The 63,896-nt window shown below is 40.8% G+C and overlaps 1 protein-coding gene across 1 annotated transcript; it reads left to right on the plus strand.

The window, feature by feature from the left end:
* Nucleotides 1–10,743: 10,743 nt before the first annotated feature.
* LOC124135773 (replication factor C subunit 1-like) lies at nt 10,744–60,338 on the plus strand. Its single transcript, XM_046501322.2, has 25 exons — nt 10,744–10,831; nt 14,987–15,175; nt 17,533–17,620; nt 21,217–21,291; nt 22,403–22,590; nt 25,971–26,069; nt 34,929–34,965; nt 37,262–37,380; nt 38,684–38,842; nt 39,099–39,191; nt 39,686–39,865; nt 40,025–40,138; nt 40,682–40,970; nt 41,727–41,827; nt 43,308–43,419; nt 44,721–44,815; nt 46,406–46,543; nt 49,736–49,831; nt 50,609–50,707; nt 50,865–51,019; nt 52,569–52,686; nt 53,404–53,549; nt 54,891–55,104; nt 58,888–59,082; nt 60,192–60,338. The coding sequence occupies exons 1-25, from the start codon at nt 10,829–10,831 to the stop codon at nt 60,336–60,338; spliced, it is 3,249 nt and encodes a 1,082-aa protein (XP_046357278.2). The 5' UTR covers nt 10,744–10,828.
* Nucleotides 60,339–63,896: the final 3,558 nt, after the last annotated feature.

Below are 63,896 nucleotides of genomic sequence, written 5' to 3' on the forward strand. Positions count from 1 at the left end.
ATCAACCTCTCTCTAAATCTTTCTGTCACTCTCTCTCAACCGTGCACGCTCTCTCTCTTATTTACTCTGAATCTCTCTCAATTACTCTCACGATCTCAATCTCTCTCTCTAAATCTTACTCTCTCAACCGTTCAAGCTTTCTCTCTCTCTCTCTCTTTCTTTCTCACTCTCACCTATACATATATCCACTCACTCACTCACTCACTCACACACATTCAGACATTAAAAGGATAAGGAGTCTACGAGAAGATCTTCCTAAAGAAGGCAGCCGCTCTCGTCAGCGCCTTTCTCAAGGGATGAATCTCTCGGTCATCCACGAAGCTGTGGTCATCCTCGTCCTCGTACACCCAGTAGTCACTTTCATCGTCGTCACTTGGGGCAGGATAGTGGTCTGCGTGATTGATGGTGACGGGGGCGGGGAGCGTCTCGCCGTAGACGGGGCGGGCCCAGAACGGAGTGAAGACACTCAGGGGGTCGGGGAAACGGGAACGGGACACAGCTTGGGAACGCTACTCATCGAGGGGAGGGAGGGAGAAAGTAAGGCAAGTGAGACAGAACATCGGGAGATTTGCTAAGAAAACAAATCACACTATATTGTAGGCAATGGACATACTTAAGAGTAACAAAACAGCTATAGCAGACTGAAGAAGTTAGGGAGTGCATGTAAAATACATACACAGTCGGACTCCTCATCTTGAGACGGCCACAAACTCACAGCTGCAGGAGTACCATAATACCGAATTATGTCCTCCCGAGCTGGAAAAGAAAAGCAAAGCTCCGTTAAATGTACGACGACGGCTACTTTTAAAAAATCTAGTATATTTTGAGTTCCGTACACATACATTTTATCCCCTATTTAGTATTGGCCTAGTATTGTAATATTAGAGTCAATACACCTTTACCAAGAACAAATCAGAACAATCATATGTACCAGAGATACTGGAGGAAGGTCAGACAGATAGTCTGGTGTATTTAGCTGCTAGAAAGCTCTTTTAGATTTGGTCATTTCTATTTGATTTGAATCTATGTGGCACACATCGGCTAAACAGTTATCCAGTTACCTGTTGTTCTAAAACGAGACAGTTAACGAATAAATTGGGTCCACAACTTCTAAACACGTAATACAAGTTATCTAAAATGTGTATGCTACATCGTCCGACACTGCAATACACCAACATGTGCCATCACAGCCTACGAAATGAATTTCAAAATCAATCACTTTGAATTGAAACAATTGCAAATGGCGGCCGCCATCTTCAGTTCCAATAAGGCTGCCTAACTACGACGAATTTCACCACTAATTTAACATCTTAACACTTTAAAGTCGAATAATTGGGATCCTAAATACCTTGAATGTGAAGCCTTGTATTCATCTTGGACTTGAAAATGCTTGAAAAGATACAGTAGTGAGCACAACGTGGAGATCAACGGAGCAAAAGCGATCGTGATTCTGTTGAAAACAGAAGGGGACGTTGAGAACGGCAACGGTAACTACGTTACGGAGAACTCAGAACGAGGCGTCATCGTCAGCTTCCGGCGTGGTAAAGGCGGCCTAGCCTCATGGCATTGTAAAAGGTGAAAGCAACCGGGATAGCTTTCGGCTGGACACCAGACGTAGCTAACATAGTTATCATCAATTCCAGCATTTGGTTTGGCAACTCGGGAGACTCAAAGTGCAAACTTAGAACTGAAACAAACTATACACATGTTTGTGGCTTGAAAAAAATGTTTTGTGAAAACTATGTTTATTTGGATAAAATAATCAGTGCAAGAAATTAATCTCAAACGTTTACTAGCCTAAACAGTGATATCGTATTTGGACATCCCTAAAAACCTGAAATTCTTGTAGCCCTTCAGGATGTCTTTCATAGCAGACAAACTGACTCGGGGTAGCGGGCTAGTGACAATTTTCATCCCTGATGATCACAGTGGGATGTTGGAATTATTCTCTTGTCAGCTGGGATTAAATATTAAATGGCGCTGCTATATGTACCATGATGAACAGCGACAGTTCTTACTTAGAACCACGATGTCCACTGAAAATATTTTTTTTAAATATGGGGAATTCAAAATGAAAAATAAACTGCAATATATGTAGTATCGTCTGTGATTAAAAGTAGACTATTTCTGGTCATGTTTGACCTTTTAAAACTTTTGCTTTGCAGCCTCGTGCTCATTTGAACGGGTCGGTAGAATGTGGAAGAAGAAACTATTTGATGTGTGTTAGGCAAGTGCCGTGTGAGGTGTTTCCTGAATTGATTTTTGGTTATGTAGAAACTCCATGGTGTTTTGGGTTATTTCTACTACTAAAATAAACATCGACTGGTGTTGAAAAAACCTACCCCTTCAAAATACTCTACTGGACAACACTGCCATCTATTAGAAACTTTAATTGTCCTTTCTCTCAGTATTTCCTTATCTCGTGAAATGCCAGATTGGAATATCTTCAAATTACTGCTACACCAAAGTAGGTGTGAATTCTGTCTTTCGACTGGCCCACCGGACCACTGCCTTTATATTGTAGCAGGTCCGCTGCTATTTCTGCTGGCCACGGACCAAAGGACAAGCAGTGTAGTCCATTCCTTTGAAAAAGCTTCCACGTTTGTTCAAACTGTAGAGATGTGTGGAATCCAAGATTGATGTGAGCGAGGGGAGATCACTCTTAATCCCATGTCCGCCTCGCCTGATGGAGGTGAGTGAAGTGCTCGTAATATATCCCATGTGATGACACTTGTTTTAAAGTGGAAAGGCCAGGTTTGATTCGCACTCACTTGAAAGGGAACCACAATAATTGTTTCATAAGAAATGATGAGTAGTTACGTTTGAATATTTAACATTTTTTTTAATTAAAAAGTGTTCGAAAGACCTGTCCTCATACAACTGTCGCCACATACAGGACTGTCTATAATCTTCAAGGTAGCCCCACGCATACACGAATCTGCAGGTATTTGCCAGTACAGCTCATACATTTAGGAGACAGCAACATAGCCATATAGGGGCAAATATCACGCTGTTTCACAATATCAGGATGGTTTTATGTCTCAAGATCAGAGGCCGGGGATGTGGCCTGATGCCGATATTGCGATGTCGCTGTCCCCTAGATCATTATTTGCTCTAAGGAAGGAACACAGTAGTGAAAACAGACGACTTGTATGTACATTACAGAAATATTTATTCAGATGACAATAGGTCGAAAGTAATATGCCAAAAGAGAGATCCAAATTACGGGGCCAAAATAGTATAAATAACATCGCCTTGTGCGATTAAAGATCATCAATTATGTGAAAAATAAGCCAAAACGTAAGCCAAAGATGGGCCAAAATGGTGTGTCTAAAATGTGCCAAAATGAGAGGATGCATATTAAACAGCTCTCTCTCTCCTTCATTTACTCTCTCAATCTCACTCATTTACTGTCACTATATCAACCTCTCTCTAAATCTTTCTGTCACTCTCTCTCAACCGTGCACGCTCTCTCTCTTATTTACTCTGAATCTCTCTCAATTACTCTCACGATCTCAATCTTTCTCTCTAAATCTTACTCTCTCAACCGTTCAAGCTTTCTCTCTCTCTCTCTCGCTTTCTTTCTCACTCTCACCTATACATATATCCACTCACTCACTCACTCACTCACACACATTCAGACATTAAAAGGATAAGGAGTCTACGAGAAGATCTTCCTAAAGAAGGCAGCCGCTCTCGTCAGCGCCTTTCTCAAGGGATGAATCTCTCGGTCATCCACGAAGCTGTGGTCATCCTCGTCCTCGTACACCCAGTAGTCACTTTCATCGTCGTCACTTGGGGCAGGATAGTGGTCTGCGTGATTGATGGTGACGGGGGCGGGGAGCGTCTCGCCGTAGACGGGGCGGGCCCAGAACGGAGTGAAGACACTCAGGGGGTCGGGGAAACGGGAAAGGGACACAGCTTGGGAACGCTACTCATCGAGGGGAGGGAGGGAGAAAGTAAGGCAAGTGAGACAGAACATCGGGAGATTTGCTAAGAAAACAAATCACACTATATTGTAGGCAATGGACATACTTAATAGTAACAAAACAGCTATAGCAGACTGAAGAAGTTAGGGAGTGCATGTAAAATACATACACAGTCGGACTCCTCATCTTGAGACGGCCACAAACTCACAGCTGCAGGAGTACCATAATACCGAATTATGTCCTCCCGAGCTGGAAAAGAAAAGCAAAGCTCCGTTAAATGTACGACGACGGCTACTTTTAAAAAATCTAGTATATTTTGAGTTCCGTACACATACATTTTATCCCCTATTTAGTATTGGCCTAGTATTGTAATATTAGAGTCAATACACGTTTACCAAGAACAAATCAGAACAATCATATGTACCAGAGATACTGGGGGAAGGTCAGACAGATAGTCTGGTGTATTTAGCTGCTAGAAAGCTCTTTTAGATTTGGTCATTTCTATTTGATTTGAATCTATGAGGCACACATCGGCTAAACAGTTATCCAGTTACCTGTTGTTCTAAAACGAGACAGTTAACGAATAAATTGGGTCCACAACTTCTAAACACGTAATACAAGTTATCTAAAATGTGTATGCTACATCGTCCGACACTGTAATACACCAACATGTGCCATCACAGCCTACGAAATGAATTTCAAAATCAATCACTTTGAATTGAAACAATTGCAAATGGCGGCCGCCATCTTCAGTTCCAATACGGCTGCCTAACTACGACGAATTTCACCACTAATTTAACATCTTAACACTTTAAAGTCGAATAATTGGGATCCTAAATACCTTGAATGTGAAGCCTTGTATTCATCTTGGCCTTGAAAATGCTTGAAAAGATACAGTAGTGAGCACAACGTGGAGATCAACGGAGCAAAAGCGATCGTGATTCTGTTGAAAACAGAAGGGGACGTTGAGAACGGCAACGGTAACTACGTTACGGAGAACTCAGAACGAGGCGTCATCGTCAGCTTCCGGCGTGGTAAAGGCGGCCTAGCCTCATGGCATTGTAAAAGGTGAAAGCAACCGGGATAGCTTTCGGCTGGACACCAGAGATGTTGGAATTATTCTCTTGTCAGCTGGGATTAAATATTAAATGGCGCTGCTATATGTACCATGATGAACAGCGACAGTTCTTACTTAGAACCACGATGTCCACTGAAAATATTTTTTTTAAATATGGGGAATTCAAAATGAAAAATAAACTGCAATATATGTAGTATCGTCTGTGATTAAAAGTAGACTATTTCTGGTCATGTTTGACCTTTTAAAACTTTTGCTTTGCAGCCTCGTGCTCATTTGAACGGGTCGGTAGAATGTGGAAGAAGAAACTGTTTGATGTGTGTTAGCCAAGTGCCGTGTGAGGTGTTTCCTGAATTGATTTTTGGTTATGTAGAAACTCCATGGTGTTTTGGGTTATTTCTACTACTAAAATAAACATCGACTGGTGTTGAAAAAACCTACCCCTTCAAAATACTCTTCTGGACAACACTGCCATATATTAGAAACTTTAATTGTCCTTTCTCTCAGTATTTCCTTATCTCGTGAAATGCCAGATTGGAATATCTTCAAATTACTGCTACACCAAAGTAGGTGTGAATTCTGTCTCTCGACTGGCCCACCTGACCACTGCCTTTATATTGTAGCAGGTCCGCTGCTATTTCTGCTGGCCACGGACCAAAGGACAAGCAGTGTAGTCCATTCCTTTGAAAAAGCTTCCACGTTTGTTCAAACTGTAGAGATGTGTGGAATCCAAGATTGATGTGAGCGAGGGGAGATCACTCTTAATCCCATGTCCGCCTCGCCTGATGGAGGTGAGTGAAGTGCTCGTAATATATCCCATGTGATGACACTTGTTTTAAAGTGGAAAGGCGCCAGGTTTGATTCGCACTCACTTGAAAGGGAACCACAATAATTGTTTCATAAGAAATGATGAGTAGTTACGTTTGAATATTTAACATTTTTTTTAATTAAAAAGTGTTCGAAAGACCTGTCCTCATACAACTTTCGCCACATACAGGACTGTCTATAATCTTCAAGGTAGCCCCACGCATACACGAATCTGCAGGTATTTGCCAGTACAGCTCATACATTTAGGAGACAGCAACATAGCCATATAGGGGCAAATATCACGCTGTTTCACAATATCAGGATGGTTTTATGTCTCAAGATCAGAGGCCGGGGATGTGGCCTGATGCCGATATTGCGATGTCGCTGTCCCCTAGATCATTATTTGCTCTAAGGAAGGAACACAGTAGTGAAAACAGACGACTTGTATGTACATTACAGAAATATTTATTCAGATGACAATAGGTCGAAAGTAATATGCCAAAAGAGAGATCCAAATTACGGGGCCAAAATAGTATAAATAACATCGCCTTGTGCGATTAAAGATCATCAATTATGTGAAAAATAAGCCAAAACGTAAGCCAAAGATGGGCCAAAATGGTGTGTCTAAAATGTGCCAAAATGAGAGGATGCATATTAAACAGCTCTCTCTCTCTCCTTCATTTACTCTCTCAGTCTCACTCATTTACTGTCACTATATCAACCTCTCTCTAAATCTTTCTGTCACTCTCTCTCAACCGTGCACGCTCTCTCTCTTATTTACTCTGAATCTCTCTCAATTACTCTCACGATCTCAATCTCTCTCTCTAAATCTTACTCTCTCAACCGTTCAAGCTTTCTCTCTCTCTCTCTCTCTATCTTTCTTTCTCACTCTCACCTATACATATATCCACTCACTCACTCACTCACTCACTCACACACATTCAGACATTAAAAGGATAAGGAGTCTACGAGAAGATCTTCCTAAAGAAGGCAGCCGCTCTCGTCAGCGCCTTTCTCAAGGGATGAATCTCTCGGTCATCCACGAAGCTGTGGTCATCCTCGTCCTCGTACACCCAGTAGTCACTTTCATCGTCGTCACTTGGGGCAGGATAGTGGTCTGCGTGATTGATGGTGACGGGGGCGGGGAGCGTCTCGCCGTAGACGGGGCGGGCCCAGAACGGAGTGAAGACACTCAGGGGGTCGGGGAAACGGGAAAGGGACACAGCTTGGGAACGCTACTCATCGAGGGGAGGGAGGGAGAAAGTAAGGCAAGTGAGACAGAACATCGGGAGATTTGCTAAGAAAACAAATCACACTATATTGTAGGCAATGGACATACTTAATAGTAACAAAACAGCTATAGCAGACTGAAGAAGTTAGGGAGTGCATGTAAAATACATACACAGTCGGACTCCTCATCTTGAGACGGCCACAAACTCACAGCTGCAGGAGTACCATAATACCGAATTATGTCCTCCCGAGCTGGAAAAGAAAAGCAAAGCTCCGTTAAATGTACGACGACGGCTACTTTCAAAAAATCTAGTATATTTTGAGTTCCGTACACATACATTTTATCCCCTATTTAGTATTGGCCTAGTATTGTAATATTAGAGTCAATACACGTTTACCAAGAACAAATCAGAACAATCATATGTACCAGAGATACTGGAGGAAGGTCAGACAGATAGTCTGGTGTATTTAGCTGCTAGAAAGCTCTTTTAGATTTGGTCATTTCTATTTGATTTGAATCTATGTGGCAAACATCGGCTAAACAGTTATCCAGTTACCTGTTGTTCTAAAACGAGACAGTTAACGAATAAATTGGGTCCACAACTTCTAAACACGTAATACAAGTTATCTAAAATGTGTATGCTACATCGTCCGACACTGTAATACACCAACATGTGCCATCACAGCCTACGAAATGAATTTCAAAATCAATCACTTTGAATTGAAACAATTGCAAATGGCGGCCGCCATCTTCAGTTCCAATACGGCTGCCTAACTACGACGAATTTCACCACTAATTTAACATCTTAACACTTTAAAGTCGAATAATTGGGATCCTAAATACCTTGAATGTGAAGCCTTGTATTCATCTTGGACTTGAAAATGCTTGAAAAGATACAGTAGTGAGCACAACGTGGAGATCAACGGAGCAAAAGCGATCGTGATTCTGTTGAAAACAGAAGGGGACGTTGAGAACGGCAACGGTAACTACGTTACGGAGAACTCAGAACGAGGCGTCATCGTCAGCTTCCGGCGTGGTAAAGGCGGCCTAGCCTCATGGCATTGTAAAAGGTGAAAGCAACCGGGATAGCTTTCGGCTGGACACCAGACGTAGCTAACAAAGTTATCATCAATTCCAGCATTTGGTTTGGCAACTCGGGAGACTCAAAGTGCAAACTTAGAACTGAAACAAACAATACACATGTTTGTGGCTTGAAAAAAATGTTTTGTGAAAACTATGTTTATTTGGATAAAATAATCAGTGCAAGAAATTAATCTCAAACGTTTACTAGCCTAAACACTGATATCGTATTTGGACATCCCCAAAAAAGCCGTCGGGTAGCCCTTCAGGACGCCTTTCATAGCAGACAAACTGACTCGGGGTAGCGGGCTAATGACAATTTTCATCCCTGATGATCACAGTGGGATGTTGGAATTATTCCCCTGTCAACTGGGAATAAAAATTAAATGGTGCTGGTATATGTACCATGATGAACAGCGACAGTTCTTATTTGGAACCACGATGTCGTCTGAAAATAATTCTTTTTTTAAATTGGGAAATTTAGAATGAAAAATAAACGGCGGTCTGTAAAATAATCGAGTCTGGACCAGACAGTCCAGTGATTGACATCATGAGCATCGATCCACGCAATTGGGATCGATGACATGTATCAACCAAATCAGCGAGCCTCACCACCCGATCCCGTTAGTCGTCTTTTACGACAAGCATAGTCGCCTTTTACTGGAAGTGTGGGTTGCTGAAGACCTATTCTATCCCGGAATCTTCACGGGTCTACAGAAATACTGGTGTGGAAATAGAATATCTACAAACTACTACCACACACAAGTAGGTGTGAATATAGGCTTCCGACTGGCCCTATAGGGACCACTGCTTTTATATCAACTGCACGTACAAACCGGGTTCAACCGTAATTTCCGACCATAATGTATTATTAGGGGCTGATCACGTGACCCCTTTTGGAAACTATACCATGTGTATGGAAAGCTCTTGGAAAAGTGCAATCGAGAGTTTCACTCAAATAAATCAAAACCATGAAAAAAATGACTTTATGAAGTTATGCAAAAATAAAAATGTTCGGTGAGTTTTCACTGAATAAGCCCCGATATATTTTCAGTAAACCGTTATACTTCAAGGCCGATGTCGATAACTCCTAACAGTGGGGTATCTGTGGATAGAGCAGACCCTGGGTTGTAAGCTCAAGACAGACACATAAAGGTTTAGGAGTGTGTGAGTGACTTAGGAGATAAACATACTGTGTTTTCAATGTAGAGCTAGGTTACCTAGAGATTTAACCGCGCTAAATTAAATTTAGAACCGAACGCGCAGCGTAAATACGTAAACAATACATTCCCTTTGTAGATTTCTATCGGTTTTTTTTGCACGAAATGTATTGCCACACATCCTTTGAATATTGTAGTAACCGCATCTAAGCATTTTGTAACCTGTAATTGTAGATATATATTTTTTAAATATGCCTACCGACAATGACTGAAAAAAGTGCTATTCTATGAATATTAGCTTCCGCTGTGATACGGCCGTCAAACCAACGGTTTCAATCAGAGAGGGTTTATTGTGACTAAATAGCCTCTGATTGACCAATTAGAATCGAGCAAATTCCAAATTCATGGTAGAATATGCGGCCGAGCGAGTGCTTTCTTTAACCACTAGCTAGGCTACCTGGCCGCCCATAAAGGCAAGGATGATAATGTGTGACAAAGAGTGAAAAAATGTCCACGTTCATACATTTAATCTGGCCGAAGTCTGCGCAGAACGTTTACAAATACATTTTTGAGATCCTTTTGGTGTTACTTCCGTGACTGCATACCAGAAACTGCTAATTTAACCTATTTCGGGGGATTCATCTCGGTTCTTCTGATACAAGCCTTATTCCAAAAATATTTGTTGTAACCCTAGCTGTCCCGTGGATGTTATAGCAGATCATCTGTTTCTGCAGGCAACGGGCCAAAGGACCTACAGTTAAGACCATTTCTGTAAACAGATTCCCTATCTGTTCACACTGTGTGGAAGAGTGTGTGATCGAGGGGAGATCACTCTTATCCTATGTCCGTCTACCTCAAGTTGAGGCGAGGGAAGTGCTCGTAATATATCACATGTAGATATACTATATTCCTCTTAAGAGGAAAGGCCAGTTCCGATTCGTACAATAACGTATATATGAAGGATGAGAGACCCGCCCTCAGATAATGATGCAATTACCGTCGGTAACGCAAGAAAATGTTGACGGATTTAGGACATTAAAATTCCTTCTCTTGATATGAATTGCGTGCAATTCTCGTCTCGTAATTTGGCGTTTGTGACGTTTGAGAAAGATAGCATTATTTTTTGTTAATTCACCTCAGTCCTACATGCTGGGATAGGATAAGTGAAACATTTATTTCAGAGAAGATGTTTTAGTCGCGATAAGCACTTATTTCAGAGAAGAGGTTTTTGTCGCGATAAGCACTTACTGGGCTGGGATTTAGGGTCATGTCTTGACTGTCGGGTTCCATCGCGGCTCTCGGTTAGTCTGGTCCAGACCTCGATTACTCACAGGCCGCAGCTGTATGGATGGAATGTTGTCGAGTTAGGAGTTAAAACAACTAACATTAAACCTTGGTCAGCTTTACAACAACACAACCCTTTTAGGGCCTCTTACTATGACTTCCGGGTCCGGAACATGCGTAGAGTTCAATTTGGCGCGAATGGCTGTGTACATGAAAACAAAACTGATGTCGTGACATTTGCAGTCGCCGTTCACGTCAAACAATGGTACAATAACTAATTAGATTACAAAACTAACAACTTAGTTGTTGAGTGCTTTCGCGGTTGACTGATCATGCCATGTCTCATCGGAAAAGACGGCTTTTGTGCATTGGTTAGATTGTCAGTCGGTATGATGATGCTAGCGAGAACAGTCCTTTAGTTTTCGTTCATACTTTCGCTTCAAAGCGAAGTGTTTACTCAAGATCTAAATACGCTACTTTGGTTCAAACATCGATCAACTTTTGAGAAAAGCATCAAACGATGAAACAGAACTATTTCGTTAGTTTGGTTCTAATTCTTAGCCGCTTTAAGAGTTAATCCGATAATTTTTCTGACGATTTTACATTCTTTAATCTTTTGTAAGACGAAGAAGTTTCGGAGATATGTTGAATCGTGTGTTGTAGGTGAATGCATATGAATATTGACGTTTTGTTTAACCATGGTAACCGTGATAAACCTCTATCTGAAAGTAAATAACATAAAATTATTGACTACATTATTGTTCAAACTGCTTTTAAAGTCATAATTATTCAATTCTTATTAAAAGAGCAACAACATTCAAACTTTGAAAGTATTGAACTATGGATGGCTATTTTCTTTGTGGATTTAATATTTGCTTCTTTTGGACTATAAACTCGACTGGTTTGACGTGTTAAATGCAAATTGGCATCTGGCGATTACAATTGCTTATTACAGTGGCACTGGCAAGATGACTGAGAGTTGGAATATTGTTGCCCTTAAATGTTTCTAGTGCCTTTTTCTATCCCTGGTAGTCAAGTTTTCACACTGGGATGAAGCACCTAAAAGTGTCTTTCACCAGGCAGTCTCAGATATGTTGACTTGGGCTTTATCATGCAGGGGTGTTGATTTAAGGAACTTAAAGGTAAACAACACAACAACTGTCATTCGTCTAGCCAGCACCATTTTATTTAGCCCGTGTAATTAACAGATGCCAGTTAGTGTCAGTGACTCAACAAACTGTACTTCGGACCACCTCATTGAAAGCGAGCGGGAATCCCGTTGAAACCTCCTCACATTTGATTGGATGATGCAAAACGTTTGTGTGTGTATATGCACAATTATGTAGTTTTGTGTACAGCAAATTCGTGTACATAATATTTTTACAACAATGAAGTTAAGTTCATATACTCAAAAGAGCAAGACCCTTATTTTTCGGGCAAATTGCATGTAAATCAAAGCGACATAACCCTTTCGATATTCATAAGCAATATCTACCCAAAACAGTCGATTACAATTCTGACTATATTGTGAGCATGTGTTTATGAATCACTATCAAATAGTGACGACACCAGGTGTTCGTGAAATACAACATTTCGTACTCCCTTCAGAGTTCTTGTCATCCTTGTTTCATGTTTAAACCCTGCACCTGTGTATTTGTCGTCATTCACTTGATGCCCAGTTAATGACTTTATAGTCCTGCACCATGACCGTGGAATATATTTATTTTGTGAAAAAAAATAAATCTAGAAATGCATACAAAAGCAAGTCTAGCCAGCTTAAGCTAGCTCTATTCCACACTCTGAAATCAGCATAGGGATTTTATTTTTTTTTAGAGTCAAGAAGGATATTGTGTAATATAAGATTTCAGAGACTAAATGTTAGTCTAATGACTTTATTACAGGTGTGATTAGTGGTAGGACCATTCAGATTACCTGACAAACAACCTGTGAAGATCTGGGGTAGAATAGGTCTTCAGCAACCCATGCTTGCCGTAAATGACGACTATGCTTGTCGTAAGAGGCGACTAACAGGATCGAGTGGTCAGGCTCGCTGACTTGGTTGATGCATGTCATTGTATCCCAAATGCGTGGATCGATGCTCATGATGTCAATCACTGGATTGTCTGGTCCAGACTCAATTATTTACAGACAGCCGTCATATAGCTGGAATATTGCTGAGTGCGGCGTTAAAAGACAAAAAACAAATCTGACAAAGACTATGCAACATAACTCAATAACGTTCACCCCAGCCTCTGAGGGTGTCAAGGGTATACAGCAATTATCTTGCACAGTGGATTTGTCAAAAGTAAGTATTTATACATGTAGGTTTACTAAAACAGACAACATACTTTGTTCAAAGGATAAGCCGATAATATGTTGATTGATTGGTTATTATCCAACTCAGTGGATTTTTTTAAAGAACTGCAAACATCACATGCACATTGTAGTCACGTGTGATATCTCTGCTGACCAATGAGACATGACACCTACCTGTATGTGAAAAAACAACTGGCAAACGATATCAGTTGTTCCAAAGCTCTAGGCTTATGGTTATTATTATTTTAAATGTATATAGTAAACATTGCAACTAAACTAACTCAATATTGGAATAGATTATTTCTGATAAAAATAGTAGTTTCAGATGTAATTCATCCGATCATGGGGGCAGTCGGGTAGCCTAGTGGTTAAAGCGTTCGTTCGTCACGCCGAAGACCCTGGTACAATGTGAAGCCCATTTCTGGTGTCCCCCGCCGTGATATTGCTGGAATATTGCTAAAAGCGGCATAAAACCAAACTCACTCACTCACTCACTCACTCACTCACTCACTCACTCACTCACTCATCCGATCATGGCATCAAAATTCTTTGAAGTTTTATTTATGGGGTATTTGTGGACTAAATAACTGTTAGATTGATGCCAAGAATAGCTCTGAACACGAGTCAAACCAGTCGATATTATTGTCCACAATAAGCAAATTTTGAATCCGTGAAGAAAAAGCCCATCTTAGCCATCTATATTTCAATTCTTTCAAAACAAGTTTTGTTTCCCTTTAATTGATATACCGGGGCCATGGGTGACCCAGTTGTCAAAGTCACTGCGATTCACTGTGCAGAGTTGCGTCCCTTGGGCACGCCAGAAACTTATGATTGTGTTTTCGAATCCCAGATTGCCCCGATTATGTTTCTAGGTTTGTCAGTACCTGCATCACTTCGGGGTTTCCTCCCACATTAAGCTGATACGCTGTGATATAACTGTAATACTGTTAAAAGTGGCATTAAACCCAACTCACTCACTAATTTATTTACCTTACACACCAGGTGCATGTTCAGTTGTTGGACCCTGGTTTCATACGTCTATCGAAGTTTTAACATAGATGCATAAACTATCCTAAATAAATAAGATCTCACATTTCTGATGACAGTGTCATGAAATACACATAACACATAACACAGGGATTAGTGATGTTGTATGGTGAATAAAGTTTAGAGGTAGTGAGTGTTCAAAGGTATATCTATGTTGTGTTATCAAGTAAGGGTTAGATAAAAATGTTGTATTTTTGCATGCACCAAGTGCATGTAGGCGGAATCATTAGGTTGCTTTAACACTTTAATTTATGAAGGGACAATAAACAGAATCCTGCTCATCATCAAACCACGGATAAAAATGTGTTGTATTTCAAGTGAAATTTAAATGTGCCAACAAGAAGAATAGTTTATACATCTTCAAACTCTGTGAATTTCACATTAACATTAGCTAGATAAGAAGTGGTTGTTGTTTAGAAAGTGTGCCCCCTACTCCCAGGTTAACATTTAGTCCCAGAAAAAAAGTTGTCTTATTTAAGAATATCTATCTACAAAGTGAAAATTAACATCTAAATGGAGCCAAGAACCATGCTGAGGCAATCTCAACTTGCCAAATCAGTCTAGAGTTGGATTTGTTTTTTTAAATTGATTCTCTATGGTCCTGGAGACATACTAGCCCCTTTCCATTTCTGTGACATTGGTAACCTTCCATTCAATTTCTGAATGTCATTTTCATACTGTCCTTGACATATGGTAATTTAGACCGCCTCCGTGGTCTTATAGATAGAGCGTCTGCTCCTTTGAGCAAAAGTACCAAAGGATGTGGAAAGGTGGTACTTGTTACCTTGCCTGGCGCTTGGAAGTAAGGGAATTAAACAAGGACTGACTGGCTCAGAGTTGGTGTGCTGTGTCTGAGAGGCGTATTCATGTTAACCTATGGCATTGTTTTTTGGTGGGCTTAGCACTATAAAACCAGCATTAGTCTGAACTTGAAAAAATATGATTTCCAAGAATGCCCCTAGCACCATGTTAGAATCTCCTGGAATCATATACAATTTCCTTATTGGAGTAAAACATGCTATTTGTATTAATACCTTCGATACTTTCTTCAATTCAGGATATAAGGAATTTCTTTGGCCCAGTTGGGGTGAAGAAAGGCAAAGACACTGGTAATGGTGAAAAGAGGAAACAGGCTTCAGAATCCAACAGAAAAGGCTCAAGAAAAACTTCTGCTGACAGAAGCTCCCGAAAAGACAGTGGAGACTCCAATAAAATTGACAGCAAAAACAAGAAAAGGAAAAAAGAGGTAACAAAAATAGAAATGTTGTCAAATGATTGAATGGGATTTCATCATCCCAAACTGGCTCCCACAGGAGATATCACTTGGGTGAGATCAAGCAATATCTACATTGTAGATATCGCTGCAATGAAATTGCATCACAATGCTTTGCAGACCATTATGACCACATTGGTTACCATGACGTCACAATCAAATGAAATCACTAATGGCTGTGCTACTGAAGCTGTTAGCAGTACTTTTTACACTTAAGACACTGCTTATTACTGTCTACAAACTGAAAAAGTTGGAAGAATGATTTTGGATGATAAATAAAATCTCACCCAAGTGTCTTTTGATATCAAATATATCAACACTCGTTGACAACTTTTTTCCACTTTTATAAACTCGTTACATGATCAACAATGTTACAGCATCTTAGGTGACCTGTAAGCACTCATCAAATGATCCTCCCTGGAGCAGACAAACCAGTGGTCCATAGTTTGTTTATTTGTTGTTTAACGGCGCTCTCAGCAATATCCCAGCTGTATGACAGCGGTCTGTAAATAATCAAGTCTGGACCAGACAATCTAGTGAGTGACATCATGAGCATCAATCTTCACAGGGGGAATGTACGATGATATGCATGAACCAAGTCAGCAAGTCTGACCACCTGATCCTGACAGGCATAGGTTGCTGAAGACCTATTCTAACCCGGGTCTTCACAGGTCAGTGGTCTATTGTGACAACCTTGAAGTATCAGTGGTGTCGCAAAGTCAGCCTGGGTGAGAGTTTGTCTTTCCTGGCAGTCCTCAACTTAGCAAGTATTCTCGGCCATTGTGACAAGTTTTTCCCCATAAAGCAGTAATGTTAAAAGGCTAGTAAACTCATGATAGCAACTTTGGAGATTTTAATACTTTAGGGCATACTTAAAATCACAAATGCTATAACAAAAGTAAATTTGAAAAAACACAAATAGCTTAAGCAGAGGGTAAAATATGACAGGTGAAATTGTAGGCCAAAGGAAATACCTGCCACGAAGGGATTCCCCTTAGTGAGGTTAAAACAGGTTCCTGATGTCTGACGCGTTGCCCAATGTCATTGATTGGGTCAACACCCAGTCTGCTTGATGCTAGCTTGGATTTTTTATGCCTTATTAAGAACAACACTGAAGATGTCTGGGTTCATCCCTGACAGGGGGACATGGGTGGCCCAGTCGTCTAAGGCACCGCAATTCACTGTGCAGAGCTGCGTCCCTTGGGAGCCAGAAACCTATGATTGCGGGTTCGAATCCCGGTTCGCCCCAATTCGAGGTTTGTCAGCACCATACCCGTGCTTGTGGGTTTCACCAAAGTGGTAAACGTCTAAGACCTGCATCACTTGGGACTTTTCTCCCACATTAAGCTGACACGCCGTGATATGACTGGAATACTGTTAAAAGCGGCGTTAAACCAAAGTCACTCACTCACTCATCCCTGACAGGCATTCATTGTGTGGAATAGGACCGAGGGCAACGGGTGGTTAGTTGGGGGTCTTCCTTCTTGTCCAGCACCTTTTATTATAGGTACAAATTCACCTGAGCCTGGTGACTGGTAAGAAAATAGGGGATTGATGGGGGCATTTCACCTATGACACAACGAATTGGTGAAGATCTCACAAATATAGACACATTCATATATTCACTATATTCACATACACTGCACTGAGTGAAAACTTTTCATTATATATCAGTGAGTGAACATATTAATCATTTAGTATGATTATGGCTATGAAAGGAATTACAGACTGAAAAAAAGAATTCCACTGTGGCAAATATGCAGGTTGATATGCAGTTTATTTCCAATTCTAAGAGGGGTCGACACTTGGCTTTTTCTAAATACAAGTTTATGATAAGGACCAGTCATCAAACTTCCATTCCTTGGAAATGTTCCCAAAGTGACTTTAACTAGACTTGCTCAGAGGACAGTAGTCAGCCCCAAATCTGCAGCCAATGTCAGTAAAGTAAATAATTACCAATTTATCTTATGGCTTTGTGGAAATGACTTGTATTTTACTAATAAGAGGACAAATGATAGGAAGTGCACTTAGCATGCTTAGGTTAACATTATTGCTTTATGTGCAGAGACCATAAAATAGATCTCTTTATGGTCTCAGGAGCATTGTAAAACTACAATGTAAAAAAACCCTCTGAATTTGCCACGTTTTAGAAACTAAGGACTTAAACATAAAAAAAACTCTTGGTTCGGCTGCCGAGGGTGCTTAGTTTGGCATCCTTGATAAACACCTGCTTCTGGAGATGACGCTCTTATTAGTACGTTTGATGGTTATTCTCCTTGAGTTATACATGATTAATGTCATTTTACATCATGTACATATTCTCATCATAGAGCACGACTGAAGAGGAATTGGATTCCGAAGATGTGGTACACAAGAAGGGAAAACCCAGATCCAAGAAAACTCAACGGATAGAATCAGGTGAGCATGATCTGAATCTTTCCTTGTTGTCATGGTGACTACACTTTCATGTCAGTATACATATATGTATGTGCTGATCTTGTTCATTGACGGCATGTGAAAATGTCATCTGTGGTTGAATTATGAGACTACGAAGACTAGGTCAATGCATTTAGCCCACTATATTCTGGTGTACAGATTCCTTGCCAGCTAATTAGTTTAGGTAGGTCACAATTAAGTAAAAATAGCTAGGACTCAGATCTATGGTAGGACTCTGATTCGTGGTGTGTTCTCAGATCTGTGGCATAATAAAAACAATTTCTTTAGCGCTAAATATCGTATATGTTAAAACATTCCTTGTTTCATTGAAGAAATAATTTTCTAAGACCTCCTGCGCCATCCTATCCTTTGCTGGAGTTAATAAAATCCTGAATATTTTCCCATTTCCTCACTTTGGATTCAGACCATTACACAATGAACTTTGAAAAATCATTTAAACGATTCTGCGTTAGGGTGTTTCGATAATGGTTTCTTCCTCTGCTGTCATGAATCCGCCATAAGAAAACTTTCATTTGCTGTGGTGTCCATTTCCATCATTTTCAACCGATCACTGCGTCTATCGGTAATGGAAGTTGGACTTACATGACATCATCATAGGCAAGGAGTCGTGACGTCATCTCAAGCATGACGCCTTATAACATTGAACTGATTGTCTGTTCATGGATACCACATCATTGCAAACATGAAGTCATATAACAATGAAAATCTGCAACGGATCTGAGAATACGCCACAGATTAGAGTCCCGCCATAGACCTGGGGCCTACAAATATATATGTGGAACTCAGTATTTTGTGTTTGTCATTAACAAGATAAAGTTGTCTTGGTTGGTCACTATATGGATACATTGTTCTATATATTAAGCATCAAAGTCAAGATGGGCGGTGGGGTAGCCTAGTGGTTAAAGTGTTTGCCCACATCGGTACAATGTGTGAAGCCCTTGCTTGGCAGACTAACCAGTATACATAATATGACCATGTCAAAGATCAAAATAAACTTGAAACAGTACATTTGTTATTGTTATGTTTTTAAAATCAAGACAAAAACAGCTGATGAAGTTCCCCAGTTTGTAAATTGCAATGTAAACAACAGACATACTCGCATGCCACAACAGGAAGTGGTAAAGTGTAGAAGTGCAGTAATGCGCATGTCATCTCAGCTGCAGCCTACTGTTAGTGAGATGACTGAACTGAATAAGATTTTTTATTTCCCTGGTCGGGGAAAGAGAGAGATATGGAAAAAAATATTTAGCCATCAAAACCCTGGTGTAGATGGGCCGGCTGTTCTTAAAATGACTGAGGCAATATGTTTGATATGCAATGCAGGTATGAAATATTAAACAACACTCCCAATTTGAAAAATCATGAAGATAAGCCCCATCCTACAAACTCTACAAAATCTGCAACAGCTAGGATTTCTTCTTTTTTTGGTGTAAAATTGCAACAATAAAATGATTAATCAGTGACCAGGATGACATCCCAGAGAAACTCTCACTAGAGCACTTTCTGAGTGTGTGAAGATATGAAGTAATGAAGGAACTCCAGTCAACGTCCTGGATAATGCTGCCAACCTCCAAAAAGCCAATACTTTGTTGGATTGGAATTGTGTATCCCGTTCTTTGCTCATACACTCAATCTTACTGTGAAAGCTGGTCTTGGAATCCTTAAATATCCAAACTTTTGCCTCCTTTTCTAAAGAGGAGCTCTGTGGCAATGGATGTCTTGAAAACGAAGCAGAAAATGCTGGATCTCCTTGGTCACAAGTTGATACAAGATGGAACGAGATGGAACTCGACCCATGGCATGCTGTTCTGTCTCCTTGAGCAGACAGCTGCAATACATGCAGCTTTTACTGCTCGGCCATTAAAAGGGAGGCCAGGAATGTCATCATGTCAACTAACTATCTTGTCATTGTCCTTGTACCCTTGAAAAGAGCTTCAACAAAATCTGTGAACAACACAGTCCGTCTGTCTCAAAGATTCTTCCAGTCCTTAAGAAATTTTAGGTTCATCTTGCTGAGAATGAGAGCGACAGTATTGCAATTAAGCTGGTCAATGCAGCCATGAGAAATGATCTCTCCAAAGGAACCAAACGTGAGACAGTACTTGATGACAGCATCTACCCCTTGACCCCAGATATATGAATATCCCACTTCTTGATGAAATTGAACACGCTAAGTCAAAGCAGAAAATCATTGCAGAGACTGTCACATTTCTGACAGATCAACCTGTGATATGAAAAAAGAAATGGTCGATGTGACGACACTCCAGCACCTTGCCCAAGCTTGGAAGATGATAATAAACAGCAGTCGATGTCAACGATGTGGACGATGAACATTCCTAGACAACTGGTTTGCAGATGTCACGGTTCTCAAGGTGGAGAAAGCAAACCAGATGGTAGAGGATGTCGTGAGGGCAGACATGGAAAAATACCTGATCCAGATCAGCTCCAGGGAAAAGTATCCTCTCTGCAGTGGTGGGATACTCACTCCATTGTGTCTCTGTCATTAGTTCCGTCGCTACACCTGCAAGTGTCATCGAATTATTTTCCTTGTGGGATTCTACAAAGCTGCTCTTATGAAGGTTTTAACTTCGTGTTCCATGATTGGATGAATGTGTTGGTGTGTCTGTATTCAGTCAGGGTGACCTTGTCTACGTGGCTTTTCAATGCCCGTAACTCTGTGTAGAAATTCAATTCCGCCTGGTTTTTTGCACATTTTATCCCTTTCTGTTATCAATGAAGTATAAACTCACACAAGAAAGACATAAATAGTAACATTCATTCATTATGTTTGTATTAATGTACTTTTAAAAAATAGATAACAGAAAGAAAAGGGAAAACGTTATTGCTCATTGCTGATTGGCTACAAGAAAGGAATTCTAACATGCCGTACATGTACATTCAATATAATGTCTCATGAATAATTAATAGGCTGTAGCACTTGCTAGCTCAAGTTTGGTAATGAAAAACATCTTCTTGGATTGAGGATATTGTTTTATTATTATTGTTGACAGAAGTTGGAATGAAGGTAGAGTTTCAAGTACAACAATAATAACCTGCTGTAGATTCCATGATACATCCATACAGGACTATCAACAAAAAGGACTGGTGTTTGTGTCAATTAGTATTCAATGTTATATTCTATTCCCTTATTGCCCACGTGTTTGCGGTGACCCGTGAAGATCCGGGTTAGAATAGGCCTTCAGCAACCCATACTTATCGTAAGAGTCGACTAACGGGATCAGGGGTCAGGTTCACTGACTTTGTTGAGGCATGTCATTGTATCCCAATTGCGTAAATCAATGTTTGTGATGTCAATCACTATCTTGTTTGGTCCAGCCTCGATTATTTACAGACCGATGGAATATTGCTGAGTGTGGCCATTTAACAACAAACAAACGTGTGTGGTGGATTTATGGTTACAATCGATTATTGGTCAATACAGAAACTCTGATTATGGACAATGCATATTGTGAGAGGCTACAGCACTATTAGTCTGTAACATGGGTACTTCTCCTGAAAACATATTTGATAAACAAAACAATATTTCACTTTTTCAGATTCGGATGAGGAACTAATGCCAAAGAAAAACAAGAAGAAGAAGAAGGAAGCTGTTGTCTTCATTGATGATTCTGGTAGGAATCCCAATATTTGGTTTAAGAATTTGCAAAAGTATATTTATTTGCAAATTAGTTTTAACTTTAGTTTCACTTGATTGCCACGAATCCATGGTATCAGTCAAGTTATATCATACTAATGAGGATGGATCAGGTGATTACGCGAGACCTTGCCAGTGTGTCATCTCCTTCCGATGACATGGATCATTGCTCATTCCAGTGTTTCCGTGCAGCTATAATTTACCTGTTTGTTGGTAACCCATTAACCTTTTACCAATTAGCCTATTGATATCATATCAAAAACAAGGTTTCCCACCTCACTGATACCCTTTACTTCCAGTATGGAATTTTACAGTTTTCTGGATATTTTTCTGAACAGTTCTCTTGCTTTGGTGAAATTGAAGACATTGTCAACAGTGTCTTTATGTGCGTATTTGTGCTATGTCACTGTCCAGTTTTTGGCGGACTATGTTCGTGGTCTAGTAGTAGAGCGTCTGCCGGACTATGAAGACTGTCATGTGATTCATATTAACCAATGGTTAAGCTTGGCTAAATATCAACTAGGAATTTCCTAGCCTCTTGCAATAAGAAACACACCAAGACATCGTTTGGCTTTAAGACCGCGTTAATTCATAAATGTACATAGAGATTTGGTCAAGATTTCTATCTTCACATAATAATGTCATATTTACTGTTGGTCCAGTGGATCAATAGGGTTCAGTTTTGCCGGTCCATGGCCTATTTTATCAGTAAATTACCAGTACAGGGAAAATGCAACAACAATCTTTGAACACACTCAGTGCCTCTATGCTTTATTTACCATTCTACATCATTAATTGCTGTGTTGTGTGTAATTCATGACACATGACACAGTCGTCAGAGATCTGGGATTGTACTTATTTAGACTAGTTCATGCATATATGTCTCATCTTGGATCAGTTTATAGGACCATGATACAAGCTGCTTGTATCTGGTGCCACTAGCTTTTCATGTCAACATGTACCTGGTGCATCAAGTTCCTTAAATGGAGCCCTGCATATTTTCAGTTTTTTAAATTAATTTCCACAAATCATTCATCCAGACGTAGTCATGTTTGCATCAGAACGATAAAACATACAAATATTTGCAGATGAAGAAATTGAGAAACCCAAGAAGAGGTCATCATTAGATGGGTTTGTGAAAGTAACACCACCCAAACCTAAGCAACCAAGCATGAAAACACCAGAGAAGAAGACACCCATCAATGCATCGGATTTCTTCGGCAGTAGCTCTGTGCAGAGGAGTGATCGCAAAACTGTGGCAGCAAAGAGGAAAAAGGTGAATTTACATTAAGCAAAACAAAATTCTGGAAGATTCTGGGCCAAAGAAGAGTGTAAATAGTCTTTTAAATTCCCCCCAATTAAAGTTACCGTATTTTCTTGAGTATAGTGCGCACTTTTTTTTCGAAAAAACACAGCTGTTTAGAAGGGGGTGCGCATTATACACGAATTATGAGTTTGGATGTTTTTTTCCCCCATGGAAAGACATTACCGTGTGCACGAAACACCGGGAATACCATGTCAACAAATCCATACTGAAGTACGCAAAATAATTATGTAATTACACTGTCTGGCTATAAAAAGTGTTCTTTGTATATCTGGACTTATGTTTGTAACTTATTTCATTGATTTTATTCAAAATTCCTTATAATATTGTTTTTATTAATTTCGCCGAAATCGTGTGTGAAGCGATCGGAAGATCGCACAACTCACCGTTATTAACAGCAACCACGGTCAGAATACCGCTATTGACGCCTTGAAACAAACTTTAGTTGACAGAGAATGGATACATATATCATAAATGACATACTTTGACTCGTTAAAAGTCATATTTGTTTTTGTTTGACGATTCTATGTCAACATGAAATTCTTGCGATCACGTGATCACGTGCGCGTGAGCCTTGACGGTGACTGGTCAGACATGTTCCATGTAAAAGATAATACCCGGGAATAGCGATCAGCTGCTTCGCTTAGGGTTATTATTATTTTAAATATGTTTAGTAAAGGTTGCATATAATTAAGAAAATAATGGAATATATTATTCCTGATAAAAAAAATAGTTTCAGATACAATTGTTGCCGATCCTTGCATTAAAAATCTTATAAAGTTATATCATTGGGTGTGTCTTGACCGAATCACCGGTCGATTCCAAGAAAACGTGTGTACAGCTGATTGCTGTTTCCAGCTTAGTTTACGAGAAAATACGCAAGGTAATCTTAATCCCTAAATATAAAACAATGCCTAGCAGAACAATAAATACTATTTAAACGGTAAATAAACATGTCTGGTGATTTTTTATCTCAAATTTCGAATTTGTACTGACGAAGTTTCTCAGCACCCGTTCGTTTGCCGGACTTCGCTGAAAGGGTACGGTGTAAAAATTTTCTGCGCATAATATTCAAATTTCTTTTTTTTCCAAAATATTGAACCCGCTAGAGGGGGGTGCGCATTATACATGGGTGCGCACTATACTCAAGAAAATACGGTAGCTTGAATTTCATGCTTATATGTTCTCTTTTGTCCAATATCCTGCCAAATGTCAGACACAAGTCTTGTGACTTGTTTTGGCAAATTTGTCTGCTTATATTTGGAATATGATTATATATTAGTTAGAGAAACAACAAGATTAGTTATGAAAACAGGTTATCAACTGCAGGACTGTTTGATTTTTTTGGCTTAAGTTTCCATGCATGTTCATGAGCCAAAGTTGGCAAAACTCACCTCACCTAGCACTTCCAGGTCAAGGGAGGTCACTCTCGTTTGTTGTTTTTACTAGCTTTTGTTTGCTACTTTTGGGGGTTTGATTATTTAAAGATATAACTACTGTCAGAGAACATAACTTTTGAAATGATATCTAAGTGATATAGCAAGTATGTTTGATCATGAGTAAGTCTCCCTTTGGGATTCAGGGTTAAATTGGTCCCCAGCACCCCATTGGAGTAATGGTGGATGGGGTGATCAGGCACTGCGAGTTGTTTGATTGCCGGACATCAGTGGCATAGATCTGAGCTGTCACTCAGTCACTCGTTTCTCTGGTCCAGACTTTACATTCCACTGTGATGTAGCTGGAAATATTGTTGACTGCAGCTTTAAACAACATTCACTCACTAACTCACTGACCCGTGAAGATCAGGTGTAGAGAAGATCTTAAGCAACTTGTGCTTGCCATAAAAGGCGACCATGCTGTTGTAAGAAGCGATTAACGGGATCTGGTGGTCAGGCTCGCTGACTTGGTTGATGCATGTCATTGATCCCAATTGCGTGGATTGATGCTCATGATGTCAACCACTGGATTGTCTGGTCCAGACCCGACTATAGCTCGTCATATAGCTGGAATATTGCTGAGTTTGGCGTTAAATAACAAAGAAACACTTACTCAACTCAGAGTTCAACTCTATGCATGAAGTGTTTTAACTAGAGAAAGAGAGTGCAATGGTAAATTGCTAAAATCTTTTTGTATTTCCATTGTTGCTAAACATTATGTGTTTTGAGATTTGCAGGTGTTATTGAGTAATCAATGCCTGGAAATGTACAGGCATTGAATATGAAATTACACACAAATTACGAGGAGTTTTGTTGTTTCTTTCCCAAGGGAAGATCAAGGGAGTTTAGAGTTGGTTGTGCTGTGTCTTCTTACCCATAATCAAATTTTGTGCAAACGTCTCTAGATTTTTTTTCCAAATCACCTTCCAGCGTGAGAAATTGGCACTAGTCATGTAGTCCTTGCCAAACTGCCCAATAGTTAAGGTATCATAAGGACTAGTAGAAATTTGCCATTTTTAAGGGTTTTGCTATATGTTATCATTATAAGGACTAGTGGAACAAAAATGTTAGTCTCTACCACTGCCTTCCAAATTCTAGTGACTGTAACCCAAAAGAAATGTAACAGTAAAGCTATACTGGGCTCCTGTCTACCTCAACTAGTGATAAAAGCGACACCCAACAGTCGAACCAGTTTTTCACAGGACATGGTTTGTGTAAAATAGCTCGCTATTACCATTCAAATTGAGAAGATTTGTATCTGTTACACTTCTACAAAAACAAAATGCTAAACGTTAGAAGCATGTTGTTGAATTTGGTATGTCAACTTTATTTAAATGCATGGTATCAGTTTTAGAAGTCAACATTTCCGAGTGCAAGAATATCATTTGAAGTTGGCCACAAGTTTTGATTTAACAGTACAGCGGCTCAGTAGCCAATAGTTTTTTATTATTAATCAACGTCAGACGTGTACCACCAATGGACGTGGAATATTTATCAAGTTGCAGTTAGTTATTTGGAAGCAGAATCCAAAATTCTCTCTCATTCTCGTTCCATATCAGCATGTGGATGATAGACTGAAAGAACTAAATAAAAAGTAGTACCGGCGACCAATGAAAACCTGTGTTATTTATAGAAAAACTGTAATTCACAGGAGCATTACAGTAAATATAATACCCTTTCCGGCTTCCCATATGGTACTATATCCCATACTTAATAACACCCGCAAATCTCAAAACACATGTTTATATCCTAAATGATGAAAAAACAAAACCAGTTACAATGAGGTCACACTATAATTCAAATAACAGATGCATTCAGGTCATTTTGTTACATTCCTACATTTCATAATGAACTGTTATTGTTGTGATGTCTAAACACCATCTTGTTATTTTGCAGTCAACTGAGAGAAGAGACTCCAGCGATGTGGAGATGCACGATGACGATGACTTCTCCAAGACTTTGTCCCAACTTGATGAGGAAATGCTGCCCCACAAAGTAAGATTTACTCTGTATCTTTTCAGTGTGTAGACCGTGGGACTAGTGCCATGTTTGTGAAATTGATCATCAGGGTATTTAGGATCATAAGTAACTTAGATGATCGTACAGGCCAACAAACCTTAGACTTTTTGTGACTTCCCTCACATTTGATGGGGCTGTCAATTTGTCAGGACTTCATCTTCCTGAGGCAAGGGAGTTTAACTGACTGTAAAAGTCCAGTTTCCACCCTTGCCGACCTAGGCTGGAATTTCGTAGCTTGATTGTAGCGCCACCAGTGGCTACTATAAGTTATGTCCCTTCTATGTCCCTCCTATTGACCAATCAGATTCCACCTCTCATGTCACTTGCAGTTGCTTCAAACATAATGGCAGGGCCCAGTGAAGATGATCTGATTGATGATCAAGATCTATTTTGTAATAAATTTGATCTTGCTTGATGAAGTGCATAAAACCACATGAGCACATTGATTAAAAACATCAAAATATTTGGAAAATACCTGTTGACGCAAAGTTGATGGTACAAATCCTCTGCAAATCCTGCAATCGACTAAAATCTGCACAGCAGTTTACGAACGGGATGTCGACTATGCATAGACATGTTAGTACAGCCAAAATGTGACTCCAGAATTCCAGCCTAGTTTGGCAAGGGTGGAAACTGGACTTTGTGGTCAGTTAATTCCCTTGCCCCAGGAAGATGCCAGGACTTTGATTCCCTTTAATATATATTGTACAGGGCTTGATTTAACTACATAAAACATGCACAAGTGCAACCTATTATTGAAACTGCAACCTAGTAATACTTATCTCTATATGCACCAAGTGCATGTAAAACATAATAAATTTGTGTTTGACTAACCCTTACCTTTCCACACAACACCGACCTCTGAACACACTCAATACCTCTAAGCTTTATGTAACATACTACATCACTGATCCCTGTGTTATGTGTAATTTGTCCTGTTTTCTTGGGTACTGCCAGATTAATTTAGAAAAATGACACAGTCATCAGAAATTTGAGATTTTATTGATTTTGACATGCACCAGGTTAAATCAAGTTCCCTAAATCGAGCCCTGTTGCATCAAGGTAGTGACTGCCACTTTTAGTGACTGGCTTTGTTTCCCATTAATATGTTTTGTATCAAGTTGGTGACTGTCAATTTGCCATGGCTTTGTAAGTAGTTTAAGTTTGCTTGACTTTTGAAATCAGGGACAGATTGACTCTAATCTCGAAACAAAACTAGTTACCTAAACAATCCTGCATGCCACAGTGGTTACCTTCTCGACTGGTTTCTCATTCTGATTGCGCAATGAAGTTATAACTTTTAAAGCCCTTGTTAGTCAGGACCAAACAACGCAGGCTGCATAGGGATATCATAGGGTTGCATCAATGTTAGCTACTGATATTTATAACATGTGAACCATTGTACCATGCAATGCATCAATAGTGCCCCCTAGATGTCAGGCACCAAAATATCTCATGATTGTGAACCATTGTACCATGCAATGCATCAATAGTGCCCCAATAGTGCCAATTGACAATAGTGCCAATAGTGCTCAGGCACCAGTACATCACCAAAAACATCTCATGATTGTGAACCATTGTACCATGCAATGCATCAATAGTGCCCCCTAGATGTCAGGCACCAGTACATCACCAAAAACATCTCATGATTGTGAACCATTGTACCATGCAGTGCATCAATAGTGCCCCAATAGTGCCCCCTAGATCTCAGGCACCAGTACATCACCAAAAACATCTCATGATTGTGAACCATTGTACCATGCAGTGCATCAATAGTGCCCCAATAGTGCCCCCTAGATGTCAGGCACCAGTACATCACCAAAAACATCTCATGATTGTGAACCATTGTACCATGCAATGCATCAATAGTGCCAATAGTGCTCAGGCACCAGTACATCACCAAAAAACATCTCATGATTGTGAACCATTGTACCATGCAATGCATCAATAGTGCCCCCTAGATCTCAGGCACCAGTACATCACCAAAAAACATCTCATGATTGTGAACCATTGTACCATGCAATGCATCAATAGTGCCAATAGTGCTCAGGCACCAGTACATCACCAAAAACATCTCATGATTGTGAACCATTGTACCATGCAATGCATCAATAGTGCCCCAATAGTGCCCCCTAGATCTCAGGCACCAGTACATCACCAAAAACATCTCATGATTGTGAACCATTGTACCATGCAATGCATCAATAGTGCCAATAGTGCTCAGGCACCAGTACATCACCAAAAACATCTCATGATTGTGAACCATTGTACCATGCAATGCATCAATAGTGCCCCCTAGATCTCAGGCACCAGTACATCACCAAAAACATCTCATGATTGTGAACCATTGTACCATGCAATGCATCAATAGTGCCAATAGTGCTCAGGCACCAGTACATCACCAAAAACATCTCATGATTGTGAACCATTGTACCATGCAGTGCATCAATAGTGCCCCCTAGATCTCAGGCACCAGTACATCACCAAAAAACATCTCATGATTGTGAACCATTGTACCATGCAATGCATCAATAGTGCCCCCTAGGTCTCAGGCACCAGTACATCACCAAAAAACATCTCATGATTGTGAACCATTGTACCATGCAATGCATCAATAGTGCCAATAGTGCTCAGGCACCAGTACATCACCAAAAACATCTCATGATTGTGAACCATTGTACCATGCAATGCATCAATAGTGCCCCCTAGGTCTCAGGCACCAGTACATCACCAAAAAACATCTCATGATTGTGAACCATTGTACCATGCAATGCATCAATAGTGCCCCAATAGTGCCCCCTAGATCTCAGGCACCAGTACATCACCAAAAACATCTCATGATTGTGAACCATTGTACCATGCAATGCATCAATAGTGCCAATAGTGCTCAGGCACCAGTACATCACCAAAAACATCTCATGATTGTGAACCATTGTACCATGCAATGCATCAATAGTGCCCCCTAGGTCTCAGGCACCAGTACATCACCAAAAACATCTCATGATTGTGAACCATTGTACCATGCAGTGCATCAATAGTGCCCCCTAGATCTCAGGCACCAGTACATCACCAAAAAACATCTCATGATTGTGAACCATTGTACCATGCAATGCATCAATAGTGCCAATAGTGCTCAGGCACCAGTACATCACCAAAAAACATCTCATGATTGTGAACCATTGTACCATGCAATGCATCAATAGTGCCCCAATAGTGCCCCCTAGATCTCAGGCACCAGTACATCACCAAAAAACATCTCATTGTGAAGTTGTTGACAAGTTTTAGTTTTCAATTTTAAACGACCATGTTCTTTTTCCCAAAGAGCATACATTTTCAAACTGCAATTGTTTTAAAGATATTTTTCTGAAGATCAAGTTTTAATCTTTTGTCTATGTCAAGAAATTGTTATGCCCAAGATCATGATTCAAACTTTTTCCATGATTACAAGACTTGAATATGTTAACAGGGTTGAACCCTGGAATCTTGCAGTGGGGCAGTAATGTCATGTTCATGGGTATTCTTATATCATGTTATGACTATTTTGGCTATTAAATTTCTCAGGTTAATATTTAGGAATAAGGTTAGACTTTGTTTTCTTAAACTTAGGTTATGAATCCCAAAACTTCAAAAAATGGAAATGTGGAAAAAAATCAAAAGCATTGGGTTTTTCAGTCTCCCTACAACAATAAGTAAGTGTTTAAAAAATCTCATTTACTGTCACCATCAATAATAATAAATTATTTTAGATACTAGAATTAAAACCTGCTGTACATTTTTCTTACAAACTCCCACCTACACTTTAATTATATATTTATTTTCCTTCATACTTAATATTTTGAGGAAAGAAAATAAATATGTTTGAAATTGTTAGTTTTTTTCATTATTGATTTTTTTCTTTGTTTTTGACCTACTGACTTGAAGTTTGGGGCCAGAAATCTCTAAAACTACCACTTTGTCTGCCCGTCAGATATTTAGACACTGGTAGTGGTCAACATTTTTGGCTTTATGGCATGGAGCTCATTGTTCAGTATCACTATACATTGGTGTTGTTGTCTTGAAAAGTTGTCTGGAAGGAGACCTATGTGTCTTGACAAGCAAGGTGTTATTTGGGTCAATATAATAGGAAAATAATTTATTAGGAATATTTGTTATTTTATTTTCTATCACTTCTATCGATAGCATAGGGCGGCATCAACACTAACTGACGATATTTAACTGTGTATTGCCATTGGACCATGCGATGCATTGATAGTTGGATCTGTCATTACACCACTACTTCACAGGTACCAGTACATCACAGATCATCATTATCAAGGGCTTGAAGAATTTTATCCCTGAATGTAGAACTACAAAGTTTGGATTTCCCCAAAACATTCTTTTTCAAACTGAACATATATTTGAGAAAAAAATTTGGAAGATCAAGATTAAGAAATTGTTATGTTTATGTTGATGATTGAAGTTTAAAAACACTTTTTCCACGAATAAAAGACTTGAACCCTAGATTCTGCAGTGGGACAGTTACTTCATGATCATGTGAAAAAAATGGTAATAACATTAAAAATCAGTGAATATGTTTAATTTGGATGGATTTAAGAAAAGACAGGACAGTGCCAGTGGGTTCTACTTCTCCCGAGGGGAAATGACAACAGTTTCAATGTGTTTGAAAGGTTCTTGGGAACCAGCACCCTCAAGGCTACTTCTGCCTCAAGCAAGACAGGTCAAGACAAGTCATACTGTATTCTAGAATTTTATTAATTTCCCATTTCTACGGCAACAAGTTTGACTTTGACTCTGGTCTGACCCCAAATGGTTATGCTACCTCATCCTCCAAAGAAGAACAAAAAAAACCTTTCCCATCTTATGAGACTTGAACCCCGAAACTAGCGAGGGAAACAATATCACACAACTATTTCTTAGAAACACCAAAAACCATTATATTCTTGAAAGTGTTTCGCTTCCATACATACCCTGTCTATACCAAGTCTGCCAAAACAAGGCAGGACAGCGCCAGTGGGTTCTACATCTCCCCAAGGGGAAATGACAAAGGTTTCAGTGTCTGTGAACGGTTCATTTGAACAAAGTACCCACACGGCTACGCCTGCCTGGAACAGAAAAGCTCAATGTTAGATATATATACTGTGGAGTGGTCGATACTAAATATAGATTGTAGCCCAAGCACTATAGTCTGTTTCAGTGTGATGTGAGCTTGATTGATTGATTTGATGAATGTCATCTGAATTGGTAATCCATGTGTATTTTTAAGCAAGGTGATTAGGATAAAATAGTTGGTGGATATCTTAAGGTTGTATCAATGTTAGCTACTGATGCTTATTACATGTATATGTAAACCATTGTACCATGCAATGCATCAATTGTTTTGCCTGTAGATCTCAGGCACCAGAGTATCACCAAAAACACATAACACTCGTGATGTGGTTAATGAGTTTTATTCTCAAATATTAAACTACCAAGTTTCTCTTCCTAAAGAGAATTCATTTTCATTTTTTTTTTTATAACTTTCGGAAGATCAAGTTTTAATCTTTGACTTTTTTAAGAAATTGTTATGCCTGCCCATGATCAGGATGACAACTATTTCCATGGATACAAGACTTGTTCATGATTAAAACTTTTTCCATTGATAGAGGACTTTCTCATGATTAAAACTTTTTCCATTGATAGAGGACTTTCTCATGATTATAACTTTTCCCATGATTACAAGACTTGATCATGTTGACATGGTTGAACGCTGGAATCTTGCAGTGGGACAGTAATGTCATGTTCATGGATATTCTTATATTATGTTATGACTATCTGGGCTATTAAATTTCTCAGGTTAATATTTAGGAATAAGGTTTGACTTTTTTTCTTCTTAAACTTGGTTTATGAATCCCACAACTCCAAAAAATGGAAATGTGAAAAAAATTCAAAAAGCATTTAAGTGTTGAAAAATCCTCATTTACTGTCTCCATCAATATAAATAAATTATTTAAAATACTATACTTAATACCTGCTGCACATTTTCAATTTCTTTAAATTGTATGGTTTTTTCATGGTTTTTTCTTCTTCTTTTTCTTGACCCACTGACCTGAAGTTTTGGGCCGAAAATCTGTAAAACTACCACTTTGTCTGCCCGTCAGATATTTAGACACTGGTAGTGGTCAACATTTTTGGCTTTGTGGTATGGAGCTCATTGTTCAGTATCACTATACATTGGTGTTGTTGTCTTGAAAAGTTGTCTGTAAGGAGACCTATGTCAGTATGTGTCTTGACAAGCAAGGTGTTATTTGGGTCAATATAATAGGAAAATAATTTATTAGGAATGTTTGTATTATTTTATTTTCTATCAATGCTATCGATAGCATAGGGTGGCATCTACACTAACTGACGATATTTAACTGTGTATTGCCATTGGACCATGCGATGCATTGATAGTTGGATCTGTCATTACACCACTACTTCACAGGTACCAGTACATCACAGATCATCATTATCAAGGGCTTGAAAATTTTTATCCCCGAATGTAGAACTACAAAATTTGGATTTCCCCAAAACATTCTTTTTCAAACTGAACATATATTTGAAATAAATTTTGGAAGATCATGTTTCAATATTTTGACTACTTAAGAAATTGTTATGTCTATGTTGATGATTAAAGTTTAAAAAAACGTTTTCCACAAATTAAAGACTTGAAGCCTTGATTCTGCAGTGGGACAGTAACTTCATGATCATGTGAAAAAACAAGTATTGATACTAAAAATCAGGGAATACGTTTAATTTTAGATCGATGTAAGAAAAGACAGGACAGTGGCAGTTTCAATGTGTTTGAAAGGTTCAGCAGGAGGAAGTAGCCTTGTAGATACCCACAAGGCTATGCCTGCCTGAAGGAAGACAGTAGTCCTGCACGATGACCGTGGAATATATGTATTTTATGGAGAAAAAAATAATCTAGAAACACATACAAAAGCAAGTCTAGCCAGCTCTAGCTGGCTCTGAAAACAGCATAGGGAATGTTTTTTTATTTTTAGAGTCAAGAAGGATATGGTTTAATATAAGATTTCAGAGACTAAAGGGGGAGGTCAGGTAGCCTAGTGGTTAAAGCGTTAGCTTGTCACGCCGAAGACCCGGGTTCGATTCCCGACATGGGTGTACAATGTGTGAAGCCCATTTCTGGTGTCCCCTGCCGTGATATTGCTGGAATATTGCTAAAAGCAGCGTAAAACCATACTCACTCACTCACTCAGAGACTGAATGTTAGCCTAGGAAGACAGGTCAATGTTGGACTTGCATACTGTACAGCAGGAGTGCTAAATATAGATCTGTTGAAGATAGCCATGGCAGTATTGTCTGTTTCAGGGTGATGTCAGCTTGAGTGATTGATTTGCTATTGATTTGATGGTTAAGTTTACTTGTGAATATACTGTTGGCGATTAGGTCTTTGAATGGCATTTAGAAGTGATCGATACACAGAAGGAAGAGAATTCATGGATGTCAACTTCTTTATTAGGACTTTATGAGGAACAAAATGTTTCAGAGTAAATACTTACTTCATCAGGTGAATAAATGCTATGAAGCAGAGAGCATATATATGCACCTGTAAGAACAACAAAAGTAATAAGATAATAATAGTGGAAACTTAACGAGGGAAGCCAACAGTTAATTGGTGTTGATAGGTGATTAGCAATGGACAAATGGAAATAAACATATAGCAGTTAATTACCACTGATAGGTGATAGAAGAACTTAAATTATCACTGATTGGTAATTGGCAATGGGCAGGGGGTAATTAGCACTGACAGGTCATTTCAGCAATGAAAATGGCAATGGACAAATTTTAGGCAGCTGGACAATCAGCACAAACAATAATCAAAGCAATAAGTCCCAAGCACTGGGCAGATAGGTTCCCTGGTCACGGTTCATGGTTGGCTGGTGTCTCCTGTCAGTGGCTTCTAGTGGTTTTCTTTGTCGCCAAATGGAGATTGATAGGTTTTCATTTGTAATGTACATGTATCAGTTTCCTTATTTATTGGACATTGTTAATTTTGTTAGCACACATTAAAAAAATAGCCTTTAGCAGACACTTTTTAAGTTTTAAGGATTTGACCGATGGAGCATAAAAAATGAATAAATTAAATGAAAAAATACGAAAGTAATAAAAAAAAGACACTGTCTATAGCGTTAAATAATGGCTGATTTAATGCATTCTTTGTGGGTTATAAAATGGCAAATAAAAGAGAGCAAGATTTGGCCTTATCAAGATGGTTCTGCTGGACACAGGGTACATTAACAGGGTGTCACTATACTATGCTGGGTAATTTTACCTTCCCCAAATATAGATTTCCTTACAAGATTATCATGATGTCGTGTTTAATATGTCCACTGTTCCGAGTGAGTGAGTGAGTGAGTGAGTATGGCTTTACGCCGCTTTTAGCAATATTCCAGCAATATCAAGGCGGGGGACACCAGAAATGGGCTTCACACATTGTACCCATGTCGGGAATCGAACCCGGGTCTCCGGCGTGATGAGCGAACGCTTTAAGCACTAGGCTACCCGACCGCCCCCCACTGTTCCGAGGTTCTGATTGTTGCTGAGCTTGGTATTAGTGAGTTCATGTTGGTAGTTCGAATTTTGACTGTCAATACTTCTCGACATGAGAATAAGTTATGAAGTAGTCAGAATAATCAATTAAGGCTACACCATTGCTCTCAATCTTATGTTTCAAATAGTGCAGTAATGGTGTACTTTGTTTGTGGGGATGTTTCTGACTTATAACAAAAATGTAAAGATCAAATTACAAATTCATTCTTAACACTTTTTCTTCTTCTTTTTTTGTCCTAGGTGAAGAAAGAGTCGCCAGGTAAAGTAAATGGAGAAGGTGAGACAGTTTCCTACCTAACTCATATCCATTCTTTATATGTTACACCACATTATGGACAGTTGGACCTTAATGAAGTTACGATAGATTCCATTGCCCAATGCTGGTCTCTTACAGGGAATCTGAGTAGAATAGGTCCCCTGTGTCCCATGCTTGTCTCCTTGTGGGGATTCTGAGTAGAATAGGTCCCCAGTGGTTGTCACCTTGCAGGGAATCTGAGTAGAATAGGTCCCCTGTGTCCCATGCTTGTCTCCTTGTGGGGATTCTGAGTAGAATAGGTCCCCTGTGCTTGTCTCCTTGCAGGGAATCTGAGTAGAATAGGTCCCCTGTGCTTGTCTCCTTGCAGGGATTCTGAGTAGAATAGGTCCCCATTGTCCCATGCTTGTCTCCCTGCAGGGATTCTGAGTAGAATAGGTACCCTGTGTCCCATGCTTGTCTCCTTGCAGGGATTCTGAGTAGAATAGGTCCCCTATGCTTGTCTCCCTGCAGGGATTCTGAGTAGAATAGGTCCCCTGCGCTTGTCTCCTTGCAGGGATCTGAGTAGAATAGGTCCCCAGTGGTTGTCTTCTTGCAGGGGTTCTGAGTAGAATAGGTCCCCAGTGGTTGTCTCCTTGCAGGGAATCTGAGTAGAATAGGTCCCCAGTGGTTGTCTCCTGGCAGGGATTCTGAGTAGAATAGGTCCCCTGTGCTTGTCTCCTTGCAGGGATTCTGAGTAGAATAGGTCCCCTGTGTCCCATGCTTGTCTCCTTGCAGGGATTCTGAGTAGAATAGGTCCCCTATGCTTGTCTCCCGGCAGGGTTTCTGAGTAGAATAGGTCCCCTGTGCTTGTCTCCTTGCAGGGATCTGAGTAGAATAGGTCCCCAGTGGTTGTCTCTTGGCAGGGATTCTGAGTAGAATAGGTCCCCTGTGTCCCATGCTTGTCTCCCTGCAGGGATTCTGAGTAGAATAGGTCCCCTGTGCTTGTCTCCTTGCAGGGGTTCTGAGTAGAATAGGTCCCCAGTGGTTGTCTCCTTGCAGGGAATCTGAGTAGAATAGGTCCCCAGTGGTTGTCTCCTGGCAGGGATCTGAGTAGAATAGGTCCCCAGTGCCCCATGCTTGTCTCCTTGTAGGGAATCTGAGTAGAATAGGTCCCCTGTGTCCCATGCTTGTCTCCCTGCAGGGATTCTGAGTAGAATAGGTCCCCTGTGCTTGTCTCCTTGCAGGGGTTCTGAGTAGAATAGGTCCCCAGTGGTTGTCTCCTTGCAGGGAATCTGAGTAGAATAGGTCCCCAGTGGTTGTCTCCTGGCAGGGATCTGAGTAGAATAGGTCCCCAGTGGTTGTCTCCTGGCAGGGATCTGAGTAGAATAGGTCCCCAGTGGTTGTCTCCTTGCAGGGAATCTGAGTAGAATAGGTCCCCTGTGCTTGTCTCCTTGCAGGGGTTCTGAGTAGAATAGGTCCCCAGTGGTTGTCTCCTTGCAGGGAATCTGAGTAGAATAGGTCCCCAGTGGTTGTCTCCTTGCAGGGATCTGAGTAGAATAGGTCCCCAGTGGTTGTCTCCTTGCAGGGAATCTGAGTAGAATAGGTCCCCTGTGCTTGTCTCCTTGCAGGGGTTCTGAGTAGAATAGGTCCCCAGTGGTTGTCTCCTTGCAGGGAATCTGAGTAGAATAGGTCCCCAGTGGTTGTCTCCTTGCAGGGATCTGAGTAGAATAGGTCCCCAGTGGTTGTCTCCTTGCAGGGAATCTGAGTAGAATAGGTCCCCAGTGGTTGTCTCCTGGCAGGGATTCTGAGTAGAATAGGTCCCCAGTGGTTGTCTCCTGGCAGGGATCTGAGGAGAAAAGGTCCCCAGTGTCCCATGTCTGTCTCCTTGCAGGGATTCTGAGTAGAATAGGTCCCCAGTGGTTGTCTCCTGGCAGGGATTCTGAGTAGAATAGGTCCCCAGTCAGTGGTTGTCTCCTTGCAGGGAATCTGAGTAGAATAGGTCCCCAGTGGTTGTCTCCTGGCAGGGATCTGAGGAGAAAAGGTCCCCAGTGTCCCATGTCTGTCTCCTGGCAGGGATCTGAGTAGAATAGGTCCCCAGTCAGTGGTTGTCTCCTTGCAGGGAATCTGAGTAGAATAGGTCCCCAGTCAGTGCTTGTCACCTCAAAGGCCTGTTTGATTAGTTATCATGGATAAAGACCAGAGCAGCCTAAATAGCTCTTGAGCAGACTTGAGCTAAAAAGGTGCTTCTATAAAGAATTGAAAATTCCACAAATCCACCTTCATTGTGTAATCTTTAGTCCATGGCCCCTTTATTGTATTCCTTCTTCATGTTGTACAGGAGACAGGAGTCTGTCAAGCAAGCTGTCAAATCGTATGAAGACCTTGGTGGAAGACACTCCAGAAAAAAACAGTAAAAAATCTACTGTTATTGTGCCTGACACACCGAAAAGTGGAAAGGTAGGACTGTTGATAGATAAGGCATTGCATTTAATGAAAGACCTTTGTATTAAATGTGAAGAAAATATTATAAGTACTTTAGCTACTGTATGCTTTGTTTAGAATATTAACAGAAGTTGCTAGAAATATTGTTTTTTATTGATTTTTATCAATAATGACTGATACTCAAATATGACTATTTCATGTTCTTTTCTGTCCGGCATCCAGACGTTTTGAATTTTTGTTTAGTGTATGCCTTTGTTTTTCAAACTGTTCAGATGACCTATTTATCAATTGATAACATTGCTGTAGCACTGTTTCTTGTTGTTTGATTTGGGGCCGTATATGTCACGTTTAGTGAATGCTTGGAGTAAGATTGATGAGGATTGGGTGTTTGCAATGCATGACCTAGCTGTTACACCGTGTGTGTCATGATACACCGATAACATGGATTGTTGCTCATGCTATCAGTTACTGTTTCTCCTGGTCAGGACCCATTTAGAGGCTGCTGTGATGTAGGTGGAATATTTCTGACTGCAGCATAAAACAACATTCGTTCACGTGCACTGTACCCATTGGTCAAATGGTGAACAGATGATAAGTGTTGGTGTTGTGAATTGTATCAGAAGGATCTCATTTCGTCAGTTCTGACACTGGTGATTGTGATCCTCTGTTTGGTTGATTTGTTTGTTGTTTAACGCTTCACTGACCAATCCAGACTTGCCACGCCACGTCACGCCTTGCCATTGATGGTTAATAATACGTTTGGTGGCATTCCCGATTTCTTTTCCTAAGTTTTGATTCTTGCAGTTCTGTTGAAGACATTCCTTTATCAATAAATCTGTTATTATTGGAGTTACTGTCATCACTGATATCAGTACAAGATTTTGAGTGCTATGTAAAACATCAACATTCCCGCAAATCCAACAGCGGCTCCCAAATATTACAAGTTTGTTTGTTGTTTAACGGCGCACTGAGCAATATTCCAGCTGTACGGCGGCTATCTGTAAATAATCGAGTCTGGACCAGCCAGTCAAGTGATAGATATCATGAGTATCGATCCTCACAATTGGGATACGATGACATGCATCAGCCCAGTCAGCAAGCCTAACCACCCGATCCCGTTAGTCGCCTCTTACTACAAGCAAAGCCGCCTTTTACGGCAAGCATGGGTTGCTGAAGACCAATCATGACCGAGGGCTTCATGGGTCCCTCTGTTTGGTTGTCCTGTGGTTAACACACCATGAACAAGCAGTGTCATCCCCTATTGGCCATGTGGCTTCAAACACTAGAGTTACATTCCGATGTTTCTCCACTCATCTAGACTTCTCCACTCAAGAAGCCATCACCCAAGAGGTCACCAGTCAGGAGCAACATGGTCATCACTCCAAACAAGTCCCCAGTGAAATCAGAAAGCAGGAAAACATCTCCCTCGTCATCTAGTCCCTTGAAGACTTCTCCCAAGTCTACCACCAGCCCCAAGGTGAGAGCCTGACCATACTTGCCAGACAGTCAATACCTCACTCAGTTTCATACCACCTAGGAAATTTACATGGATTTTGATAAAAGTTAGTCATGATTGCCTATCTCCGGAAGTCCAGCAACTGCCAAGGTTGTATTTGTAGTGGGGTATTTGACACAGTTATGAGCACAATCCCACAAGAAATGCATATGGATGTTTGCAGGTGTATGTGGAGAGAGCCTGTAGAGACACTGACATGATCTTGGTTTGGTTTCAGGAAGGGACTCCCAAGCTGGTGAACCGAGCAAGCTACAGGGCATATCTCCACCGAGAAGGTCCTACAGCCCTTGGCTCCAAGGACATCCCAGAGGTAAGGCAGGGCTGGGACAGAATTCGCACCTAGCATATTCCTTGGGCGGTGCAGGATTAGTACCCCACATATTCCTGGGGCAGATGGGGCGGGATTAGTACATCACATATTCTTGGGGTGGGGCATGATTAGTACTAGGCATATTGGCAGGAAAGGACAGGATTACTAACAGGTATATTCTGACATATATCAGACTAGTATCATGTCAATTATTGGGTGGGAACGAACAAATACCCATGTTTGGGTGGGGCAGGACTAGTACCATGCTGCTTCTTTGGGAAGGCGATTCTAGTGCCATGGAGAAGGTTGATGTACTTGTGGAAGAAATGAGCTGCTACAAGAGGAAATATGTTACCATGCTGAGATGTTAAAATTGTTTCATCTAGGTTGAATTTCAACCTTACATGCCTTGTTGTTTTCAAGAGTTGTTGAATCTGCATGAAGCCTGTGAAGCCAGTTGGGTCTCTATGATTTTCTCTGTGAATGTTCCCCAGGGAGCTGATAACTGCCTGGAGGGGCTGACATTTGTCATTACCGGGGTGCTGGAGTCGCTGGAACGGGAGGATGCCAAGAGTCTTGTAGAGAAGTATGGCGGCAAGGTCACTGGCTCACTAAGCAAGAAAACCAACTACATCATAGTTGGGAGGGATGCTGGAGAAAGCAAACTTAACAAGGTGATTGTGATATTAAAACAAATCTTGAATACCAGACAACAAATTGTATATATTATTATATATATTATTAATATATTATTGAACTTTTAGTGTCAAACAGTTAGTACAGAATCCACTTGACATTCACCCACACCATGACCTTTCCATACATTGATGCAGGCAAATCAGTTCAAGACACATCAGCTTGACGAGGATGGCCTCCTGGAACTGGTTCGTACGAGGCCGGGAAAGAAGTCAAAGTACCTGGTGAAAGCTGAAGAAGATGCCAAGAAGGTTAGAGTTGTCTCTCACTCCGTCCTTTTGATGGAGACAAATGTCATTACAACATTTCTATGATTTTGGCATTTTGTTTCGACATTATTACAAACTTTGAAGAAAATCTTTAGGACACTTTTGGAAACTCATCTGAAGCACTGCTTGCTACATGTGAGTGAAACCTTCAGCGCCAATGGTTCACATTCATTTGATGTACGTCTAAGGGTTTGGGGAAGCAGAATAAATTCCCCATAAAATCAGATCAATAAAATGAGATCTAGTGATCATTATGTGTGACCAGGGGGATTGTTTGTCATCTTCCTCCAACAGTGTATCTGGTTACTCGTGTTGCACCACTAGATGACCAGGCCCATGCTCAGGTATACTCAAGCTGCTGTGGAATTATGGGAATATGTGGCAAAAAAACAACATTCACTTCCTACATGCCGCACGTCCCCAGTATCTGACCATGTGTAACGTGTTTGCTTTTGTTAACTATTCTTGTACACTTCCTGCATTGTGTAAGTTGAATGTTAATTTTAGTGTGCTCTGTTATTGCAGGAAAAAATTGAGAAACAAAAATTGGAAAAAAGAAAATCAGAAGAAAACAACAATGTTCCACATAAAAAAGCAAAACTTTCAGAAGAAACTGGCAAAAAATCCTCAAAACCATCACCATCCAAGTCCAAATCTGACCAGTCGGGAGAGTCGTTACTGTGGGTGGACAAATACAAACCAACCAATATCAAGCAGGTCATTGGTCAACAAGGAGACAAGAGCAATGCCAAGAAGCTTCTCGGTTGGCTGCGGCAGTGGCATCATAACAGAGCCATCGGAACCAAGCCACAAGGTGACTACAGTCATTGATGTTTGCCGGACCGCCATTATATAGTTGTGATATTACTTACAGTGGCCTGAAACAGCCTGCACTCTTCTTGCTATTTACTTACTCAAGGCTCATGAAGGAGTTTCTAACAAAGCAATCGTGTGACAGTGAACAAAAATAACCATGACAGTCAAGGGTCCTTTTCGTGCCTTCAGTGTTAAAAGTTTAAGATTTAGGGGGCCTCCAGATTGAAATACTATAACAACAAAAACAATTACCCATGAATTGCCCTGAATTTCTAACACTGTTGTGATATTTGTATGTGATAATACAACCATTTCATTCTAAACAATTCTGTTTGGCTCATTTTTCAAGTTTTGATTACTTTCACTTGTGACATTGCCATGATAAGAATAGAAAATATGATGCAGCAATATCCCGTTTGTGGTCAGATTCCTCAAGCAATGGCAGACAAGGGATTACACCAGTTTGATGTTTTAGGGGATTGGGTGTACACAATGTCTGCTCATGGTTTGTACATGGAAGAGTTCATGCCAACTCACAGTCACCTTGCAGGATATTAACTGTGGGTTGTTATTGTCCTGTTCAGTCTGACATGATGTAGGTGGAATATTTGAAATTGACAGGTGTCAGTCTATGACTTAAACATTACCATGAAGACTAACTACAGTGTAGGACACCATTCAGTCATTCTGTCCTCAAATCAGGGTGCAGTGACCTCAAGATTTAAAACTCACCTCAAAACTTGTCTCGTTCCAGGTAAATTCTTTGGGAAGGATGATGGATCTGGTTCGAGGGCAGCTCTTCTCTCTGGGCCACCAGGTGTTGGGAAGACCACAACGGCAACACTTGTATGTCAGGTGAGTTCGCCGCTGCCGCAAGACAGCATCACCAATACCTATGCTTTATCCAACCTGGCCAAAGACACTATTTTTCTCCTAAACTTGATGAATTAGTTGAAAGGTAGTAGTTTTTCTAACACTAATGGACTTGGCCTACATATCAGAATGATTGTTGAATGTTTTTTCTACAATAATTGAATATGGAATTGAATTTAGACATCTAAGTCTCAGGAACCTCTTTGCTCAGAAAGCTGAAACTGCAAGTGATTATGGTCATTCATGGTTTGAGGTTAGGTTGAAGCTTCATTAATAGGGAGTCACTCTTTATGAATGCATTTGTCAATTAACAACATTTTCGGCTTCTGTAAAGGGAACAACTTTGTGTTTGGGTATACCTGCATGTTGCTGTGTGTGACAAAACATTTGCATGAGAGGCTTAAAAAAAAATAGTCTTGGTTCTCAGGCACCGCCCTCAATATCACTTTTCGTTAATAATTTCCATTTTCAAAAAAAAATATTAAAATCCTTAAATATTCAGCATCGAACACACGACCCAGGCAGTGAAATGCTACAATACTTAAAAATAATGTGAACCAATGTAGCGTGCAGTTACTTCCCTTTACATGCACACTGCTCTACGGTGTATATCATGTTACGGTCATGGCGACAATAGGAGTTTGTGTGCTTGTTTTACCGTTTGCAAATCTGGTCAATGAAAACATGTTATTTACAATAAAACATCACTAGACACGATGATTTACAAATTTTGTGATATTTGTGTACTGTACGCCGGATAATATTTCATACGCAGAGATTAAGATTACATGTGTATTTGTCTCGTATGTATCTATGTATCTCTTATGACTAATGTTTGTTTCAAGGTGAGTTCATGGTGAGTTGATGTGATTTGATGTGATTTCACCAAAATTAATGTAAACAAAATTGAATGAATTCTTGGGGAAAAGTAATTCAATGGATTAAAACCGTAAGTCCAGATACATAATGAACACTTTAATAGCCAGATAGTGAAATAACAGGACTAACTTCAACTTGTGTACTTCGGTAAAGATTTATTGACACACTTCTTCCAGTGTTGTATGCTCACAATAACATCTCCATATTGTGAAATAAAATTAAAGCTTGTTGTATGCTTGTATTATGCACATACTGGTAGTCCAACGGTAGTCAAATACTGTATTTCAGTATTTTACTCTTCGAGGAATACATTTATGTAGGGAGGCCCTTTCCTAGGTTGATTGTACACAACTGTTTATTTGGTTACATACTACTTCGACAACAAAAACCAACAAAACACTGCCCGCCTGCACTATATTTTCAAAGCCATTGTCTGAGAACCAATTCTTTTCTTCTTTTTTTAAGCCTAAGCCTCATGTCAGCTACATCACCCATAACATTTTGGCTTTGTATTCCTTTTAGTTTGCTTCTATCACAGTTGACATGTACATATGTCCAATGTGTAGGTGTAGCCCTTTTTCAGGAACTTGGGTTCTCCTACATCGAGCTGAACGCATCAGACACACGGTCAAAGAAAAGCTTGAAGGAATTCGTGGCAGAGGCACTGAACAACACAACACTGGTGGACTTCATGGGTAGGTGAAAGACTAGTACCTCAACATAGTACTGTCATACATGTCATGGCAGTTCCACACCCAGGTCATACATGTCATGGCAGTTCCACATCCAGGGCATAGTAGGTAATAACTGATCTAGGTCATAGTAGGTAATAACTGATCTAGGTCATAGTAGGTAATAACTGATCTAGGTCATAGTAGGTAATAACTGATCCAGGTCATGTTAGGTCATAACTGATCCAGGTCATAGCAGATCCAGGTCATAGCAGTTCCACATCCAGGTCATGTTAGGACATAACAGATCCACTTCCAGGTCATATTAGGACATAACAGATCCACATCGAGGTCATGTTAGGACATAACAGATCCACATCCAGGTCATGTTTGGACATAACAGATCTACCTCCAGGTCATGTTAGGACATAACAGATCCACATCCAGGACATGTTAGGACATAACAGATCCACATCCAGGTCATGTTTGGACATAACAGATCTACCTCCAGGTCATGTTAGGACATAACAGATCCACATCCAGGACATGTTAGGACATAACAGATCCACTTTGAGTGTCATGTTAGGACATAACAGATCTACTTCGAGTGTCATATTAGGACATAACAGATCCACATCCAGGTCATGTTAGGACATAACAGATCCACATCCAGGTCATGTTTGGACATAACAGATCCACCTCCAGGTCATGTTAGGACATAACAGATCCACATCCAGGACATGTTAGGACATAACAGATCTACTTCGAGTGTCATGTTAGGACATAACAGATCCAGGTCATGTTAGGACATTACAGATCCACATCCAGGTCATGTTAGGACATAACAGTTCCACATCCAGGTCGTATTAGGTCATTCCAGATCCAGGTCATTATAGGTGATAACAGTTTCAAAACCAGGTCGCATTAGCACATAACAGATCTACATCCAGGTGCAGTGGACTAAGGTTAAGATATTCAAACAAGAAATTTTTCTGTTCAGAAAGTGTTATCAGGATGACATCTACAAATATTTTCGAAGTCGTGTGATACGGTTAATTATTGAAGAAACAGATTAAGATTCCATAGCTGAATATTTTTTTAATAATTCAATGCTAACATTATACCGGTTTGTTTGTGAAGACCTGGCTGCACTGTGTGAGACCCTTGTGAGTATCCCAGCTGTGATAGTGCTGGAATACTGCTAAAAGCTGAGCATAACTACTCACTTACAGAGTTGTAAGGAAATCTGAAACCAAAGCATCTCAAGTGAGTCTATTGTGTCTACATTCGGTGTTCTCTACAGTTGTCAATACCTTCGTATTCAGGTCCGTCCAAGGCTGAAACAGGTGGCCACAAGCACTGTATCATCATGGACGAGGTGGACGGCATGGCCGGCAACCAGGACCGGGGCGGCATCCAGGTCAGTTGGGTCAGAATGACCACACGGTACAAGCAGTAACAGCAGTCTGCTGTGTGAAAGTAGTCTCTCTGTAATAAGATATCAAAAGCAATGAGGGGCCATTCTCACACTCTAGGGCTGCCTGTGGGGATTCTTTTACATTTTATGAGAATAGATCTTCAGTACTAATTGCATGTAGGAGCAGACTATATGGGAATGGATGGTTAAAATAGCTGTTTAGTATGCCTAGTTCTTGGATGAAAAAGAGCAATGCACAGTTGTGACATGGCTTGTGTGTGTCATACATGTTTATCATTGCTCCCAAAGTCACTCGCGCTCCAGTTCCACAAAGCCATCTTAGCACTATGACTATGACTATGATTGACTGAGCATTAAGATCACTTTGTGGAATTGGACCAGGTCTACTCTACAGCCACTTTGATGGAGCTGGAGGCATGGATGGCTCGGTCGTCCCAAGACGCCACAATTTGCTCTGTTCCTTAGGCTTCCTGGAATTGATATTCAATTTTGCCCTGATTATATTTCTAGGGTTATCAGCACTATACCTGTGCTAATGAATTTCACCAAAGTTAGAACCCTCTGAAAAAGCATTTCTTCAGGCTTCCCTCCCACATTAAGCTAACTCTCCTGTCACATGACTGAAATACAGTGGCACCACACTTGTCCAGATCTTTCCCATGCACTAATCCTACCCATGGGGCAACTTTTATCAAAAGCAAAATGTTTACTATATAAAATGCTGTGAAGTAGGTCATCGTGTGGCAGCCATGTCAGGTAGGATTATATCACAGTGCATTAAGATGCCCTCTGGAATGATAGATCGGCTGGTAATCCAATTATAATTCGGCAATAAGTGTCAATTAGGAATTTAGTGAAGTTTTACTTTCATCCAGAAGTGTATGCCGCTTTCGAAACAACACAAAGATGTGGATGACCTCCAGTCTCCTCTGTGATTGGTTGCTCACTAAGGCAGATTATTTCTTATCAGAAATTTATCAAGGATTCCAATCTAAGCGTCCTTAGGCAAAGGCAAATTGGGGAAAAATCATACTATTCCTAATTATATACATTTTTTTTTCAATGTTCTTATTTTCATAAAATCTAAGGAATTAGAAATTTTTAATTCAAATTGGGATTTTATACTGTTATTTGTTGCTGACTTGGGGTCAAATATCGGCCTCTGAGCAGATACAGATACATCCCAGCTTATTCATATGTTTTACTGCAATAAGGAGGATGCCTAAAGTCTAAGTGATTGAGATATCCAGATTTGTTTCTCCAAATGATTTCTTGTAAAACGCAAGTGTCAGATAAGTGGGTTCCACTGGACTATTCGAAGTGGAGTAGAACCCAACCCACTGGCTGACTCATTGTAGACTGTGTTGTTGCCGACATAAGTAACCCAGCCCACACACACCTTTGTCTCTTGCTTGAAGGTATGTTCTTCCCTGTTCTGGTTTTGTAAATCATTTATGTACATTTGCAGTTGGAATAGTTTTTGTATGCTGTCTGACTGATACCATGCTTTTCAGGAAATGAATACACGGGTAACCGTGACTTCGAAACTGTTGACAAAGTGTTTTGTTACAGGAACTGGTGCAGCTGATCAAACAGACGAAGATCCCGGTCATCTGTATCTGTAATGACCGCAACCACCAGAAGATGCGCACGCTGTCCAACTACTGCTTTGACCTCCGCTTCTATAAGCCCAGGGTGGAGCAGATTAAGGTCTGTGTAACCTTGGAGAATGGACATAATGATTGACAGTGCCTTATGATTTATCTGAGGATGAATGATTGAGATAATGTGGAATAGTGATAGAACTTACTTGGTTGCTGACATGTTCTATATATTTTCATCGGTGGGTTATTTTTACCTGTTGAGTGTGTGCTACTGCTAAATATAGAATACTAAACGAGCTCCCGTGTAATTCCAATTTTATGTAACGAGTGAATAGTTGTGGTATCTGACAAGCGAAAGCGAGTCAGATACCACAACTATTCACGAGTTTCATCAAATTGGTTTTACACAGGAGCGAGTTTAGTATTTTATTTATTACTTGCCATTTATAACGTTTTTAGAATTATGCTGTTGAGTATGAATATGCAGACACCTACACGATCCACGGCATAGTCCAATTGAGTTTAACAGAATAATACTTCAAACATGTCCAAAGTTGAAACGTATGAATTTAATACCATACAACGGTCCACCTTTAGAATTCACAAAATTATCGTAGGGCTAAGACTATCGCAACTCAATACTTTAACAGACTAACGACTGTCGTTGCGCTACAATATGTTCGCCTTGTGGAACGGGCCTTGCCCCTCAAAGTTTACAAAAACGTCCCGATGACGTAAATTGTGGAATTTTGTTGCAAGATCCATCGGCGTAACAATGCCATGTGACGTCAGCCTAGAAACAAGGTGGCTGGGGTCATCGAGTGTGCATAAGCTCCTCTCAGTGATCTATCAACTCCACACGCAATGTCGTTGAATAAGCCAAGGGATGTTGAGAGCTTTCAATATTTGTTCTAGAAATGTGTTCCGAGAGTACATAAGCACGCGTTTTGGTATTACACAATGTGTAATACAGCTGTATGTTTATTAAACGGGTGATCTCTTCACGGGCAAGTAATAAATATAAGTACATTATATAGAGACTCAGTGGAGTTTTTTCAACTAAAAACATAAAGCAGGGAGGTTGCATAGTCTGGAACCTATTTTCAGTTTAGTGATTGTTTTTAGTGCCATATGTGAAATTGAGAAATAATTTTTGGTAATTGAGATTAACTGCTAGATAGATGTCACAAAACGTCTCCACTCCCTAAGAGGCTTTTCTAATCATTGCAACTGGTATTGCAAGTGAAGGTATGCTGTGTCTCACTGTAGCCATGGTAACGGAAGTGAAGGTGTGCAAGTTCTTCGTGTGTCTCACTGTAGCCATGGTAACGGAAGTGAAGGTTTGCAAGTTCTTTGTGTGTCTCACTGTAGCCATGGTAACAGAAGTGAAGGTGTGCAAGTTCTTTGTGTGTCTCACTGTAGCCATGGTAACGGAAGTGAAGATGTGCAAGTTCTTTGTGTGTCTCACTGTAGCCATGGTTACGGAAGTGAAGATGTGCAAGTTCTTTGTGTGTCTCACTGTAGCCATTGAGGGTGAAACGATACACCGATATTCTGATGCATCGCGATACTTGACCAACGATACGATACATGATACACGTGGGTCTATTTATCGATACGCCACAATACGGAATGCAAATCTTAGTACAATGTTCCCTGGCTATTGCACCCTTTGATATAGCGCTAACTCGGTTATGGAGAGCGGTAACGCATGGCTCTCAAAACGTACTTACATCTTAATAAGATCAAGTTTCTTCACTGACAGGATGTTTTTCCCAATCACAAAAAAACATTATCAGCGCGAGCAGGGAACACCGGAAATGCCAGCCAATAAATCCGAACTCAAGTACGCAATTCAATCCTATTATTATACTATCTGGTTATAAAAAAACGTGTTCATTGTATATCTGGACTGTTTGTAATATATTTTATTAATTTTATTCAAAATTTCATTCAAAATTTCATTCAATATTGTTTACATTAATTTCGGCGAAATCGTATGTGAAGTGATCAGTAGATCTCACAACCGTTATTTACAGCAGCCATGGTCAGATTGCAGGATGCAACGAACTTTAGTTGCCAGTGAATGGATACATATATTATAAATGCCATACCTTGACTCTTCAAAAAACATATTTGTGGCAACTTGATTATTGTGTGTCAACATAACGCTTTCCCAATTGAAATACATGTAGTGCGAAATAATTTCAGATACAATTTCTTCCGACCATTGTATCCAAATTCTTGAAGTTTTATCACTGGCTACTTATTAACTGAATCACTGGTAGATTGGGAGAAAACGTGTGTACAGCTGGTTGCTATTTCCGGCTTAGTTTACGAGACAAAACACACGATAATCTTAATCTCTGCATATAAAACAATGCCTTGGAGAGCAGGAAATAGAATGTTAATGGTAAATCATTGTGTCTGGTGATGTTTTATATCAAATTTCATATTTTTATAGACCAGGTTTGTAATACCTGTTTATTCACCTTAATTCGCTGAAGGGATACGATGTGTTTGCTTTAAAAACGCATATCACTCGATATATATGTTTTTTACACTACGAATCATAAACAACTATTATTCTAATCCTTTTTCAAACTCGGAAGCGTACATCGTTTTAGGTAGGCAGAACATGTACGGTGGTGTTGGTCATCTACCCCCTACGACTCCACCTCCGTTAAGTGAGGGTATCACTGTCCCCTGACAATGTTGACATTTTAATTTTTCTGAAAAAGAACCTGGAGTTGAACTATTCACACTGCGAAGTGCATTGATTATTTTCTGGTGTTTGAACTTTGTAGTTTCCTGCTTATTTGAAATTTGACATGTTTTGACGGAGGGTGAGAGGAAGTTCCACTTTGAAGCTTGACAAGTAGTCTTGTTATTATAAAATAATTTTGACTGTTCCAAAATCATGAAAGGTCCAAGCCTGACATGCTTGAAGCCTTGAAATTTAATAAATGCTGGAGTACTCTTTTTTATCGTTGCGTATCAAGATAGGTATCGTATCGTGACCAGAATATTGAGATAGGTATCATATCGTGACCTTCCCGTATCGTTGCAGCCCTAGTAGCCATGGTAACGGAAGTGAAGATGTGCAAGATCTTTGTGTGTCTCACTGTAGCCATGGTAACAGAAGAGAAGATGTGCAAGTTCTTTGTGTGTCTCACTGTTGCCATGGTAACAGAGGGTGAAGATGTGCAAGTTCTTTGTGTGTCTCACTGTAGCCATGGTAACAGAGGGTGAAGATGTGCAACTTCTTCGTGTGTCTCACTGTAACGTTTGTTGTCAGGGAGCTATGATGTCTATGATCTACAAAGAGGGGTTGAAGATTGATCCACCAGCTCTTAACGAGATCATCTTGGGGGCCAATCAGGATGTCCGACAGGTGAGCCCCAGCATCATGGGATAGGCACTTTAGCCTTTTCAACTTGTGTTCCTATGTTTCTTCACTTATGTTTATTTGCTGATCAAGTGCAGGCATCACATAAACATGACCAATGCTGCATAAGAAAGAATAATGCATTAAGAAAGGCATGAAAACTTGAAACTTACATCGTTGGAGAATGAAAATAAATAAATACAACAAAAAGATGATATGTAGTTTTGATCCCCTTGTACATGCCTGCAAAAATAATATTCCAGTATTTAATTTTTATACAAGTTTACATGACGCCCTTGTATATGATTGTATTGTCTTGTATTGATATATTCTCGTGATATGATACTCGTATCATGGAACAGAGTATCACTCACTCACTCACTTACTCACTCACTTCCGGGGTAGAATAGGTCTGCGGCAACCCATGCCTGCCGTAAGAGGCGACTAAGAGGATCGGGTGGTCAGGCTCGCTGACTTGGTTGATGCATGTCATCGTATCCCAATTGCGTGGATTGATGCTCCTGATGTCAGTCATGATTGTCTGGTCCAGACTCGATTATTTACAGACTGCCGTCATATAGCTGGAATATTGCTCAGTGCAACTTAAACAACAAACAACACCACTCACTCACTCACTCACTCACTCACTCACTCACTCACTCACTCACTCACTCACTCACTCACTCACTCACTCACTCACTCACTCACTCACTCACTCACTCACTCACCTTCCCACTCACTCACTCAATCACTCACTCACTCATTCACTCACTGCTCCTTTAGGTGATCCACAACCTGTGTATGTGGACGGCCACAAACAAGACACTCACCTATGAACAAGCCAAAGATGATGCCAAGAAGGCGGAGAAGGACTACAAGCTGGTGAGTACACATCACTTTTTCAAAGGGACCAGCAGTTTAATGATGTCTTTGGATTAAAGGGTATGAATCTTAATACAAGTTTGACGTAAATACAGTAAGACGCTCTCATATTTCTGACTGTTCATGTATATCTTATGTTGCACATTATTCTTTTCAGAGTCCATTTGATGTGTGTCGGAAGGTGTTTGTGGGTGGAGAGGAGACTGCCAAGATGACGATCCACGACAAGTCAGACTTGTTCTTCAACGACTACTCCTTCACACCACTGTTTGTGCAGGAGAACTACACAAGTGTCATTCCATACTCTGCCAGGTACACAGTAGGAACACTACACACTGCGTTCACTCGGGACAAGTGTCATTCCATACTCTGCCAGGTATACAGTAGGAACACTACACACTGCATTCACTCGGGACAAGTGTCATTCCATACTCTGCCAGGTATACAGTAGGAACACTACACACTGTGTTCACTCGGGACAAGTGTTATTCCATACTCTGCCAGGTACACAGTAGGAACACTACACACTGCATTCACTCGGGACAAGTGTCATTCCATACTCTGCCAGGTATACAGTAGGAACACTACACACTGCGTTCACTCGGGACAAGTGTCATTCCATACTCTGCCAGGTATACAGTAGGAACACTACACACTGCATTCACTCGGGACAAGTGTCATTCCATACTCTGCCAGGTATACAGTAGGAACACTACACACTGTGTTCACTCGGGACAAGTGTTATTCCATACTCTGCCAGGTACACAGTAGGAACACTACACACTGCATTCACTCGGGACAAGTGTCATTCCATACTCTGCCAGCTATACAGTAGGAACACTACACACTGCATTCACTCGGGACAAGTGTCATTCCATACTCTGCCAGGTATACAGTAGGAACACTACACACTGTGTTCACTCGGGACAAGTGTTATTCCATACTCTGCCAGGTACACAGTAGGAACACTACACACTGCATTCACTCGGGACAAGTGTCATTCCATACTCTGCCAGGTATACAGTAGGAACACTACACACTGCATTCACTCGGGACAAGTGTCATTCCATACTCTGCCAGGTATACAGTAGGAACACTACACACTGCGTTCACTCGGGACAAGTGTCATTCCATACTCTGCCAGGTATACAGTAGGAACACTACACACTGCATTCACTCGGGACAAGTGTCATTCCATACTCTGCCAGGTATACAGTAGGAACACTACACACTGTGTTCACTCGGGACAAGTGTTATTCCATACTCTGCCAGGTACACAGTAGGAACACTACACACTGCGTTCACTCGGGACAAGTGTCATTCCATACTCTGCCAGGTATACAGTAGGAACACTACACACTGCATTCACTCGGGACAAGTGTCATTCCATACTCTGCCAGGTATACAGTAGGAACACTACACACTGCGTTCACTCGGGACAAGTGTCATTCCATACTCTGCCAGGTATACAGTAGGAACACTACACACTGCATTCACTCGGGACAAGTGTCATTCCATACTCTGCCAGGTATACAGTAGGAACACTACACACTGTGTTCACTCGGGACAAGTGTTATTCCATACTCTGCCAGGTATACAGTAGGAACACTACACACTGCGTTCACTCAGGACAAGTGTCATTCCATACTCTGCCAGGTACACAGTAGGAACACTACACACTGCTTTCACTCGGGACAAGTGTCATTCCATACTCTGCCAGGTACACAGTAGGAGCATTACAAACTTCATTCACTCAGGACAGAAAATCAGTACATCCTAACTGTCATAGTATATTCTCCTAAATCATGTGTGAATTTACCCAGTGGTGACAAACTTGCCTGATGATTCCCTGTGTTCACAGAGGCAACACAGCAAGACACCTGTCAGCATTGGCACGGGCAGCCGATAGTATCTGTGATGGGGATCTAGCGGACAGAAAGATCAGATCTGCTCAAAACTGGAACCTGCTCCCTGCACAGGTGAGTTGCCAACACATTCACAACATATTCAACAACAGTTACAAGCTGTCATGTTTAGTAGAGATAGCACAGGAACAGGTAGTCTGTCTAAACAGATTAGACAATATCCTGTGTGCAAACTAAGGAAGAGAATATATGGATGTAAACTTCTTTATTATGAGGAACACAACGTTTTGGAGTATATGCTTACTCCTTCATCAGGTGAATGAATGCCATGAGGCAGAGAGCATATATATGTACATGTAAGGTCTGTGGGAGGCTCTGAATTTACATTTTGATCAATAGGGCAATGTAAATAACCCCCCCCAAAAATCTTTTTGAAGCATATTTGTAAGCCTTTTTCCTCAGAAGCAGTCCTTGATAGAGTATGAAAATAATGTCACTCAAAAACTTACATGAAACCTCTCCTTGTGATTTTCTCCTTATCCTTGTGATTTTCTCCTTATCCTTGTGATTTTCTCCTTGTCCTTGTGATTTTCTCCTTATCCTTGTGATTTTCTCCTTGTCCTTGTGATTTTCTCCTTGTCCTTGTGATTTTCTCCTTATCCTTGTGATTTTCTCCTTATCCTTGTGATTTTCTCCTTATCCTTGTGATTTTCTCCTTATCCTTGTGATTTTCTCCTTGTCCTTTAAATTTTCTCTATGTCCTTGTGATTTTCTCCATATCTAATGGTGCTACAATGTTTTCAAGTTCTACAATATGGCTGTTTGTTGCAGGCCATCTTCTCCAGTGTGATCCCCGGGGAGGTGATGCGGGGCAGCTTCCCCCAGATGGTGCAGTTCCCCCAGTGGCTGGGCAAGAACTCTAGCCGGAACAAGACTGACCGCATCATGCAGGAGCTCCGCACACACATGAGACTCCAGTAGGTCTTCTACATCAAACTACAATAATGACCTGACCCCCCTCGTGGTTTAGTGGATAGAGCATGGAGAGTGGAAGGTTGTGGTTCGATCCCCTGTCGCATCATACCAAAATATTTTAGAAGATGGTACTTGTTGTTACCCTACCTACCGGTCGCCATTAAGGGGACAAAACAAGGACTAGTTGGCTTGGAGTATGTATACTGTGAGTGGGGTGTCCATGTTAACCTGTGACATGGTATCTCAGTGGGCTAGCAGTATTAAACCAGTATTAGTCCGGACTAGTACAAGCAGCCACGAACATGAATGCACTTCACCTCACCTCACCTCACCTCACCTCACCTCACCTCACCTCACCTCACCTCACCTCACCTCACCTCACCTCACCTCACCTCACCTCTCTCGACCCATGAAGATCTGGGGAAGTATTCTTCAGCAACATATGCTTGACTTAAAAGGCAACTAACAGAATCGGGTGGTCAGGCTTGCTGACTTGGTTGAAGCATGTCATCAATACCAATTGCGTGGATCAATGCTCATGATGTCCATCACTGGATTGTCTGGCCCTGACTCGATTATTTACAGACCGCCTTCATATAGCTGGAATATTGTTGAGTGCGGCAATAAACAACAATCAATCAATCACCTCACCTCACCTCACCTCACCTCACCTCACCTCACCTCACCTCACCTCACCTCACCTCACCTCACCTCACCTCACCTCACCTCACCTCGACTTACATCTGTCAGCACCAAAGTGATTTATGGGTACAATCAGGTAGTACTTTATCCAAAATTACTTTACAATAAATTGATTATTAGATTTTAATCAAAATGTCTTCAAACATGTGAGACAGTTGGCTAGTCATTGCGGAATTATTTCTTCTCTATTCAAGGCATCTGTGTATCCTGTAAATGTCAAGCAATGTGATTCACATGAAGCTTACATGTTTGGTAGGACTGTGTACAGTGTGGTTCAGTAAGGAGTGAGTATGGTTTAACAATCTTCTAGCAATATCATGGCAGGGGACACCAGAAATGGCCTTCACACATTGTAGCCATGTTGCGAATTGAAAGCGTGAATGCTTTAAACACTAGGCTACCTGACAGCCCCGAAACTCTTTGGACTGTAGATACTCCAGGCAATAAAATGCTGCAGGACAGGGCTGTTTGGTTGGTGTGGTTTATAATGGAAGGATTAATTTATAATGTCACACCATGATACAATGAGTCACTGTTCAGATACCTTCAAATCTTCTCTCTGTCCTTTACTAATAGTGACATGGTGTGTTTTCTTGATCTATGGCTGTGGTGTGTTCAAGTTCTCACATTGTCTGTCCCAGAATCTCGGGCGACCTGAAGGGTCTGAACATGGACTACCTGCCTGTGATCCGACACGTGATGACCCACCCTCTGGTGCAGCAAGGCGGGGACGGGGTCAGGGAGGTCATCGACTTCATGGACAACTACGACATCATCAAGGAAGACTTTGACAACATACTGGAAGTAACAAAGTGGCCAAACAGTTCCGATCCCCTCAGTAAACTGGATTCCAAGGTCAGTGTCATTGTGACAGAGAAGATGGTGGTAACCTCTTCTGTGTTGTGTGTTTGCATTGGCTAGTAAATTTAATCATGTTAAAGCAAAAATGGCGAGAATTTATCTAGCTTTCTTACGACCTGTTTTAAGAAAACTATAGAACAATCTTAGATTAAATGTGACTTCAACCAAGTGCTAGATCATTACAACTATGACAATAGGTGTTGACTCTAGCACACACAGGAAAGAAGTGAGGTTTCCCGCCATTACGCACGTCATAGCTTGGGTTGCTTTAGTGCTATTCTGGAACAACTAATTGACAGTGAAGAGGACGTCTGTGGAAAATCTGAAAATGTTGTTAGTGTGACAAGCCAAAATACAGGATTTATGGCACAGATGTAATAGAGGTAGTATTCTTAGAATTATTAACAATGATAACTATTGTTCGATTTTTCTTTCTTTTTTTGTCAATATACTTTACTGGTATGTATGACAAGCAATGCAAGTGTGTGACACAGCTGCTGTGTGAACAAGTAATATTAGTCAGCCATCAAGAATTGACTCAAACCTTGAATGGGTTAGTTCTAAACCTTACACCACTCCTGTTAACTCACAATGTCAAAAAAGATCCATTTGAGAAAGAAGCATTTTGCCATTAATATCAGCTTACACGGTGATGTGACCATTATATCATCTTACATGGTGATGTGACCATTAATATCATCTTACATGGTGATGTGACCGTTATGTCATCTTACATGGTGATGTGACCGTTATGTCATCTTACATGGTGATGTGACCATTAATATCAGCTTACATGGTGATGTGACCATTATATCATCTTACATGGTGATGTGACCATTAATATCAGCTTATACTGTGATGTGACCATTATATCATCTTACACAGTGATGTGACCATTAATATCAGCTTGCACTGTGATGTGACCATTAATATCAGCTCACATGGTGATGTTACCATTAATATCAGCTTACACGGTCATGTGACCATTAATATCAGCTTACATGGTGATGTGACCATTATATTGGCTGTTTCAATCAGAGAGTAGTTGATGCATGTTTACCTTTCCCAATTGCGTAGATCAGTGCTCATGATGTCAATCACTGGATTGTCTGGTCCATACTCGATTATTTACAAACCACTATCATATAGATGGATTATTGCTAAGTGCGGCATTAAACAACAAACAGTAGACTGTCCTTATCAACTATCAGATGATAAAGCCTAAACACACCATCCAGTTGAGCAAATGTCTAAAACCTGTCTAGGTTAGTCCTCATTAACTGATGGTGTGCAGCAGGCAGCAGCACTTGATGTACTACTGCCCTGTGTGATTCCAGGGCAGAGTAGGTACATAGGTACATAGGTACATAGGTACATAGGTACATAGGTACATAGAGTAGGTACATTGAGTCCTCCATCCTTGTAGCGAGAGAACCGATGAGGATTGGGTAGTTAGCACGTATGACCTTGTAGTGGTTGTGTACACTATAAATAGTAAGGGGTATGTTGTATGTAGTCTGCCTACTCTCAGTGCTTGGCTTCAAACGGCAAACACCACCATGATGATAGGACGCATTTGAAGTAATTAAACTGTGCTGACCTTACAAGTAGTTAGTCCTTCCTGCGGTGTTCGGGTTTCCATGGGTTCAGAGGCAAGAACATGACAGTCCTCATTACCGGCCATTGCTCATGCTGTCAACCAGGTTTTTTTTACCATTATTGTTTAGATGCAAGCAGTGTTGCTATCAATGGCGTAAAACTGTATTTACTTCACCCCCACACCACAGATGTCTGTTGCACTCTCTGTTGACTTGTGTTGTAGACCAACTGTTGACTTGTTGTAGACCAACTGTTGACCTGTGTTGTAGACCAACTGATGACCTGTGTTGTAGACTAACTGTTGACATGTGTTGTAGACCAACTGTTGACCTGTGATGTAGACCAACTGTTGACATGTGTTGTAGACCAACTGATGACCTGTGTTGTAGACCAACTGTTGACTTGTTGTAGACCAACTGTTGACCTGTGTTGTAGACCAACTGATGACCTGTGTTGTAGACTAACTGTTGACATGTGTTGTAGACCAACTGTTGACCTGTGATGTAGACCAACTGTTGACATGTGTTGTAGACCAACTGATGACATGTGTTGTAGACCAACTGATAACCTGTGTTGTAGACCAACTAATGACCTGTGTTGTAGTCCAACTGTTGACTAGTGTTGTAGACCAACTGTTGACATGTGTTGTAGACCAACTGTTGACCTGTGATGTAGACCAACTGTTGACATGTGTTGTAGACCAACTGATGACATGTGTTGTAGACCAACTGATGACCTGTGTAATAGACAAACTGTTGACATGTGTTGTAGACCAACTGATGACATGTGTTGTAGACCAACTAATGACCTGTGTTGTAGACCAACTGTTGACCTGTGATGTAGACCAACTGTTGACATGTGTTGTAGACCAACTGATGACATGTGTTGTAGACCAATTGATAACCTGTGTTGTAGACCAACTAATGACCTGTGTTGTAGACCAACTGTTGACTAGTGTTGTAGACCAACTGTTGCCTTGTATTGTAGACCAACTGTTGCCTAGTGTTGTAGACCAACTGATGACCTGTGTTGTAGACCAACTGATGACCTGTGTTGTAGACCAACTGTTGACCTGTGATGTAGACCAACTGTTGACATGTGTTGTAGACCAACTGATGACATGTGTTGTAGACCAACTGATGACCTGTGTTGTAGACCAACTAATGACCTGTGTTGTAGACCAACTGTTGACATGTGTCGTAGACCAACTGTTGACATGTGTTGTAGACCAACTGTTGACCTGTGTTGTAGACCAACTGTTGACATGTGTCGTAGACCAACTGTTGACTTCTGTTGTAGACCAACTGTTGCCTAGTATTGTAGACTAACTGTTAACATGTGTTGTAGACCAACTGTTGACTTGTGATGTTGACCTGCGGTGTAGACCAACTGTTGACCTGTGTTGTAGACCAACTGTTGACTTGTATTGTAGACCATCTTTTGACTTGTATTGTAGACCAACTGTTGACCTGTGTTGTAGACCAACTGTTGACATGTGTTGTAGACCAACTGTTGACCTGTGTTGTAGACCAACTGATGACCTGTGTTGTAGACCAACTGATGACCTATGTTGTAGACCAACTGATGACATGTGTTGTAGACCAACTGATGACCTGTGTTGTAGACCAACTGATGACCTGTGTTGTAGACCAACTGATGACCTGTGTTGTAGACCAACTGATGACATGTGTTGTAGACCAACTGATGACCTGTGTTGTAGACCAACTGTTGACCTGTGTTGTAGACCAACTGTTGACAGGTGTTGTAGACCTACTGATGACCTGTGTTGTAGACCAACTGTTGACATGTGTTGTAGACCTGTGTTGTAGACCATCTGTTTACATGTGTTTTAGACCAACTGATGACCTGTGTTGTAGACCATCTGTTGACATGTGTTGTAGACCATCTGTTGACATGTGTTTTAGACCAACTGTTGACCTGTGTTGTAGACCAACTGTTGATATGTGTTGTAGACCAACTGTTGACATGTGTTGTAGACCTGTGTTGTAGACCATCTGTTTACATGTGTTTTAGACCAACTGATGACCTGTGTTGTAGACCATCTGTTGACATGTGTTGTAGACCATCTGTTGACATGTGTTTTAGACCAACTGTTGACCTGTGTTGTAGACCAACTGTTGATATGTGTTGTAGACCATCTGTTGACATGTGTTGTAGACCAAGGCAGCTTTCACCAGGACGTACAACAAGGAGTCCCATGTGACACCCTACGCCACGGGGGTCATGTCGAAGAAGAAGCGGGGGAGGGCCCCTATTGAGGAGGACGATGACCTCATGGGTGGTGAGGACAGGGCAGCGATGGCAGTCAGCTCTGATGATGATGACGACCTGGAGGCAGACACCATGATCAAGGTGAGGGCGAGTGTGGATAAGTGAGGTTAGATCTTTGTCAAGCTTATGCAGAACATGTGGGAAAAAGTGTTTTTGATGCTTAATATCTGTTGCCCTGTGTTCCCTGTTAATCTGAAGGTCTTACCATACACATTTAGAATGGATGCAATATGCACTCAGAGTCAATATGCAAAAATCCAAGTTCAGACTGTCAACAGGCCCATGTCCAATGTTTTTAGTCTATGTTCGTCTTGAATAGCGACATCCTGACCTATGATTAGTGTGTCTCTGGCTACAGAGAACTTCTTCATTGTTTGTGACAGCATTTCTGTGCCTTGAACCCTTGATTGTCTCATTGTAATATCGTTACCCCAGTCAGCTCTTCATTGGTCTGCAGCAACCCATGTTTGCCGTAAAAGGTGACTATGCTTGCCGTAAGATGCAACTAACAGGAGTGGGTGGTCAGGTTCACTGACTTGGTTGAAGCATGTCATCATATTCCAATTGCATAGATTGATACTCATGATATCAATCACTGGATTGTCTTGTCCAGACTCGATTTATTATCTGATCGCCGTCATATAGCTGGAATATTGCTGAGTGCAGCTTTCAACAACAAACAAATCGATGTTGTCAATGTGTCCCTGCCAAGATATTGCTTGAATATTGCTAAACGTGGCGTAAAATTGTACTCACTCACTTTGTTATCAAACAGTCCATCATCCTATTTTCACTGTACTTAATCCTCTTTATTTTGTTTCTTTGTTCATTAATCATTCTGTCTGTAAACACATATATATATATATAATTATTAACTCAATACATTAACTCACTGATGAAGAGGCAAGAAGTAGCACTGAAACATCGTTACAAACAATAAAGAAATTCTTATTCATGTCTTCCAGTACTTTTTACTTGTAAGAACCGACTCTGCGAGGGATCGGGTGGTCAGTGTGTGTTATTTACAGTGACCTCAGATGTTGACCATGGTATCAGCTACTGGTTTGCCTGGCCAGACTGTTTAACGACCACTGTGATAGAGCTGGAATATAGCTGACTGTGGCTTGATACAACCTCCACTCACCAAGTGGATTTAGCTGACATTAACACAGCATGGTTTCTGTTCACAGAAAGGGCCGGCCAGCAAGGCAGCAGGGAAGAAGGGAGGAGATGCAGGAGGGAAGAAGGGAGGAGATGCAGGAGGGAAGAAGGGGAAGGGGAAGGCTGGCGCTGGGGGGAAGGCTGGCGCCGGGGGGAAGGGAAGAGGCAAGAGCTGAGCGGGGAAGGTGGTCAGGAGAGACCAGGAGACCTGCCCACATCCGATGTGGGGACATTCCTACATTTGCTTCAAAATATGTGAAAGCTTCATGAATCATTGATAATCCAGTCATGGCCTTGAATATGTCAATTCTCTGATGGCATTCTATGGAGCTAAGCTTAAATACGGACGGTCAGTAAGGGTAAAGCCACCATGTCACACCATATTGTTGCTCGGCTGCTGTGTGATGTGTATAATTGCAAGTGAATCATGTAGTACCATGCTTGCCGGCGGTTGGTTAGGACTGTACAAGATGTGAGCATGTTTGCTGTGGACTCATCTGTGATTGTAGCAGGCCTGTACACTTGCTGTGCAAGGTGAAAGTATTCTATTTTCTCATATGTGCTTGAACAGATCATGATTAAGATTGTCAAAAACGATTTGCGTATTTGGAGTGCTGTATCGACGTGATCGAGTGCTATCACAATTGATCATATTTGTGTTGGAGTGTTTCTGACCTGGATGCTAGAAAGTCTATAATGTGTTGTAGGAGCCACTTGCAGGAATTCTCTGGAATGTCACATGTGATAACACCTGTTATCATGAGAGTTGTAAGGGCTTAAGCCAGAATTGTAAATATGTACACACAAAAATAAAACCAATTTTGTACGTCCTGATAGGTGTTTTGTTTTTGTACAGGTTGGCTGAGTGTTTTAGCAGAGACCATATGTATATGGTCTCTGGTTTCAGTTGTTTGTTCATTCAGAAATTGTTACTTTCGCAAATGTACCAAGAGTAGCTTAGGCACAGCTAGAGGCTCTTGGCCAATGAGAGACTGCCATTTGATCACATGTCCTGATAAGATGACAGCAGACTAGGGCTGGGACAAATTGACTACCCGGGTACCCAGCCCCCTATTACCCGACCCTACCCGGGTACCAGATGTAGGTCTCAAGAGGAAGGTACAAACTTTAAAAAAACTAGATAAGATAGTGTATAAGGGAGGAGTGCACTTTACCGGGCACACTTTTTCAGATCCAATTAGCACTGCAGGGTCTCGAATGCGCTTGGCTAATTAATGTGTCCTATATCCGTATACATATAAATGTTTGAATAAAAATAAAACTTCAGTCAACTTCAGTGTATACACCAGATCGTTTCATACATGTATCTAAACACATTTTACCAGTGCTACGGTCATATATACTCTTCAAAAAAAGAAACTTGACACTGACTCTTAAAATGTAATATAATGCGATTGTTTCAAAATAGGACACAGAAACCATAATTGAAACACTGTTTGAAGATCAATGTACACAATGTTCAAAACATTAATCGTTTCACCTAGACAGACACACGTACACGATACAGTTAATGTCACAGGGGTACAGAAAATGTCAGTATCGGTTGGGCCCACCACGTGCATCAATCACCACTTGATACCGACGACCCATAGATGCAATCCAGTTGTCAATAACACGCTGTTGGATGTGCTGCCATTCAGTCTGAAGTGCATCAGGAAGCCGGAAGTGTTTGGGGTGGTGGATTCCTTCTGCGAACGCGTCGATCCAACTCGTCCCACAGATGCTCAATCGGCGACAAATCTGGTGACCCGGCTGGCCATGGTAATTGTTGATGTTGTTGTGGTGTAAGAAGTCTTGACAAACACTTGCAATATGCGGTCGAGCGTTGTCCTGCTGGACCTGTCCACCATGAACGTTGACGTGAGGAAGAACGTAAGGCTGTAGGATCAAGTCTCTGTAACGCACACCTGTCAATGCAACTGCCACATGCACGAGAGGCGTCCTACCACCATGATGAATTCCGGCCCATACCATGACACTCCCGCCGCCAAATGGGACAACCTGCTACACACAGTTGGGGTCATAACGTTCACCCTGACGTCTGTAGACACGTGCGCGCCCATCAGCACGTGTGAGTAGGAAACAGGACTTGTCAGTAAACAGTACATTTCTCCACCTTGCACGTGCCCATCTAACCCTCTGTTGGCACCAAAGCAGTCGGTCCGCCAGATGATGTGGGGTCAATACATGACGTCGAACAGGTCTACGTGCAAAAAGTCCAGCCTCCCTCAGTCTGTTGCATACCGTTTGATCTGATATTCTGCGTACCCCAGGGATCTGTGTGGTTGTAGACGTGGCTGTGGTAGTGCGGTCTCGGAGGTGTCGCAGCCGGATGTATCGATCTTGTGCTTGGGTTGTCACCCTTGGTCTGTCGTCAACTCTGTTGGTGTTGTTGTATCGGGTCCACAGTGCGGAGATTGTCTGTCTGGATACGCCAAAGTGCCTGGCCACTTCTTGCTGAGTTGCTCCAGCTTGTAATCTCCCAATGGCGTTGTTCCGTTGAGCTGCATTCAGTCTTGGCATTCTGTCACCGCCTCTACTGCCATTATAAGGACTGTATGAACAGCTGTTGATGTGGATTTTTATACCCATTCAGCAGGGGGGCCTGCATGCCTAAATGCAGGATCCTGTGCTGGTCGTTTTTTACAGGCGGTTGCGTTTGGATGAAGCTGAAAAATAATCCCCAAACGCTACATTTATGTGCTTTGCATGTGTTTTCGCGAATAATAGACAATTTATCTTTCTGTTTGACTTATTTGGTTCTCATTTAATGTAATTATTCTAGATATTTGGCAAAAAGTGGTTTTACTTCTATGTCAAGTTTCTTTTTTTTGAAGAGTATATAAGTCAGAAGGAATGGGCGTAGTAGTCAGGAAGAACTGCGACCATTAGTGACTTGTTGTTTAAACATAGAGTTTTAGATACTTTTTGTCATTGAACAATATATCACGTGACTAACCACTGGTCTGTGTAGTCCTGTGGGTACCCGGGTCCTACTCAGTACCCACCCAACCTGAGTACCCGAGTTACCCGTCCCAGCCCTACTGCAGACATCACATTGAATGGACTGTGCATGTGTACATCATACAAAATATGACACTTACCCAGTGTTCGACACAAACTCTGGTCCGCTATTTTCTCGCATATTTTCTTAGGGACCAGTAAAATTCAGGTTGACTAGTCATATTTTTGGGATGAATGAAGTAATTTAAGTTTGTACGACTTTTGAAATAAGCAATTCTAAGCAAAACCAGCAACCTGCGTAGTACACTTGTTGCTTTTTAGCTTGTTTTTCATTCTTATTTTGCAATGAAAACCCTGTTTGGTTAGGACCATTGTGTCCAGTGGAGCCATTGGACAACTGACAAATCTTGGTCAGTGTCGAACACTGCTTACCTGTGCTTTAAGTAAGATAGAGGACTTGTGACTGTAACACTAACATCATCAATATATATTAGTTACTGCAACATAAAACAATGCTGAACTTCCTCACATTTCAGAGGGTTACCTTTGTATTCCAGTAACTCCCTGTCACTCGCATTGTGGCCTTACAGAGGCTTGTTATATGATGTATCAGTTGATTGAAAGAATAGCTACTCTGCAGCCATTTGGTTCAACACCCCAGTTGTAATTCACAGTATTTCAGTTATGTCACACCATGTCAGCTTCAAGCAAGTCAGAAGTGATGCAAGTCTTGATATTCATCACTTTGG

Source organism: Haliotis rufescens, unplaced genomic scaffold, assembly GCF_023055435.1.
Source record: "Haliotis rufescens isolate VD_foot unplaced genomic scaffold, xgHalRufe1.0.p SCAF_1, whole genome shotgun sequence".
Taxonomy (NCBI): Eukaryota; Metazoa; Mollusca; class Gastropoda; order Lepetellida; family Haliotidae; genus Haliotis; species Haliotis rufescens.

Bases quoted from the DNA above. Each gene is read 5' to 3' on its own strand.
- LOC124135773 (XM_046501322.2), top strand. The intron at 17,621-21,216 runs GTGAGCATGATC...TCACTTTTTCAG, and splicing joins AACTCAACGGATAGAATCAG to ATTCGGATGAGGAACTAATG. The intron at 44,816-46,405 runs GTCAGTTGGGTC...GTTTTGTTACAG, and splicing joins AGGACCGGGGCGGCATCCAG to GAACTGGTGCAGCTGATCAA.